This window comes from Neopsephotus bourkii, unplaced genomic scaffold, assembly GCF_033783945.1.
Source record: "Neopsephotus bourkii isolate Nb327-2 ecotype Australia unplaced genomic scaffold, CSIRO-AGI_Nbou_v1 NB_1388, whole genome shotgun sequence".
Lineage (NCBI taxonomy): Eukaryota > Metazoa > Chordata > Aves > Psittaciformes > Psittacidae > Neopsephotus > Neopsephotus bourkii.
This window is the reverse complement of record NW_026901866.1, coordinates 1,591,089-1,652,036: the sequence shown is the minus strand read 5'-3', so window position 1 is coordinate 1,652,036 and position 60,948 is coordinate 1,591,089. Positions and strand designations below refer to the sequence as shown.

The 60,948-nt window shown below is 37.2% G+C and overlaps 1 protein-coding gene across 2 annotated transcripts; it reads left to right on the top strand.

Annotated features, from left to right (window-relative positions):
- Positions 1 to 11,275: 11,275 nt before the first annotated feature.
- On the top strand, positions 11,276 to 56,903 carry ARHGAP5 (Rho GTPase activating protein 5). 2 transcript variants are annotated; one of them, XM_061367606.1, is made up of 8 exons: positions 11,276 to 11,415; positions 19,536 to 19,642; positions 23,297 to 27,195; positions 37,008 to 37,155; positions 46,037 to 46,114; positions 47,504 to 47,635; positions 49,361 to 49,466; positions 53,098 to 56,903. In XM_061367606.1, the coding sequence occupies exons 3-8, from the start codon at positions 23,473 to 23,475 to the stop codon at positions 53,426 to 53,428; spliced, it is 4,518 nt and encodes a 1,505-aa protein (XP_061223590.1). In that variant the 5' UTR covers positions 11,276 to 11,415; positions 19,536 to 19,642; positions 23,297 to 23,472; the 3' UTR covers positions 53,429 to 56,903. The 2 variants fall into 2 exon arrangements, with proteins under 2 accessions (XP_061223590.1, XP_061223591.1); XM_061367607.1 differs by lacking the exon at positions 49,361 to 49,466 and having other exon boundaries at positions 53,098 to 53,273.
- The last annotated feature ends 4,045 nt before the right edge of the window (positions 56,904 to 60,948 follow it).

Below are 60,948 nucleotides of genomic sequence, written 5' to 3'. Positions count from 1 at the left end.
TCAAAATGTACCATATAAGAAAAACTTACTGTTTTAAAAGTGTATTGAAAGTGACATCAGCTCACTTAAAAATATTAATTGTGGGGAGAAGCAAGAGATTCTGAGCAGCTGAACAACCTTACTTCAAAATCCCCATAATTACATTTTCAGCAATAGGAAATATTCCTATAGATGAATACTTTGTCCTGTCTCTGAGTAATTTTCAGTGTTGTTTGTGTCACATATCAGAAAGGCTTATTCATCAGAATTATGCGCCATTTAAAATGCTGAGGAAGCACTACTGAGTTTTTGCAGCACTTCCCAGCCAGGCTGCATTTAGATCTGGGTTTATCCCTTTTAAAGCCAGGCCTGGACCTAATTCTTTAGCCTCAGGAAGTATGTATTGGAGGACTTAAATTAGAAAACAAGAAAGAGATTTAAGGGCTTATGTTTCAAAGAAATGAATTGAAAATTGTGTATCCATATCAAGGTAGCACTCTATCTGGAGTACTAACAGTCAAGGAATCTGAGAGGGAATGGAGTGAAAATGCTCAATTAGATTACAACATAAAAATAAACAGACACTGAACTGAATTAAACTACTGACATTTATCTTAAAATTTAAAGGGCTTTAAAAATAGTATGTACATTAATGAAATGCCCTAAGATGATCATGCTTAAATCCCCTCAACCCCTCCCCCCCGATTTATATACTTCTGGAAGATTTATTTAAAATGCACTTATAAAACAAGATTGAACAAGATGACTGTGGTATTTTTGAAAACTATCAAGAACCAAGGGGAATTCTCACCTGGCACAGGAGAATGTATAGCAGTCATTTGACAGATTACATTTATTTAAATAATAAACTAGAACATGACTGACTTAACCTCTCAAGTTTCTGTTGAATCTTGTAACTTTGGAAGTGAGAAAAAATCAGTAGTGATTTTCTTATTGATTTACTCAGAAGTATGAAAGCTATATTAAGGTCTCAATTTTTCTGAGATTTATGAAAGCTGAAGTAGAGAATCTTGTTTTCAGGGTATTCTCACTTTAACTATACGAGTAAATGAAAGAGCACATAGTAACCACTCAGTGAAAAAAAAAAATCAAACCAAAAAGAATGCGTACTTCCCTTAGGACTCCTTACTCCTAAGGGAATGCACTGCACAATAGAACACAGTAGGTTGATGAGGTTTTTCTGGATAGGTTTGTGCCCTGTTTTATACATGTATTGATATTTTTAAAACCTGGCCCTAAGCAATTCGTTGGTTCTATGTAGCAATTTAATGGCAAGACTAATAATATGCTTCTGTACCGTGACCAGTGATTGTAACTCCTGCAGAGTGCTCTTGAAAGAAATTTTAAAAGCCTGAGGTAGATATCAGCAATTCGTGTGACATGCAAAGGTGTAGCAAATGCCAGAGAATCTGCTTACCTCCCCTGAGAAAGGGTTTTTTGGCAACTGACAGAAGAGTTGATTTTTTTAATTGTTTGTCCACAGTGGGTTGCATATTGCAATGTAAGGTGGGGAACCATGTGTCTGGTCAAGAGTCCTTCCTATAGCTATATTCTAGATGTAGGTTTGCCTCAGCCCCACTGGGGATTACTTGCCACTCATTTCTTGCATTTTATTGTGTTAATGGACCATATACATGTGTGAGGGGAGAAATTTGGATCCTGGTGGAGTTAACAGCAAACATACCACTGACTAAACAGGAAACTTAGTTGAACCCAGTGAAGACTAAGGATATAGATCAGTTCCTGTGGGGTGTTTCTCAGCAAAAGAACTACCTGCCCTGCAGCTGGCAAGCTTCTGAAAAAAGGCAACCATTAGCTAGCCCATCAACATTAAGTACTTCAGGTAATGTATCTAACTGGAACTAGAAATTTACTGTTGCTTTACTTTTTCAAACAAAGCTGAAATGATGCTTTCAGAAAAGTGAAAATAAATGTTCTTTTTGTAAAGCAAAAAGCAAAATCGACTTGTCAGCTTTCCGAATGCAATCTGTGTGATTAATGTGTCTCGAAATACAGACATTTCTATAAAATATTAATTACTTCACTTCTGGACTGTATTGAATTACATTTAGCAGGTTTTTTAAAATTCCTTCCATATATTTTAGTAAATAATGTTTATTAAATCTTTTGATAATAGAAACTGCTTCCTGTGTAATTTTACTTTTTTTGTTAAAAAATCTATCTTGGTTGCCAGGCACAACAGAAGTCCAAGGAGCTTCCTAGAAGCAGAAATGACTTTTGTGAGCAAGAATCTGAGGAATGTGCTTATTTTTCCTTATAGCTATAGTGTCCAAAATGTTGAAGAGTGGCTGATTTTTTCTTTTTTTAAAGAATATTTTGCTTTTTTAACAAGATATCATCATTGCTGCTTTTCTAATTTAAATGACTTACATAGACAAATCTGTATGAAAGTTATGAATACAGCTCAAATGCTTGATTTACCTCAAAATATCCAGAATGACCAGAATGTTTAATTTTTTTTTAATTTTTTTTCTAAAATGAAAAATTCCCCTAATGGCAAAAGTAATTTGGTGCCATATTAGTTGTTTGATGTGATAAGGTGTACAGTTCATAAATGCCCCTATCACTTAACAAGATTTTCTGTTTTCCTTTCAGTCTTACTAAGATGAAATTTAAAGGATTAAAAGATTAAAAAATTATAATACTATCTACTGTTTAATAAACACCATATTTTCTCTTATTCATGTGTTCAAAGATAGAGAGGAGTGCCATTCCTCTTTCATGTGCACAACAGATTCACTGTCAGAAGAGGAAGAAGTTGGCAGGCTCATGAATAACGCTAAAGGAGGAGAGCAGCTGTTAAGTAACAAAACCTTCCTAGCAGAGCCTTTCAGCCAGTTGCTCTACCATTTGACGTGGCACTCATGAGAGTGTGCACACACATGTGTAACTGGAAAGGCAGGAATGTAGAAAAAATATCACTGTGGAAGCACTGATTGTCATATTGACTAGGTAAACATGTAATTTTTAGAAGAGTATTTTAAGATATTAGATACGAAAGAAACACCTGAAAGAAACCTCTCCTCTGACTCTTATTTTGTCAGTTCAGCATATCTATACAGGCACTCTGCTGCTACTTGTTTCTGCAGTACCCAGTCAGGTAAATTACGGTTTTTGGACAGTCAATAGAATTGTGCCATTAATACCAAACAGATAAAAAATTTATCCCATGACTTTTCTCAGTGCTACCAATAAACAAACAAACAAATAAATAGAAAATCATGCAATTGGACAGTGTACAAATTACTGAGGAAGAAACAATACGAACCAAGAAAATCACCAAGAAAAAGTGCGCCTGAAAAACAGAGAAGAATGGCTTTCAGACACCAAATGAGAAAAATGCCAATGTTGTTCTTTACTGGGACAGTTCCCATAACTGTAAATGCACATAAGTTGTTCCTACTCAGTAGAGTAGTTCTCTTGACTCCAAAGTCTGTATGTAGAGAATGGGAAGAATAGGCCTGGTATCCTGAATTCATACCGCTGGGCAAAAGGAGAGAATTGCATATCTATTCAAGGCAATTAGCATCTATTATGAAAACATGAATGTTCTGTGTTATTCACACAGATTAAAGAGCCACATACACTTCTGGTGTAGAAATAGAACACAAGAACAACAGGTTTCTAGAAGATACATTCCATACTTGTATTTGTTTGCTGTTGTCCAGGGCACCAAATCACATTTTTCACACCAAGGATTTAGAGATCCCAAGGTTTTTCTACCTTTCTTCCAAATTTGGGTGTTTATACTTAATGGCAGTAATTACCGTAAAGAAGAGAGGTATAAAACATAATGTCAAAAATTCCACTACATTAATAAATTTAGATTTGTATTTAAATGTGTTCATAGGAATCCGTTAACTCATTATACAATGACAACAAAAGACCTTTCTCCTTTTTATTGTAGGTGCACAATAACTTGGGCTTTTATTTGAAAACACCTTTTAAGACATGTTTGCTTAACTGACTATTTTAATGAATATGTGTTTTAACATATGATTTAAATGTAAAGTATTCACCATAGGCATATAGGACCCATTTCAGAGTCATAGTTCAGAATCCAAGTTTTGGGAGTAAATATTCCTAATGTTTTGTTAACTTACTCAGGGCTTGGGCTGAATTCTCCTAATGGAGTCTCATCTGACTATATACTGGATTCATACTACTGGGCAAAAGAACAGAACTGTGTATCTATTGAAGGCAATTAGCACCTATGACAAAAATAACAGCTGTTCTTTTTTCCTCATGCTGAAAAAAAAAGTGACACATACACTTTTGATGAAAAACCAGAACACATATCCACAAACTGTAGATTTCCAGAGCTGATATTTGTTTGCCTTTGCCCAGGATTCTGACACATATACAAACCAGAAGTTTATTCAGCCTCTCCAATCTGACAGTCATCTCCAGCGTACTTCTTTCCTAGGTCTCCCTTTACATCTAGGAAGTGAGGATACAGGGACGTATAGCCTTACAATTGTAAATTGGGTGAAAGTATTGCAGCCTACAATCAACTTCTTGGTATCTGGTGAAGATTCTTTATTTCTATTAGATTTGCTCTTCAAAATAATTTTGAATTAAGAAAAATATTTTTACAAGGATAGTTTCAATAGTAAGAGTCAATATGATCAATGGTGTTGTCACTTTCTAATTGCAATCTGTTGGTAAAATGAATACCTGCCTTGCTCCTTTCCATAGAGTTTGTTGACTTTAAATCTCCTCAAATATTTGCAATTTGGAGGAAATGGCTCTTATTTTTTAATCTTGTGGTATTAAAAAAACACCCAGTCTTTGATAACTTCTTATTAGAGAAGGAAAGGAGCTTGCCTTACAAGTAAGACTGCTTTGAAACACAATGCTGAGTATTGTTTCTTTAGAAACATAATATTTCACATATTTTCCTTGTAACATCTAAACTGTTAGTATCTGATACTACAACAACTTGGTTACTGAAATCACCTTGATATGTTTGGAATTTGACCAGTAATATTGTAGTCAAATGAAGCGATGTATTATTCATGCTTAGTTAGGTCAACTGAGCACATTTCAGCATTACCATGTTTGCAATCATCTTGACTAGTGTCATAATATTTTTCATCACCTCTCCCGAGGCACATTTGGCACCTTTTTTTTCCCCCTTTTAGAAAAAGAAATTCTCAATTATAGCTGTAAAGCAAACAGGCAACTGAAATTCACCCATTCCCTAAAGCTCTGTTATCCCTGAGGTATCAGAAACAAAAACATATCAATACTAATTACTTAGCAGAAAGCTAAGAAAGAAAACCTTCTTACTCCCAACTCTCCTCCCCTTAATCCTACAACCAATATGCCCCTATACAGAAAAGCCTGAGTTGTCTGAAAGCACACAAGGAGACATGATGATAGCAAAAGCAAGACTCCTTTATGACCTTGACCCCAGAAGTCTTTTCTGGTATCTCCTCCTCGCAGCCCTCTTCTTGTTCACCTGTGATAAGTCTAATCTCTTAGCAGCAGCTCCCAATGCTCCACTCACTGATTTCAACAAGCAAGTACGCAATAGAAGATGTGTTGTTTATAAAAATCTATCCTCCTCTCCCTTCATCAGACTGATGTCTGTACTGAAATGAAGTATCATCAGCGAATCCATAGGAACCGGTACCCAACCCTGCGTGGGTTACAGCAGTAACCTCTATCAGCTGAAGAGGTTGCTGAGGATGTTCCTGCTGCAAGCCTCCAGCAAAGGGTGCAGGGTCCTGTGGGTGGCCCACTGCTCTGCTGAAGCCAAGGCTTCTGTGAGGCTGGACAACAACAGTCAGGGTTTGGAGCAGGAGTTAAAACTGTCTCATTATAAGTAAAATACCAAACTGAAACAATCAGCTATTTCTCTCTTTGTTGAGCTAGGCAATAGCTCTCTCCTTGAGGTTTAGTGTTAGTATTTAGGTTTTATTAGCATATAAAGAAGTGTTAAACTTATCCTGAAAGGTTTTTTTTTTTTTTTTCTTTTTCGTTTTCTTTTTCTAAACTAAAATATGTAAAGCATCTGGCTAATTTTCCAGTTAATTCTTAGAAGTAGAAATGGATTACATGCCTTTGCACACTCTCGTGTTCTGTTGGATCTTTCTGCACTCCTCAAGGATTTTCCAGTCCCGAGAAGTCATGGGCTCCATACAGGCAGAGTGGAACGTAGCATGGCTTAGAAAAAGGCAGGGAATCATGGCACAAACAACTGATTATGCAGATTTGGTAGCTGTCATTCCTGTATTGGTGTGTGATAGGGGTGTTTTGATCCAACTTAAATAATAGGACAACTTCTTTTGTATGGCAGAATTCAGTCTATTGCTCATTCATGAGCAGAATTTTTTGAGCCCTGCTCAGGAATACAGGGGGACAGAAGAAAGAGCTTTCTTGTACAACCTGCTCTGCTCAAAGTCCCCTTCAAAACTGCTTCTTTATTTCACTCCTGTGAAGTGAATATTTTTCCAATAGTACGTAGAAATATGGTCCGTGCTGGACCATTGAGAGTGATTAGGATGACAAGAATTTGGTGTGCCAGCATCTATAAGAAGACAAAGAAATGTGTGAAGTAGTAGTTGAGTTACTGACCAGGCTCAGTTCCCTTTCCTATGGTTTGCTTACATGCTGCACACCATTATGCAACATCATCTAAAATAATGGACTTTGTGGGGCGAAAAAAGTAAATAAAACAACTCCCCACCAACAAACCCAAACAAAAAACCTTTGGATGCTAACTGATTTTCTTACATGTGTGGAAAGAATGATGGTTCTGTCACTTGCACTTAACCAAACCATAGTGAAGCCATGGAATGAGAAAAAAGTACTTAATAATATTCATGACATGACAGAGGAATCACTAAATGAAATTATGATTTTAGATAACAATGTTGCATATAGGCAACTTGTATAAAGCAGTGCATTGATGTATTCAAAATTTATTTACATGTCAGTTTTCAATAGATAAAATAGTATTTTGCTGCACAAAATGTGAATAAAACATTAAAGGAAGAAAATCTTCCATAATTTATTTCCAAAATAATTGACTTCTAGAAACCCAAAGAATGCTCTATGGCTAATTGATTGTTTATTAATAGTTTTCTGTATTTATGTGAAGAATCCTTAAAAGAAAAAGTATTGCAGGGAAGAATCCTTGGTTTTGCATAAACCAGGTTCAGTGCAATCACTGATCATGCTTCTAATGTTCCTTTTGAAATGGCAGATCACCCAAATGTATAAAAAATGGTGATCAAATTTTTCCATAAAAATTAATACTTGTTTAAAAAACCACAACCCCAAAACCTGAACACCCAACAAGAACAAGGTTGGAGATTTGAAGAAAGGTGAAGAAAGGTAAAGAAAGGTGAATATTCTACATGCTACTTGCTCTGTCAGGTGTCCTGATGATCAGGAAACCAGTAATGCTGGTGAGCTTTCCCCTTAACACCATGGAGCTATTCAGTGATGTGGATCTCTTAGTAAGTGGATGCATTTATCTAAATGAATTAACATAAGTGTAAACAGTAGTGCAATTTCAAAGTGTGTGAAAATTTTCTGACAGAGAAGGTGCTGTAACATCAATTCTTAAACTTGATGCAAAACAGTGCCTTCTCCTTGAAGTGAGACAGACCTGGCAGTTCTGCTGTTTAATGACAGGTGCTGGGGAAGAGGTCTGAAGGGCAGTTCATGGTAAAATAATACATGCAGACCTCATGTTCTACAACCAGAAACAGCACATTGATTTTTGGTTCAGTACACTGGTAATATTGCTTGCTTTGCAGTTCCAGGTGGGGTAGAGAAAGCAATGATGGAAGAGTAAAGGCAATTAAGAAAATGCTGTACCCATGAGGAGTGTGCGCATCGCTGATCTGATTTGTGATTTGAAATCCCCCAATTCCAGAAGCATGGGGAAAGTGAGATCTGAAGTTTTCTCTTGTTTGGCCCAAGAGAGACAGAAAGAGGCTGGAGAATATTGGATTGCTGATACTGCTGTTGTTTTCTATTCCTAAGGCCCTGCTGTCCAAAAAGAAAGACAAGCAAAGTGTCCATTCTTAGCTCACCTTGCATAGGCTTCCAGGTATGTAGAAGGTGCTTATATGTTTATAACCAGCCTATGAAGTATGAGGGTCTTTCTAAAGAGAAGTCTACTACAGGAAAAGGCTCAAATAGCAAAGTCATTATAAATAACAGATGTTGCACTTCATTAATTAGTTTCTTCTGACTTTCTCAAAATTTACTAAAAGAAATGGCTTCCTGTATATTTTATTAACCTAGCTAAATTACTAATCAGATTATACTTTATTTTTATGCTATCTCTAAGTTATAATGCTCCCTGTATTCTTCTCAGTCATGGAGAAGATTTTTCAAAAGACTTTTTCTGACAAGTATTTCTGAAGTATTTTAATAAAATTTTATATTAAAAATACTTTGATCAAGTTGTTTTTATTTCTCTTATGGCTTCATTAGTGACATGAAATCTTTAATAGCCCTATAGCTCTAATGATTATGCTTTTGTAAGGGCATAAAACTGCCTGTATGTCTACTGTTTTCTTACGGATTTGCAATTTTCTCAGCACTTTCCCTTTGAAACTCTGTAAACCTTGGATGTCTTCTTAATACGCATCTGAAATGGGCTACATGTATACCTCTACCCAATAGTTAATATTAAATTGCAAAACTTATAAATTTCATTGAATCTAGGAAAAACAGTGTCATAAATCTGCTTGTAACCTTGCTTGCTGGTTTGTTGGCCATAGTTCTTGACTTTCTGTAGATTTATCCAAAATCAAAGGTTTTAATAAGCTCTGCAAAATCATAGCAAGCTGCCTGCTGTAGCCTGCCAGAACTTTGCATGCTTCCTGGAAGGCAACAAGCAAATGGATTTTCTGCACATCAGCTTCCTCTAATTGTGGTGATCTGAAGTGAGGAAATCTATATGAAAATCAATTTCTGACTTTACAGTTTTCCTTTATTATGTTAATTTTTTTTGTGAATATTTAGGGTCAGAGGAATAAGAATTAGCTGATCTAATTCTGCCTGGAAACTTGTTCCTCTTTCCCCAAGGACTGCTTTTGGAGCTGACGGTGTGTCGACCAGAGACTAATAACATAGGAAGCTACTCGTGCCTGTTTGCCTTTCATCCGGTCACTGTGCACCCTTGTGAATAGAGTACCTCTACCCTCCCTGTAACTAATGGCCTTGCTATCTGCTTCTAACTGAAGCACTCCTGGCTGTCCTTGCATGCTTCAGTTTTGAGCTTGCTGGGAAAGGTGTCCTGCTATTCACAAGTGCATGGCCTGCTTCATTAATTTTTTTTTTTTAATTTTTTTTTAATCTACACCTATGTGAGCTTACTTGCTTTGCTGAGGTTTTGGGATTTTTTTGACCGACTCAGATCAGGATCAAAGTAGCGTGAGACAATAAATTACTACCTTAGAGGTTTTCTACATGGAAGCTCTTCTACATGATGTGACTTTATGCTATGTAATGTTAACTGTTTAAGGTAATTAATATGTCTGAAAAGTTTCAGAACAGTACAGATCTCACTCCTTTAAAATTCTATTTTACTAAGACAAGAAATCTCAAAACTTTTTTTTTTTTTTTAAATCTGAGTATAAGGTTTTAATTCTGGCCATGTGAAATGGAGCTTTAATACCCCAAGATACGTATTTTAAACAAAAAAAACACCAAACAACCAACCTCACAAACCCCTCAAGAAACTCAAAATCAGGCAACTAAAATTAAGTTCTGATTTTAGGCTTACTTAGCCAGTGTTTCTTTGCTTTGGTTTTTTTTTTGTGTGTGTGTTTTTTTTAAATCTTTCAATTAATTTTCAGATGTAAAACCTTCAGAGGTGCCTGCAAGACATAAAGTTGCACAGAATGAATGAACCATACTGTTACCAAATATTATGGTTACACGTAAAATACTCAAACTTGGACTGTGCAAGGAATAAGGTTGTGAGTAAAATATTAATTTGTTCCTTTGTGTTCACACACAAAAATGATCTTTAGTAATAAATGATGCATAGAATATGCATTTCTGTGCATGCAGAAATAAGGTGTACGTGCATGATGCCCAGAGATCTGCCTCTGCAGTGGATAGAACAGTTTAGCATCAATTTACTAGTTTTTCGTTGCATTCCATGCCTCACCTATCATTGCCTGTGGAAACAATCCCAGATCCAAAGGCAGAAGCACAAGTAACTGTATTGGCCACCATCACTGCATGAGTGTTTAACAGGCATTAAGTACAACCCTCTGAGAGGGTTTGGAGGCTCTGGGAGCAGGAGAGGGATTGCACCTCCCACTCACCACCTGAAACATGGTGGCACGTGGGGATAACATGGAAGGTAAGCATGCATTACAGTGGGCTGCTTAATCCCACTCTTAAATTGTCAAGGTCGTTGGTGTTTGAGGAGGCATGTCCCACATCCCCTGTGCAGGTGAACTTTATACCTGTAGGCCGCAGAGCAGGCGCTGCTTCCCGTCCTTTCGTTTTAATGATTAAAAACCGAAACAAGTGTTGTGTTACACTGGCTAAACCTGGGAAACATTGTGAAAAGTTACCGGCAGCCTGGCAAGAGTGAAGAGGTGGGAGCAGGGCCCACCAACGCAGCATTTTGGCACCTCTCGATCCCATCCCACTCAACAGCCACCCCCTTCCCTTGGGGCACAGCTGGTGGCTCAAAGCACGGGTTGGGCTGCCAGGCTCTAGCCCTCACTGTGCCCTCGCGGAGCCTTCGCGCTGCGGGTAGCCACACCTCGAAGCCGCTCCCGCTCAGGGTGGGAGGACCGAACGCGATGCCTCGGGCCCGCTCCACCGTCCGTAAGCGGGACTAGAACCTGTGACCCACCGCCTGGCGACTCCCCGCTTGTACCACGCGGCCACCGGAGCACAAGCAAGGCGCCCGCGCGCGCGCCCGCATGGGCCGGGGAGGAGAAGAGGGGCGGGGAGGGGCGGCGCGCGTGCGCGCGCAGCTGGCGGCCGGTCGCGCGCGCTCTCCCAGGCTTCCCGGGAAATCCAGCGGCAGCAGGAAGAAGAGGCGCTTCCCCCGCGCACGCGCAGCTGGCCTGGCGGGCGCGCGCTGAGCCGCGGCGGCGGGAGGGAGGGGGGAGGGGAGGGAAGCTGCTGAGGTAAAGTTAGGGGGAGAGAGAGACTCCGTCAGCGAAGCGAGAGTCGGGGAGGCTCGGCGGCCGCCATTACTGAGACGAGAGCGCCGGGGAGCGAGCGGAGAGGTGGGACTGGGGCTGCGGCGGCCGGGAGCGCTCGGGAGCTGCGGGCCGGAGAGTGGAGAGAGCCCCGCAGGGAGGAAAAGCCGCTGGGGGTGCCGGCGTGGAGAGAGCGTCCCGGGAATGCTGCCGCTCCAGCCGCCGCCGAGGAGCCGGATCCCGACGGCGCGAGGTGAGGGGAGGAATCCGGTCCCGTGGGAGCTGGCGCGGCCCGGCGGCCGGGAGCGGGGCGGCCGGCTCGGCAGGCGGAAGGGGAGCGGGGGGAGGAGGCGGCTGTAGCCCGGCGAGCTGGTGCGGCGGCCGCTGGCTGTAACCAGTTCAAAGGGCCGGGGCTGGCGTGGGGAGAGGGGAGCCGGGACCCCTCCTCCCCTCTGTCGGCCCCCTCCGCGCGAGGGAGGGGAGGCAGGGAGGGCAGGGAGCCGGGTGCCTGGTCCCAGGTCCCAGACAGGTGATGAAGGCCTGAGCAATGGGAGGGTCTGAGCCTGCTGTACGAGGCTGCCAGCTGGTCACGGCTCTCCAGGGAGGGAGGAAGGCAAGCAGGAAGGGGAGCTTCCCTGCTCCTCTCTTCTTCCTTCCTCATTCCCTTCTTCCCCCGACTCCTTTAGCTTCCTCCCTTCTTACATTCCCACCACCTTTTCCTCCCCCCTTCTGTTCTCCTTTCTCTGTACTTATTTTCCTCCTCATTGCTTTCTTGTACTCATTCTCATCTTCTGTATGCTTTTCGTTCTTTACCAAATTTGAACAGTTGTCAATTTCTCTCCTCCTTCCTTTCACCTTCAAATATTGCTCGATATTAAATTTCAGAAAACTTCACTCTCCTAATGATGTGTGTGCATTTCTGTTTTTCCACCAGGTGGATTTTAAGGCTTTGAAATAGGGTAGCCAGTTGCAGTGTTGCAGCTTTCAAGCATTTTGAATCTCTCCAGCCAGCATAACCTTTAGACTCTCTCCACCCAAGGGAAGCACCAGAGACATACAGATATAATGCTGTGGTGTTGCAAATATAGGACATAAGGAGTATCAAACACTGATTTAATTAAAAATAGAAGACAGAGCATTTGCTTATAAAAGGAAGACATACTTGTCACCTTCCCCTCAGAATACACCCCACCCTTCCTCTGTACCCCCCTTTTGCCCTCTTCTGTGTCGGTTTGATACCAGCATGGAATATTTCCTTAATAAGTAGGAGGGAAACGTTTTTAATCTAGACCAAAATAGGCCTGTGGGGGTATGTGTATATTCTTTAGTTTAGTGTCATGCAGATAACTGGAGGATTTTCTTTCTTTTTCTTAATAGAGATCCTTGACAAATTTAAAAACTCTACACTGCAGAGTAAAAACAGTAGAGGGAACAGCATTTGCTGGTCAGTTGGACGTCCATTTTAAACCTGTGTACTGAAGCCAGTTGCAGCACTGATTCTTCTATGCTTATTTCACAAATGAATGAAGAATTGATAGGTAGCTTATCTTCTGTTGTACTGTCTTACCTTCCTAAGGTTCTCCGGTATGATGGCTGTTTTCAGCAGTGACATCAGCGACCAGAGTTAAGTGCTTTCTCAAAAAAACCATACATACTTAGAAATATTAGAACATAACTGAGCATGTTACAGATATTAAACCAGATGCATTTTATAAGGGTTTGTTTTCCTTTGTGCTGCTTTGGAAGTTATTTTTAGGAAGTGTTAAAATCCTTAAAATTCTATTTATAGTACACTACTGAAGCTCAGTGCTACTAGAGCTTAGAAGTATAATGTAAAGAGCAATAGTTTAAGTCTTCAGTACTTAAAGTATCAGAAATTTTTTAAGCTTTGTTACATTATCACTAGCTTGTTTCAGTATAACAAGTTGCTTTTAAGCTCGGAACATACTGAGCTTAAATAGCATGTGTTTTTTAAAGTATCCCTACATAAAGCAGCTGGTAGCATTGTAAATATAAATAATGGCAACCAAGTGCCTACCACTCCCTGGTACTGGACTTTATTTTAGTCAAGGTGTTGCATATGGAACATAATCCAATTAAGTACTTTAGGCTCAGACTGAGTTGTTTTAAAATGCTATATTTAGCACTAACAGAATGAAATGTTGCACATCTTTCTGAGTTTACAGGTAAAAAACACTTTCCTAAAGCCGTAGGTGTTTTTCCATGTTCAGACTTTGTAGAAAAGAAGAGCACTGATCATAATAATAGGTGGTTCTGTGTAAGCTTCCCCTTTGGGATTTATTGTTTGAGTAGATGGTGCAAAAATAATTCCATTCTGTTTAGTAAAGATATTAAAAGGATGCTGACGGTATCTGAAGACTTCCAAAAGTACTTTTGTAGGAGAAGGTAAATCCCATGTACCAGCATCCTTAAGGAATATTTTGTGTAAAACTTCAAAACACTCCACATCACTTCTTTTAGTGGATTAACTAGTATGTGGTGTGTTCTTTGAATTACGTGTACAAGGCATCCTTCAGATGATAACTCTGACCTTTGTTGGAGGAATGGAAGTTTGCAAAGCCAAATGCTCGGCATGAAGTTCTGCTGGCATGGCTGTGTGGGTTTGGAGCTGGAAGCGGGCACTTTTACGGACACGACGTACCTACGGGAGTAAAGCCCGCGGTGCGTTCTTGCAGCATGATAAGAAAGGAATGCTGTGGAAGGAGCCTGCGTGGCTCGGCAGGGCTCACCGCACCGGCGGGAGCTCCGACTGCCGGTGGCGGCGGCGCCGCCGCTAGGGGGCTGCGAGCGCGTGCGGGTCCCGGGTGGCCTGTCCCGCCTCCCGCCCGTGGCGCGGCTGCTCTAAACCTTGCAACCAGGTGCTTGAAGTCAGCGCAGGAGCTGACCGGTTGGAAGCGCTGCACCGTGCTCCGGACTGTAAGAAAAAGTTTAGTGGTTAGGTTTTAAGTTGTCTCAGTAACGGTGGGAATTCTGTATTAGGGCTGCCACGTTTCCCCCCCCCCCCCCACATCTGTGTTACTTGAGCTTAATGGGCACACAAAATCTAACAGTATTAACTTCTACTTCTTTTGTTTGTTTGTTTTTTTCCTTTTTTTTTTTTTTTTTCTTTCCCCCCGCCCCTGTGAATTTGTAGCCTAAAGTTCAGTGCAAGTGAATTGGATTATTCTTGGTTTTTTTTTTTTATGAGTCTTAAAAAGTACTTTTAAGGGCATTACATTTTACAGATTATTGGTTGAGCCCTCTCATCACTTCCTTATATTTATGTTTAATTAAAGAAACATAAGTTCAAAATTTCTCATAGGAAAATCTGAAGCTATTGTAGTAAAGTTGTTTTGATTTGAGTAATAACCATGCTTTTCTAGTCACTAACACCTATCAGAAGCCAGAAAGTTAATCTCTGGTTAGTTCTGCACATTGCATTGTGTGGTCAATTAGAGCTGTTTCTCTTCTTTGAGTTGCGATTCCCACACATTCTGTGTCAGTTCACATACAACCATAGTAAAAGAATGCTTGCATTTAAAACAGTGAAACCAGTACCTGCATGGAGAACTCATAGCAGCCTTCCAGTATCTGAAGGGGGCCTATAAGGATGCTGGGGAGGGACTCTTCATTAGGGACTGTAGTGGTAGGACAAGGGGTAACAGGTTAAAACTTAGACAGGGGAAGTTTAGGTTGGATATAAGGAAGACATTCTTTACCGTAAGGGTGGTGAGGCACTGGAATGGATTGCCCAAGGAAGCTGTGAATGCTCCAAGCCTAGTGGTATTCAAGCCCAGGTTGGACACAGCCCTGGGTGACATGGTTTAGTGTGAGGTGTTTCTGCCCATGGCAAGGGGGTTGGAACTAAATGATCTTAAGGTCCGTTCCAACCCTAACTATTCTATCATTCTATGCACAGTTTTGGAAACGTGCATATTGTTGCATCTTGGCATTAATTTATTTAAGTTGGCTAATTATTACACAGAATACTATTTGCTGCTTACATATGCCTTTTTACTTGCCTTAATCATAATTTTAAAAAAAGAAGTGACTATCCAGAGTTCTCCTTTTACACAGGTAGAAATGATACATATGCCTTGTACAAGGTCAAACAGCAAACTACTGTTTGAATTAAGTCTCAAAACTTAATGGTGTCAGCTCCTGCATTCTATATTGCAGCTCCTCATGAAGCAAAATAACATTAAATGATCCAGATAAGTGCATCAGTGAAATTTGTTCAAGTTGCTGCAACCAGGTGGTGATTTTTTTCTTTTTGCAGGGAATACAGTTTACCCCTTTTTCTGTCCTTACCTTGACCCTTCTTTCCTCATCTGCTTCTTTTTCTTATGCTTTTATCAATCCTTTTTTGGATCACTTATGTAAAATTTCTCCATTAGTTCTTTTTTGTTCTTCCTGATTAACTTTGTAAGTAAGCCTGATCAGGTAGTCTTACACTAAGAAACTTCCATGAGTGCTGTCTTTAGTAGGATCTGGGCAAAAAGAATTTAAGATTTTATTTTTCTTATAAACTTGTACTTTTTCCTTTCCTGTTAAAATACAGGCTTTGAAACTATATTGAATACTCTCAGATGTTTAGAAATTTGTAGATAAGTAACTCGAGAGGCCTAAGTTTGGACTTACCAATTACTGTCAATGCCGATAATTCGAACTTTTGCAGTTTACCTGTTTCTTGCCCCTTGATCTAATTTGTGATCTAATTTGTATAGGTTGGTTTGTGTTGGGGTTTTTTTCCTTTTTTTTTTTTTTTGTTTTTGTTTTCCCCTTTCTTATTTTTTGTGAACAGCAATAATGATAATAGATGCCCCTGGAATGCTAGATTCCAACTAAAGAATTGTGTTTTGTTTCGAATTTAGGAATAAAGTGTAGGCCTTGATTTAATTTTGGGTAATACACTGGTGGTCCTCAGGGTATTGTTATTAATAGGAGAACTTTAGTGAGCTTAATAAGAACTAAGAACTTTGAACTTCTGTTTTTAAGCACACTATTGCATTAATATGTAATATGACATTGGGCAGTTTTGTTGTTTGGTTTTTTTTTTCCCTCTTTTTATAAATTTATTACTTTGCTTTTGCATGCAAAGAATTGTCTAGGCTACATTCAGTTAGTATGATGTCCATCCTTCAGGGATGGTATTTGGCCATCATACTAACTGAATCTGAAATGAACAGTGGTTGGGGTAATCCATTCTCATCCTTCATTTACCTAAAATGACTAATCACTATACCACTTAAACTGAATTCCTTTTCAGTCAAAGTATCACTATTGAAGTCATTTCAAGGCATTGTCCTTTACAATCTTGTTATTGCTTGATTGATCTTATTTTCTGATAACCAGTCTGAATCTTTTTTTCCCTAGTGTTGGGTGGTACTTGCTGTACTTTCATAGTTTTACCAGGGGGTATTGTATTTACCCTTACTTGAAAATAAGATTACAAATATGGTTACTTAAGTAAGATTACCAGCATTTATGAAGACAAGAAGGCCATGTTAGTGAAGAGGACAGGACACATTAAGTGGCTAGAACCTCAACAGACTTTGGTGAATTGGAATTGTTGATGACATTGGTATACTCCATACCTGTTTTAGTTTCTACAAAGGATTTAGATCTGAAGAGTTTTCTTATGCTTGTTTGAGAGAAAAAGATACCTCTTGGTAAATATTGAATGAGAAGTAACAACATTACATAAAGCTACATCAACAGATTTTTTTTTTTTTTTTTACTGTTTTTGAAGTACAAATGGTTGAGTTGTTATTCTGATATGTTTTGGGTGGAACTGTAATTACTGATGTGCTGATGGGTCTTAGAATTTGGATACCATACTCAATATTTTCCAGTGCCAAGTTCTGGTTCTTAAAAAGTGTGAAGTGAGGGATGACTTGGTATAAAACCTTACTGTCAGCAATAACATGAATCCAGAACTAAAACTTCCTTGGAATCACGGTCTTTCGTACTTGAAAGAATTGTGCATTCAAAAGTCATCCTACAAACCATTTCAGTGAGTTTGATTTTTGTCCTGGTTTAAGCACAGCCAGTAGCTCAGAACCCAGCAAGTCAGAACCACGCAGCCGCTTGCTCTCTCCCTATCCCCCTTCCTAGAATGTGAAGGCAACTCGCAGTGCTGCGCCATCTACTAAGGAGGAGAAAAATGACTGCTATGGCTGAACCCAGGACTGTTTTACTTTATGATCTGCTGTATTTGTCACAGTAACTTTCTGTTAGTGTATTTGTATACCTTGCAGACTATGAGGGCCCTTTTGCAAACATTGTGACATAGCTATAGTAATTGAAACTAACCCTGAAAAATACTGGTTGGAAACTATTGCATCTAGACAACATTACAGAGTGAGTAAAGGAAATGGCTCTTATTTGCCTGTTGGCATTGTTTGCAGCTGCTTAAATATTTGTTGGTCATGAGTAACTCTGTAGAGTCTTCTAGACAACATTTCTGCTTCTGCTATGTTAGGTCTGAAGATGGTAAACATTTTTAGATTCAGAAAGCAATTTCTGAAGGTATTCAGAAATACTGAGATTTATTTGTAAGTGATTATCTTAGGTATGGATACAAGTTCTACAAGAATTGTGCAGTCACAATTTCTAAATAATGATAGGTGATTATTTTAGTATTTATTAGTTGCTAATAATATGTTATTCTATGCTAATGTTTAGAGTTCTGCTTAGAAAACTCTGGGAGACATGTTTGGAAACAGGGCTTTCTGTGGCTTCTTAATGCTTTTAGCTGATCTTGTTGGGACCTGTCTTTGAGCTTTCTCTTGTGGCAGTGTGCATTACAAAGTGGCTGGTGTTCCCGTTCCCCAAGCCCCAGATGCATTCTTGCAGGCAAAGACTTTGCTTTTAGTCTGTCTGCTCTTCCATGTACTCTTCTTCAGAGTCCCATAGTCTTTTCTCATGTGCAACTATCTGCTCTGCTCACGTAAGCTGTGGACAAAGTGGAGTGCCACAGCTAGAAGGTAAGGACAGGGAATGTGACTTAGCTCCTGTCTTTTCTTTCAAGTGGTTGAGTTTAGCTTTGCAGCTAGGCCAGGCTTAGTGCAGGACTGATTGGCTGCTATCTAATGATTTTGGTGGAGTTTGGTGCCACAAGATGAGAACTACAGTATTATTGTTGTACTGGTATATTGCTTATCACTATGGTTACATTTTTTTTTTTTGTCCAAAAAAAGTTACGAAAAGTAGAAGTTACTAAGTTACTAGGTGTTCCTGCTCCGGCAGGGGGATTGGACTAGATGATCTTTTGAGGTCCTTTCCAATCCCTAACATACTGTGATACTGTGATACTAAGAAGGTAGCGAAGCTTAGACTATTTCAATTGCCTGTGTTATTCCCAAAGCAAAGTGGAATTACTAGTGAATATAATTGTAACTGACAAATCAAGAAAAAGCTCTGCCATACTGTCTCTATGTTATGTTTAGCACATGCACAGTGTAATGCTGCATCTTGCTTTAAAAATGACACCTTTCCTTAGTTAAAAGTGGCTTACATCACGATCTGGTGCAAGTGCCTCGAGTTCTTTTCCTTTTCTGCATCTTAAAATACACATCACTGCCCTGACATGCAAAGTCTGGGTTTTGTGTGGATTCAAACTGCAGAAGTTCACTGAAGAGAGTTTCATTTTTTGTTACTTTGTAGTAGCATTCCTCAGTTAAAATCAACACTTATTGAGGTTATAGTAATAATTTGTATCTTAGTTGTGAATTCACAATCTTCAGTTATAATTGTGCTTTCGGTTTCTGGTTTGTCACAGCCTTTGAGGCTTTTTTAAATTTAGAAATGCTGTATTAAAGATAAAAAGGGTTTGAGGCAGACTGTACTTTTTTTCTTAGTAATAAAATGTATGTACATGTATTTAGACATACATTCATTTTATGTATTTTGTAAATACTGACTATACAAACTTCATCTTATGAAACTATGTTCTAGATATCTTAAAATTCCAAATTCTTGTACAAGGGATTAGAGATGTTTATATTTCACAATATTCAAATATTTCACTTGAGACACTGTAGAATCATGGAATTAATTTGCTATATTCATTTATTTTTCAGAATAGGCTTCTGCAACCTAGATATTGTTAAAATACCAAGTTGAACTTATGAAATCATAGTTAATTACTTAAAAATTGTGCCTTTTCTGTCCCAAGTATTAATAGCTGTGCTTACAGAATTTAAATCCCCTGTGTTTAGAATAAGACCAGCCTGAGCTCTTGATTCTGTTTATGGGTTTAAAATGAGGAAAACAATCTTCATGCATAGGTGCAGTATTGTACCTTCTCTGATTGCTGCCTCTGCATTCATGATTTTGAAATTAGTAACGAATCTGACTTTTTGGTTTCAGATCCCTCAGGGAAGGACTTGCTGAAGGACACTGTTTAAATGTGTGACATTACTGCAGGAAGATCACAGCAGGATAATCATCTTGCTTTGCACCTTGCTTTCCGAAGGGTGAGTTTGAGCTTTAGGTCTTCATAATCTTGTCTTTAAGGGGGAAGGAGGGTGAATAAGTACAAGATGTTGCACCTTATTTTCTTTATAGCTGCCTTTGGAAATCTAGAAGTCTGTAGAGACAAGGTCCTATGGTTTGACTGTAGAAGGTCAGAGATTCTTCCTGCAGTGATATCATACACTTTGTGTCTTCTGTAGTTCTCCAGCATTTTTGTATTTAAACATAGAAATGCTCTATTATTTTAATTTGAAGATTTAAACGAGTTAGGGAAATCAAACTGTCCTTCCTCTGAATCTGTAACAAAGGTGAAGGAGGAGGGGAGCGATGACTTGGAATGTTTTCAATTTGTTATAATAGAATTAGGCAGATTAAAGCCAGATAATTGAACTAACCATGATTTTTCAGTGTGTGTATTTCAAACCTGTACAATACTATAAGGTACCTTTAAATTACTGATATACTGAAAAGAGAAATCTTCCATTTGGTGAGCAATTTAATAGTGATTACATATTAACTGTGAAGTCATTATAGTGTCAGATTTTTACCAGATTTATTACTTAACATAGATTTAAGTTTGTGACTTCGCTTTGTACAATCATTGCAAAGTAGAAACTATAAAAAATGAAAAGAAAACCACACTGGTTTTAAATATCTGTAGTGATTCAAATCCCACTATGGTGAAAATCTTCCATGTCAGAAATTTGTGAGAGACTAATGTGTTTATTTTCCCTTTGTTGGTGTCCTATTTCACCTTACTCTTTGTACTTCCTCACTTAAACATATATCGATTTGTCAAAACATTTATTGCTGGAGAAGGAAGAACCTTTACTGCTTGAGGATGAAGAGTATCTGAAATTATTGATTGTTTTGTATAAAGTTGCAAATTGACAGCATCTTCCTGATTGAATGAAATAATCCTGTGGATGAAGTTTTTTGTTTTCTAGTTTAGTCTGTGTCAAATCTGCTGTGGCAAACAGAAAACATTTTATAGTGGAAGTGCTGACTAAGCTTCTCATTCTAATAGTCTTGAGTGATGATACTATGATAAGCTTTGCTGTAGGAAAAAAAAAATGGTCTTATTTATAGTAATATAAACACTGCCTATGAAGGATTTAGTTTTGGTAAGTATTTTTATTCCCAGAGCCATTTTCTGTTAGCTCTAAATTCTGTCTTTCAAGAATATAAAAAACACAGTGGAAACAGTAAAAACAAAATTTAACATACAAGTTGTTTTTCTGAATATGCCTTTGAGAAAACTGATTTAAACAAAAAACCAAAAATCATTCAAAAAATACAGCATACTTCTTTCTCTGCTGCATGTCTTCATGTCTTGAATTAGTTTTACAAGTATTAAAGGAGAAAGCAGATTTTGAGAGCTTTTTGGGTGACAGATCCTACACATTTTTTTTTCCTTTTGTTTGGTTTTTAAAGAAAGGTACTACAGTGTCATTCTCAACAAATTATTACTAAGAATGCAAAATATACAATGACTAAAACTGAGATACTGAGACTAAAATTTCAGTATTGATGCTTGTTATACTTTTTCCTTCATATAAGGGCTTTTTACAGGTTTGTTTGCATATAGTTATGTTGTTATTTTGTACTCCATAAATATAAAACCAAATATAAGTACAGTAGTCTGTATCTTTCATTTATAGTGCTATATGATAGGTGCCTTTTTACCGAGAAAATGAGAGAAGTATTCATATCAAAATATTTTCACAGGATTATAGAACAGTGTAGGCTGTGGAAGGCACCTCTTGAGGTAATTTTATCCAGCCTCCCTGCTCAAGCAGGGTCACCTAGAGCATATTGCCCAGGACCATGTCCAGGTGACTCTTGAGTATCTCCAGTGAGGGAGCCTTTACAGCCTTTATGGGCAACCTCTTCCAGTACTCAGTCACCCTTAAGGTAAAGTGTTTCCTGGTATGGCACTCCTATGTTCAGTCTGTGCCCATTGCCTCTTGTCCTGTCACTGGGCATCACTGAAAGGGTCTGGTTCTGCCTTCTTTGCGTCTTTCCTCCAAATATTTGTACATATTTGTGAGATCTCCCCTGAGCCTTTTCTTCTCCAGGCTAAACAGTCCCAGCTCCCCCAGCCTTCCATTAAATGAGAGATGCTGTAGTCCCTAATTGGCTTAGTGACTCTCAGATAGCTCTGTATCTTTCTTGTAGGGTAGAGCTGGACACAGTGCATCATATGTGGCCTCACTGGTGCTGCACAGAGGGGAAGGTTCACTTACTTTGGCCTGTTGGCAGTGCTTTGTCTAATGCTGCCCAGGGTACCATTAACCCCGTTTGCCGTAAGTGTGTGTTGCTGGCTTGTGTTCAGCTTGCTGTCCAGTGGCATCCTCAGGTCCTTTTCTGTAAAGCTGCTTTCCAGCCAGTTGGCTCCCAGCGTATGCTGATACATGGAGTTCTTCATCCCTGGATGCAGGACTCTGTGACACACAAGGCTTCTCTCAGCCCATGTCTTCAGCTTGTTGGTGTCTCCCTGGATGGCATCATAACCCTCTGGTGTATCAGCTGCTCCTCCGATTTTTGTCACCAGCAAACTTGCCACAGCAAGTGGGTGTGCTCTGCCCCATCATCGAAGTTGTTAATGAAGATGTTGAAAAGTGTTGGCCCCAGGACTGGTCCCTGAAGTACACCAGTACTTTTCATGTCACTAAACACAACCTGTGACTAGCCATTCAGTTTTTTGTTTCCCTTATAATGTAATTGTTTTTAAAACAGTAAATATTTTGTCATTTGCAGTATGTATTTAAGCAGAGTCTTCTGATTAATAACAGAGTTTGCGGGAATCGTTTTACTCAAAGGCGGCTTCAGTAAAGCCACTGAAACCTTGTATGTAATTCTGTGGAAGCTTGAGTGTAGATATAGTAGCTTTCGTTCCGGTTATTAGAAGTTTTTGATTTTTTCCTGGATACATAAGAAATACTACATTGTAATCTTAAAATCTCATATGTAAGTCTCAATTTTCTGTATGTAGTATCTTTGTGACAATATTTGTACTTTTCTGTACAATTCAGGTTAGAAACTTCTTAAAAGCAGTTTTCTGTTAGTATACAAATAAAGTAGTTCTGCAGATAGGTAGTGGCTAAGCCACATCGGCAACTTCCTGGTTTTACAGCTTCTTATGTGAAAGTTTTGTTATTGAAATCTAAACCCAAACCTACAAATGCACACAGAAGTAGTCACACAGGTAAGCATGCTGTCTAGTGGACATATGAGTATGACTAGAAGTGTGTATGTGAATATTGATTTGGGTTTAGAGTTTTTGTGTGGCATTTATTGTGATGGAAAATGCTTCTAGTGCCTAGCACCCTAAGTTATTAAGAAAACCAGTAATTCGGGGTTTGGGGTATGGGTTGTTTTTCTTTTTTAGAAGTATACTGATCTGTCAAAATAGGTATGAACTATTATTAAATGGTACCTAAAGCCTGTTTGGTTTTAAATTTATAATAGAAATAGTATTGGCATGAATTAATTGTGACTTTAAGATTTCATTTAAAGTAGTAAAATTTCATACACCTAGGAAACACTTTCAGAGTGAGCAGTCAAAAGTGCTTTTTAAAACCTCTTTTCTCTCTTGAATATTAGAAGGAAATACCTGCAATCTTTAAAACTTTTTCTTTCTTTGTTTTCTTTAGGAGGATGATGCTCATCAACCTGGCTGTGTGAGGTTTTCTGAATGACAAGCTGAAGCAAGAACAACTGGAAGCTATTTCTGGAACCCTGGATATACAACTTAAATTTGTAGGAGCCTTTCCAGAATGAAAACCACATACAGTTACCTTGATAATTGCAAAAGAATGAGAGGAAAGTTATGATGGCAAAAAACAAAGAACCACGCCCCCCATCTTATGCTGTTAGTGTTGTTGGACTGTCTGGAACTGAAAAGGATAAAGGTAATTGTGGAGTTGGAAAGTCATGTTTGTGCAATAGATTCGTTCGTTCAAAAGCAGATGAATATTACCTTGAGCATACCTCTGTGCTTAGCACAATTGACTTTGGAGGAAGAGTTGTTAACAATGATCACTTTTTGTACTGGGGTGACGTAACGCAAAGTGGTGAGGATGGAATTGAGTGCAGAATTCATGTAATTGAACAGACAGAGTTCATTGATGATCAGACTTTCTTGCCTCATCGGAGTACGAATTTACAACCATATATAAAACGTGCAGCTGCCTCCAAACTGCAGTCAGCAGAAAAACTAATGTACATTTGCACAGATCAGCTAGGCTTGGAGCAAGACTTTGAGCAAAAACAAATGCCTGAAGGGAAATTAAGCATAGATGGGTTTTTATTGTGCATTGACGTAAGCCAAGGCTGCAATAGGAAGTTTGATGATCAACTTAAATTTGTGAATAATCTCTATATCCAGCTCTCAAAATCCAAAAAACCCATAATAATAGCAGCAACGAAATGTGATGAATGTGTGGATCATTATCTGCGAGAGGTTCAGGCCTTTGCTTCAAATAAGAAGAACCTTGTGGTAGTGGAAACATCAGCAAGATTCAATGTCAATGTTGAAACATGTTTTACTGCACTGGTACAAATGATGGATAAAACTCGTGGTAAACCTAAAATAATCCCCTATCTGGATGCCTATAAAACTCAAAGGCAGCTAGTTTTTACAGCAACAGACAAGTTTGAAAAACTTGTCCAAACTGTGAGAGACTATCATGCAACTTGGAAAACTGTTAGTAATAAACTGAAAAACCACCCTGATTATGAAGAGTACATAAATTTGGAAGGAACAAAAAAGGCCAAAAACACGTTTTCAAAACACATAGAACAGCTTAAACAGGAACATATTCGAAAAAGAAAAGAAGAATACATTAATGCATTGCCAAGAGCTCTTAATAGTCTTCTGTCAAACCTTGATGAGATTGAACGCTTGAGCTGGTCGGAAGCCTTGAAGGTAATGGAGAAAAGGCCTGACTTCCAGTCCTGTTTTGTAGTGCTTGAAAAAACACCCTGGGATGAAACTGACCACATAGATAAAGTGAATGACAGAAGGATTCCGTTTGACCTTCTCACTACGCCAGAGGCAGAGAAAGTTTACAAAAACCATGTGCAGCATCTCATATCTGAAAAAAAGAGGGTTGAAATGAAGGAGAAATTCAAAAAAACTCTTGAGAAAATCCAGTTCATTTCACCCGGCCAGCCATGGGAAGAAGTTATATGTTTTGTGGTAGAGGATGAAGCATTCAAATACATCACTGATGCAGATAGTAAAGAAGTGTATGGTAGGCACCAGAGGGAGATTGTTGAAAAAGCCAAAGAGGAGTTTCAGGAAATGCTTTTTGAACATTCAGAGCTGTTTTATGACCTGGATCTTAATGCGACACCAAGTTCAGATAAAATGAGTGAAATTCATGCAGTTCTGAGTGAAGAACCTAGATACAAAGCTTTACAGAAACTTGCACCTGACAGAGAATCTCTTCTGCTTAAACACATCGGATTTGTTTATCACCCAACTAAAGAAACTTGTCTCAGTGGCCAAAATTGCATGGACATTAAAGTAGAGCAGTTACTTGCCAACAGTCTTGTGCAACTAGACCATGGTCGCTCAAATTTATATCATGATAGTGCCAACATTGATAAAGTCAATCTCTTCATTTTGGGCAAGGATGGCCTTGCACAAGAATTGGCAAATGAAATTCGCACACAATCCACTGATGATGAATATGCATTAGATGGAAAAATATATGAGCTAGATCTTAGGCCAGTTGATGCAAAATCTCCATACCTGTTGACTCAGTTGTGGACCTCAGCCTTCAAACCACATGGTTGTTTCTGTGTGTTTAACTCTATTGAATCACTGAATTTTATTGGGGAGTGCATTGCAAAAATAAGGGCTGAAGCATCTCAGATAAGGAGAGACAAGTATATGGCTAATCTTCCATTTACGTTAATACTGGCTAACCAGAGGGACAGTGTTAGCAAGAATCTACCTATTCTGAGACATCAAGGACAGCAGTTGGCCAACAAATTACAATGTCCTTTTGTAGATGTACCTGCTGGTACATATCCACGCAAATTCAATGAGGCCCAAATAAAACAAGCTCTGAGGGGAGTACTGGAAGCAGTTAAACACAATTTTGATGTTGTGAGTCCAGTTCCCACCATTAAAGATCTGTCAGAAGCAGACTTAAGAATAGTCATGTGTGCCATGTGTGGTGATCCCTTTAGTGTGGATCTCATTCTGTCACCCTTCCTAGACTCTCACTCCTGTAGTGCTGCTCAGGCTGGCCAGAGTAATTCTTTGATGCTTGATAAAATAATAGGTGAAAAGAGGCGTAGAATACAGATAACTATATTATCATACCATTCTTCAATTGGTGTAAGGAAAGATGAACTTGTTCACGGATATATACTGGTCTATTCTGCGAAGCGGAAGGCATCCATGGGAATGCTTCGGGCATTTCTTTCTGAAGTTCAGGATACGATTCCTGTCCAGTTAGTGGCTGTTACTGATAGCCAGGCAGACTTCTTTGAAAATGAAGCAATCAAAGAACTCATGACAGAAGGGGAACATATAGCGACAGAGATTACTGCAAAGTTTACAGCTTTATATTCATTATCTCAGTATCATCGTCAGACTGAGGTTTTCACACTGTTCTTCAGTGACGTATTAGAGAAGAAAAACATGATTGAAAGTTCTTATATGTCAGACAGCACAAGGGAAACAACCCATACAAGTGAAGATGTTTTTCCTAGATCTCCTAGAGGAAGTTCCCTTGACTATAATTATCCAGATTCAGAGGATGATGCTGAAGGACCACCACCTTACAGTCCAATTGGTGATGATGTGAGGTTACTCCCAGCACCTAGTGACCGTTCAAAGTACCGATTGGATTTGGAAGGAAATGAATATCCTGTTCACAGTACGCCACTCAATTGTCATGACCATGAACGCAACCATAAAGTGCCTCCTCCAATAAAACCGAAACCACTTGTTCCAAGAACAAATGTAAAAAAATTGGATCCTAATCTCCTGAAAACAATTGAGGCAGGTATTGGCAAAAACCCTAGGAAACAACCTTCTCGAGTGCCTGCGGCACCACCAGAAGATATAGACCAATCTGACAACTATGCTGAACCTGTTGACACTATTTTCAAACATAAAGGCTTTGCAGATGATATCTATGCGGTTCCAGATGATAGTCAGAATCGTATTATTAAGGTTCGAAACTCAATTGTTATAAATACCCAAGGTGAGGAAGAAAATGGGTTTTCTGATAGGATATCCAAAAGTCATGGGGAAAGAAGGCCTTCAAAATACAAATACAAGTCTAAAACTCTGTTCAGCAAAGCTAAGTCTTACTATAGGAGAACACATTCTGATGCAAGTGACGATGAGGCTTTCACCACCTCAAAAACAAAAAGAAAAGGAAGACATCGTGGAAGTGAAGAAGACCCACTTCTTTCACCTGTTGAAACATGGAAGGGTGGCATAGATAACCCTGCTATTACATCGGATCAAGAGCTGGATGAGAAAAAAATGAAAAAGAAAACCCACAAAGTAAAAGAAGATAAGAAGGTAAGTCGATTTAAATTTTTTTTACAACTTCTGGTATGTTCTAAGAAGGGAAGAGTCAAAATATACAAGAGTTACACCCGATCTTGAAACAGGTGTTTTCAAATTTTGATGTAACATTGTTTGATTTCTGTCCAAGTTCTTACTTAACTTCCTCAGAACTAGCAAACCTTGGGAAATGAGATGGTTTGTCTGTCTAATCAGCTGTTCAGTACGTTTCTGTTCTTTTCACCTCTGTACATGTATAGTCTCTCTTCCATGTGACTAAGTGAAGACAGAATTTGGTTAATCATAACATCTTAAAAAAAAAAAAGTTGCTCTGTGAGTTCTTGGTTAGAACTGGTTCTTGCAGTTCTGGCTGCTAGAGCAAAGTTTGGGGCTGGTGAATGAAAGGGGTGGTTTCTTTTTAATTCTTAATTGTCTACCTGAAATTCTGACACAAGAACACGAAAGGGAAACTTTGTTCAGTGGTTTTACTGGCTGCTGCATTTTCCTAAGTATGGGCAAGCAGGTAATCACATTGAAAGCTGTGCTACCTGTACAGTTCTTAATTAAAACAAAATAAAAGGAACAAAATGCCTGCCTGGTATGGGTTTCTAAATAACGATATGACGTTCTACTCAAAAAATGTCTGCATTTTTAGTTTGATCTTCATGTTTGATAGTTACTTGTCTTTTGACCTGCTGCTGTAAAAGTGTTTACATTGGTGTAGTGTTGTGGTGTAGATTCGCAATGTATACGCTTTATAATTTAGATCTTAATTTTAGGCTAGCAATCATTGTCTTAATACAGTTTATGTTTAAAATTAAATCAGGAGTGTGCCTGGTCACTTAGATATTTTCTTTCTAGTCTCAAGATGAATTAACCTTTTTTATGTTTCTTTTGTTAGCATTTTAAAAATGTCCCTTTTAGCTTAAATCTGACAGTACTTGAATAGCATTTAGAAATAAGTTTTGTTCAAGCGGAGCATAGTTAAATTTTACTAATGGATTAAATTCTGAATTGCACTTCCTAACATGCAGCTGTGATTTGAATTACACAAGTGATTTAAAAGGCACTAAATTTTCTTAAAGCTTACTCATAAGCATAGATAATGATGTCTTGTGGGCATAAAATCATACGGTTAAAAATACTTTGAAGTTGTTATTTTTGGGAAACTTATTTTTTTAAAAAACAATAATTTATATAGTTTTGATTGAAATAGTCTTGCTACATAGAAATTGAAATGTAATATTCATAATCCTCCTACTGTCTGAGCTGTGTTGACTTGACAGAGAGTTCCTCTGACTTGGGTGTTTCATTTATTTGAAATGTGGAGACCTAATGTAGTGGCATCTTCTCTTTCTGGTGTTGTGTCAAAACCCCCCCTGATATCTTTACCAAAGCCTCCGCTCTGTTCTTTGGCCTGTTGAGAGGCATCCTGAGTCAAAAGTTTCAGGCTGTTCTAATTTTTTGTAGTAGGTTAAGACTCTTGAAGAGTGTAACAGTTTTGGTTTTGTTTTTTTCTGTGTTACAACTTGGAAGTTGAGGCCCAGGGCTGCTACTTTCAACTTAGTCAGAGAAAACTTAATAGTAGAAGTACAAGTTATTGTAATGGTGGTGAAAGCAAATTTAACTTGGTAACGGAAACATTTGCAAGCATTCAAAATAGCTAAGAATGTTGAGTGCTTATTGCTTTTGATAAGTAGTGAGTTCTGTATGTGTTGACTTGCATTATGTCAAAGTGAGAGTAGTTCCAGTTCATCTGAGAATCATTCCAGTTTCTAATGTACTCCTTTGGTTGATTCTTTTGCAAGAGCCATGCAGTTTTACCATATTTAGTACTTATTCCAGCGTGTTCACCATGTTGTTGTTTTAGATGAGCATAAAGCAGTCTTTAATTACCAAAACTGAAAAATTATTCATATGATGTTTTCCTTGTTGGCTGTTATTTAGTCCATGTGGGGGATGTTAGAGCACCACTACTTACAGATTACTTGCTGGTGCTTTTTTTGAGAATTTTGACCCTTTGAATGTGAAAGGGATAAATAAAACTTTTGTACTCTTTTCTGAATGTTGCTTAAAGCTCTTACTGATACTTTTCCTAAATTGTTATATGTAAAAGGAATATAAGATACACATGTAACTACTCTTGCTATAATTATAGTGATTCTGAAATACAGAATTCTTATGAACAAAATGAATTTGTTTGGAAAAACAGCCTTTGAAGTCTGAGATCCTTATTGTCTCTGTCAAAGATTACAACTTGATCTTGTGCTTTTGCTTTGAAGTATGCTGTTGCTTTTTAAAGCCCAAATGGGATGTAACATTCTTGATACCCCTTTCATCTTTGTTGGTTTGAGGGGTTTGAGATGTGGTGCTTCTGGGTGGGTTTCTTGTATGGTATTGCAGACAGCTCCTATGCACAGTCATTTGTGGGTTTTGTACTAGTTTTCAGTTACGCAAAGCAGACTTCATATAGAAACAGAATTTGCCTATGGAGACATTTACGTTTCAAGTTTTTCGTTAAACTATGTTGGGGGATATTGTTTTGTGTTTTTTTCGGGGGAGGGGGGTTGTGGGGTGTGTGTGTGTTTTGGCTTTCCACCCCCTTATCCCTCCCCGTTTATGACAATTACTTTAAAGTTAAAACCAGTGAAAGTTTCTTGAAGAAAATTTACTTTGGAAACTGTCCTAAAGGCAGGATCAGAATAAGGAAATATTTAAAGATAATGTGTTTCAAGAAAGAGACATGATCTTGCTGAAGGATGCTCGTTCTGTCCTGATGCTTTCAGAGCCCAGTCTCCTAATTTACCAGATGAAATCATATAAAAGTATGGGCACTAGGACAGATACAGGGAGGCAATGGGTGTACAGTGATCATACGAGTTGTGTAAAAAATTGAAGGCAGCAAGAGCTCCATGGGTATTGAGGAAGAAGGGAGTTTCAGAAAACATTATAATAGGAAAACCAACAGTTTCTTTTTACAAACCCGAATCTGTCAGCCATAGTTTGATTCATCTGCTAACACATATACCAAATTAAAAAAAAACAACAAAACCTATTGTGAACGCATATTGTTAAAGGCAGAATTAAATACTTGGAATTCTGCTACTTGTTGCTATTTGTAAGAATAAAGATGTTTTACAATGGAAAGTATAGCAGTGACAAATCTGTGGCAAGCAATTAATGTTACTTGCAAGGTCCTCTAATGCTGTGTACTACCCAAGGAAATCAAACAGTTTGAAACTGAGGTCAGTTAAGTGTGCTTTGGTCTGATTTATTTGCCCATTGTTTTTGTCCATAACAACATGTATGCATTTTCAGTTCTTGTTCAGTTTCAGTACATGCTGGTAGTCAGAACTGGAAGAACCATGCTTGAGCTGTTTTCAATTGTCGCAGAAATGATTCCTCTGAAAAGTTTCATCCCTTTATTCTCACTGTTCATTAAAACTCATTCAGAATTTGTTTCCTCTGTATCAGTGAGGAATCTTGCAATATTCAGTTTTCACCTTTCCTTGTGCTAACATTTCTCCTGAAATGTTTTTTTCCCTTTGTCATCGCTCACCCCCAAAGAGATGAAGAGAATATGGCTGCTTTGTGACCTTTGTTTTAGAAGACTAAAAAAGGTTTTGTAATTCCCTCTGAACTTACGTTTTTGAAAGAGGATGACTGAAATTGTGTATCGTATTGCAAAGAATGATATAGAAGTGGATCATATCATCTTAATGTTTGTTGATCTGTACGAGGAATTACAGCCTAACACAATTGTGTGATTGCACTTAAGTGTCTTAGCTGCAGTTCAGTTATTGTCACTTTAGGAACCTTTGGCCTTTTCTTGTCCTTTGTAATTTCCAGCTAATGACTTACTACTGTATGGTACGTGCACATTATAGTGAATGCACACACATATAGTACATACATGTAGTACATGTACATTATGGTACATGCTACATTATAGTACATGCTACATGCACGTTCCAGTGTATGATTTTTCTGTTAGTCTATGACTTTGCCCTTTTTGTTTTTGAATATCATCCTATTTCTGTCACTTTGGTTGTCTCAGAAGTTTTCTATATGCCACCATGAATTGTGGTGTGGTAAAACCAGCTGATTGTTGAGCTTTCTTTGCCTCTTGAAAAGAGTATGTTTTCAATGGAGAAGGTTGAATCAGTCTAGCATAGTCAATCTTGTGATACACCCACCTTTATCTTATGTTATTACCATGTTTCTAAAAAGTTCTGAAAAAATTTATAGTATGGCCTTGCATGAGCTGTTAACAAATGGACTGTTAAACGTTTTCTGGCAGGGCAGTATATGAAAAAAGTGCAGAGAAGGATTAAAAAAAAAGTGGTCTGGCTTCAGTTGTGCAACTTCTTATCCAAGCTGATGTGGAGTTGTGTGCACACTGTGCTTGAACACTTACAAGTGCATGTTGTGTGCCAGTATTTGTTAATGTGTCTTATTTATTTTTTTTTTCCCCTACAGAACTTTTCCTGTAAAAGTTTCTCTTACGAAAAAGCAGTTAAGTCTTTTCTGCAGTTATGGTACAAAGTATCTCTCAAAATCATTTTCCAGAGAGAATTCTCCCCTTTATCAGCATGCTTTCTATGATAATTTCTTTTCTTCACAAAATTGGTGGAACTGAGCACAGAGGACAGTGTTGATCTGCAGCTTGCCTCAGCTGTTTCTGCTTTGCCAAGTCAGACCTCTCCAGCTGAGATGTGTGCTCGTTCATCTGCATCTTTTTTTTTTTAAATTGCAGGTGGGAACTACAAGTAGATGCTTGGCTTGATTAGAATCTTCAGTATTGTAATATGAAGGTCTACTATACAACTTTATTGGGAGTTGGTACACACCACTCTTTTTAAAAGCAGCAGCCTTGCAGGCCATATAAGAAGTTAATTTTGTCTTTAACTTGGTGAATTTGGAGGTATGAAGCAACAGAAAGAAAATGCAGAAAATTTCAGGACATGAAAGGGCAGTGATCATTCCTAGAGGATAGGGATCTTGCTAGAGGAAGATTTAAATCTCAAACAGGAGGAACCTCTTCATATGTCTGTAATAACCCTAAAGCTGCAACTGTCACTCAGTTTATGCATTGATATATAACCTAAACCATAGTGCTTCTTGGCTTGGAATGTTATTTTCATGCAAACATGATAAAAATGTGTTTTAAATTTTTTATCAATTATTATTGATTTATCTGGTATTATTACTACATTAAATGACTGCAAGTTATTTTTGACCGTTGTCTTAATTTAGTGATTCCCTAAACAGCAGGAAGACTGCCTGATCTGAAAATGTGTAGCTATTACACATAATTACAATTAGCCTTATTATTCGTCTTACTTTGGAATAATTTCAGTACTATGGGAGCATTGAAAATGTACCCATCTAATTTAGAGCTCTTTGTGAATACTTTGAGATATGACGAGTGTTCTTGTCTTGTTATAGAAGAATTATTTTGTTAATACATTTGTAAAAGTAGGAGTCAGATTAGAAGTATGTTTTCTTAATGGAAGAAATTACTCAAAGTACTTCTGAAAACAAATCCTAACTACAGAGGTCTTGTAAACAATATAGTAAATTAACAGTTCAGTGATAATTCTTTGACATACCATTGTTAAGTTACTAAATCTGTGAAAGTTTCACTATTTTTGTTCTCTGACCTATAGTCAATAGTTTCATTATTCAAGGTCTGATTTTTTTTTTCCTTTTTTTTTGGTGGTTGGAGTTTCCAGCTGTGTTATTAAATTAAATCTGAAAAACAGTGCTTTAAAGCATTATGCCTTGTAATCTTGTTTGCAAACATTTGTTATTTCCAAAAAAGATAGTGAATTATGTTCTTTCCATTTTCCTTTATGCCAAGGTGATTTTAAGATGCCTTTTTCTTTAATCTGTAAACTTCTCAATGGAAAAATTCACAAGCACCTAGATGAACTATTACGTATAGTGTGTTCTAAAACAAGTACAGGTTTGACATCTATTTTTCTATGCTTGAACTTGTTTGCTCTTAATATTTCAAAATTACATGGAATTTTATGCTGAAGCTATTACTGAAATAGTGTCAGGAACTGTACAGCCCACAGTATATGTTGATCTCAGTTTTAGTATGACTAAGGTAAACATGTGAGAAATGGAAGATCAACTTACATTTGGATTCAGCTTTTCTTGTGTAAATTCAATGGTTGATTTAGCAAAGTACTGTCTGCTTCAGACTAGAATGATTATTTGTGTGTGTGTGGGGGGGGGTGGTTTTTCTTTGTTTGTTTGTTTCCCCTCTCCTGAGGAGTATAGGAAATACCAAAAGCTGTCCCTTCAGGTTTCATCTGTTCAAATTTAACACTCTTAAAGTGTGTATTTGGAGCCATATGCCTTCTTGAGCCTCTGTAGTTTAGAACTTAGTGTAGCATGCTGGAACTGTAAAAATGGCAGAAGGCATGAGGGGAAGAAAGAGCATGTTAGGGACCATCGTCTGCAGTATTCATATGCTGTATAATTTCTGAAGATACAGCCATGAAGTAGAGATTACAAATGCTTTATTAAGCCTATAAAATGAATGCTGTTCAGGGTGCATGGTTTTATGAAGTACTTTAATACACCTGAAAATATGGACTTTGCCCCCTGTGACCCTTGGGCTGACTACAAATGAAGTAGGCAAAAAATTTTCTTTGTATCAAAAGCAGTAGTGAACTGTATGGGAGATAGAGAAGTGCTTAGATTTCTCCTTTGATAAATAAATTATGATGATCTCACCATAGTGGTGTGATGGAGGTGAGGAAAAAAGGAAGGGGACTCCAGCTTAAGCAGACAGGACTTGCTAGAGTAAGCAGCTCATCCATAAAGGTGTTTGATAGGTAGGTTTGGGCAGATTTGTTTAGGTTTTTTAAGTTAATTTTGATAAGTTGCATTTATGTGCATTGTACTCTGAAGTCTCATCCTTGTTTCCCTCTAGAAGATGAGTGATGCTTAGCTGGTACCCTGGTACCTACAGTCAGGAGGGTTAATCTGGAGTATACTTTAAATCTCCATTTTTATGGTTTTATGATTTTTATAATGAAATTTTAAGTGTTGAAATCAAGAATTAGATACTGTACTAGAGTATATGTTTTTATATTTACTTTGCCTTTTATTAAGAGGACTTTAGCTAATCTTTTGCAATATGTTTCAGTGATTAGACTACTGTACTTAAAGCAGTATTTCAGGTAAATGCTTTTGGTATCAGCAATGAAAGGCAAGTTTGAGATTCTCAGAGTTAAGATGTTTTCCTGCCAAAATATGTAAGGATCAGCTGGAGGTTTGTTATTAACCTCTGTTAGGGGAAGAAGAGAAGTTGTCTTTGGTGAGAAGCAAGTGGTGAAACCCATGCTGTAACGCTTAATGTTAGTGCAGCAATCAGTTATAAAAACCAGATTTATATGGCATCTAAGGATTTCAGTGTTACAGTGTTGGGTTTGTGTTTTAATTAAATGAAACAGTACTATGTCAAAGAATAAGCTTTTTGCTGGGATTAACTAAGAAAACTTTTGTGCTGCTTATTGCTTCCTCTAACTTGGTGCCTACTAGTCCTTTTTTATTACGATGTAGAAGCATACAGAATTGTGCCTAGATTAGTACACTCTGGATGCAGTATCAGGCAAATGCCATATTGTGGGGAGAAGGTGTATTGGGCAAAACTACTGGTTTTTTTAATAGTAAAAATTACTATCTTGGAAAAATACCTGTGGCAAAAAAAGTAATCTTTCTGCCAAAATCTGGGAATTTAAAATTATTCATCTTTTTCAGGTGCTGTTTAACTAAATCAATAATGTTTAACAGTGTTTATGTTTAAATATTGTATCATTAGAGAACTTTTAACAGTTAATTTTACACACAAAAATTTATGATAGTCATTATCCTGACTAGCAGATCTACAAGTTCCATCCAGAGCTGCTATTTTCTCAGAGTGAGGAGCAGGGATTGAAAAAAGAGCTTTCACTAAAGCATGTTTTGGTTAGAAATAAGACCTGCATCTAGACGTGTATGGAAGTCTCAAATTGGGAAATACATGGTGGAGTTCTAATACCTTGAAGTTTTGTTGTTAACTTACAAACTTGTTGTTAATTTGCAAAAGTATTAGAAGTTATTAGAAGTTTTTGTGAAGATTGTGTAGGTTGTTTTATTTGCATGAAGATTTGATATGCACTGTCATTGGACAGTTTACCCCCTCAGATGCCCCAAAAGAAAGGGAAATCTTAAAGATGTTTCAATAAATATTTAACAGGAGGGAGACAAAATACATAATGGTGCCTATAATGGTAAATAGCTGAAAAAAATTATTATTGTGACTTTGTCTGTATTGTGAAATCCCAGTTTTGTGTTTATGGAATAGCCCTGCAATTATCATCTTGTCTCCTACTCTACTTTTAGATCAGTTTGAGAAAGACTTCAGGATTTTGGTTGGTGTTTTATTTTTTTTTTTTTGTTTTTTTGTTTTTTTTTCTTCTTTTATTTTCTCTTCGTTAGATTCTTTAGACAAACTAGCCACATTGGCAGTTAAACTGTTTCAGGTAGACAATTCTATGTAAGAAAACTTCTTGTTCTTTTGAGTATTTATTTTCATGCTTGATATCTCGGTCGCATACAACTATTCTTCTAAATGCAGGACAATTACTAGAAAAAAACCCCAACATTCTTTATTGTGGCTTTGCAGACACTTCTCACTCACTTTGTCTGGGTTTTACACCTTTAGCTTCAGTTGGAACTTTCAGCTGCTGCTCCTCTGAACTGAATGTTGCATGAATAAGATTTTGTCACTAAAGAGAAAATGGTCAATAAACTGAGTGCTGGGGACTTCAAAGCTGTGGACTGCCACAATAGAGAAGGAAGGAAGGAAAAGCTGTTTCTAAACTCAAGTCACATGCTGGCAGAACTAGTTATCCAGGACGAATAAAAGTTATTCAAAGAGTTGACAGTTGAAAAGAATGGTTTCAGATAGTGTCTGCTTTGTCATGAAAGTTTATCTTAAAGTTTTATCCTAAGTTTTTTTTTTGTGAATTTTTTATTAGATTTTCAATTAATGTAAAACTTTGGGAGAGATGTATTGCTGGAGAGCAATTTCTTTCTAATATTTTGAAGGACTCTTCTATAGAAATCCAGAATTTGAAAGATATGCCTATTTTTTGTTAGCCTTCTTTTACCATGGTCAGTCACAGGAACTCTGCTTCTAATTTTAAGAACCACAAGCTCTATAACGAAGAGGCATTATGCATAAATAAACTAACTTCTTGCTGTATATGAAGATAAAATGCTGGATTTTAATGGTGGTGTTCATTCCATTTCAATGTTCAGTTGCTAATGTACAGCCAATTGATTGACCGCTTTATGTGGCCATCTCTGAATATTTCATGAACATTCAGACATAAACCATGTAATTCTTGTAATCATCCACATGTGGTCCAGCAGTTGAACTTCTAACAGTCCTTGGTGTAGGGAAGGATATGATTGTGGATGGATCAAAACAAGCAAGAAAAATCCATATGAAACTCTAGTATGTTAAGACTTATTATAGCACTCTAAGTAAGTAGTGTGTTTATTTTTGTTCTTGTAGTATTTCTGTTGCATTGTGTCATCCTGTTCCTAATGTGATGCAAAAAAGACCAAATCTAGTATAAGTTATTTGAGTGCTTTGTGTCTAATGTATGCTGTTTTAAAGTACATTGCTTTCTACTCAGTTTGTCATAGAGGAATTTCAATGTTTGATGTGTGATCTGCTTGTTTTTACTGAATAGTTGCAATATGAGTTAGTTAGAATATTACTTGAATATTGCTTAAATAACTCTGTTTTGTTGTAGCCGAAAAAGAAAACTAAGACATTCAATCCTCCAATTCGTAGAAACTGGGAAAGTAATTACTTTGGGATGCCCCTACAGGATCTGGTTACACCTGAGAAACCGATACCTCTGTTTGTTGAAAAATGTGTGCAATTCATTGAAGATACAGGTAAGACAGGAGAACTATTGGAGGAAAGACTTTCCCACTTTGCATTAATGAGTAAAGCCTCTCATTTTCTGTTTTAAAGTACTTTTAGAATTTTATCGTAGAAGTTAAATAATTACGGAAAAAGCACATTTTAAAAGTAGAATATATTCTCTAAATTGTATGCTTAATATGTGATGTCTGTATATATTTACACAAGTACTTAATTTCATTTTAACAAACATTTGAAGTTTAGCATTTTTTTCCTGTAATTTAAAAAGCTTGTATGACACTCTAATGCCAAATGACTTTTAACCCAATGGCATTCCAGTTTTACATGTCTCCCTGTTGCCTCTATTTTACTTCATATATCAAAGACCTCTGAAATCTATTTTTTCCAGTTACAGAAAACAGGTGCATGGTATGGCTTAATTAGTCATTTTGCTTTCTTTATTTTGCTGCTAAACCTGGTTTTGCATTTTTACTTGTTACAGAGATGAAAACATTTCTAAATACTGTGATTTTATATGAAAACATGTTAAGCAATTTGTTTAACTCGCAGATTTCCAGTTTAACATAAAATATTAACATAGATGTGTTTGTACTAGGGTGAAATTTCTCAGTATGGTTTCCTCTCCTTTCTCCCTGGCTCTCCAGTTGTGTGTTTTCCACTGCTTTCAGCCTGTTTGCTCCTTGAACATGTATGTCATGGCAATGTGGGCCCATCTTGATGGGCCAAAGAAGACTACATTTAAGAGTGGGGAGTTGTTTGGTTTGGGAGTGACCTGTGATTGGGTTTCTGTTGTTCTGTTTTGTTTGTGTTTTGTTTTTTGGGTGTTTTTTTGTTGTTGGGTTTTTTTGTTTTTTTGTTTTGTTTTTTTTTAAGGTGGCGAGCACCATTTTTTGCTTAGTGTGTAAATCTTGGTTGCTCTGAAATTGCATAAATGCTACATTGCTATATTTGCAGCAAATGAGGGTATGAAACTGACTGGAGCTGAAATGCAGTTCAGGATATTTTTTGATGGGTGTCTGCAGTTTGATATTTGTTAGCATGAAGTAAAACAGCACCTTTTGTTGGTTTTGTAGTACAATTTTGGCTGTAAGATGACAGTAACAGTCTTAGTAAGAGTAAAATCTGCCATCTGTGAGAGCGGTGTTTCCAGAAGATCTCTTATAAGTGGTAGGCCTGATAGCTGGTTTTGAAGACTTATATACTCCATTATTGCAATGAAAAAAAAATCAGGTGAAACCTCAGGGATTAATCTTTTGGGCGTCAGAGGTGTTAGTATAAATCTGTTGTTAACCTTTACTTCTTGTTGATTCTTTCCCTAAAGGTAAACAGCAGTTTTTGATTCCCTCTTGCCTTTGCTCTTTGCTTCCCCTCCTTCTTCCTCACCTCTTACCTCCCTACCCCCTTACCCAGGAAAAATGGAGAAGGAGGAAGACAGGCAAGGAGTAATAGAGTGGTATAGACAGCTTAATATATATTTTGTTTGGTATTGTATGTATCAAAAAGAAAAAAAATCCAAAACCAAACCAACATAATTTTATGTTGGTGAGTCACTGTCTGATTTTATGTCCTTTAGAAACAGCTGTATACAGCTACTACGTGTGGCTGTATAAACCAGACACCCATCAGTAATGAAGACCAAGAGACTTCTTGAAGTTTGTAGAATCCAGAAGTAGTATCTTAAATCTGAGCATGTTTAACTTTGTGAGAATATTTCCAAACAACAAAATTATAAATCCAGACCGAAAGAAATTTATGTGTTCAGAATGTGAGGGGCTCGTTGAAAGTGGGGATTCAGGAGGTGCTGCTTTTCCTTGTATGTTAGTTCATCCCAGGATGCTGCAGCTACTGAAAAGCTGGACAATTTTAATTCTGATATGTTTAAGCTGGACAAACATTGTGCCATCTGCATGCTTGCTTTGTGGCTGTGAAGGCAGTAGTTGTCCTGCTGTTTCTGCTAAGCACAGTACAGAACAAGACCTCTGCTTTTGATCTGTACTACAATTTTCTTTCTCCTACTATGGATTCTGTGTAAGTAACTTTGGTTGTTCTTGTCACCTATAACTTTGTAGAATATTGACGTCCATGTGCTTCATTGACAAGATGAGAAATTTTAGATTCTGTACTTTGTAGAAAACTGGTAGCCTTAATATTGTGTTAATTCTGCGTGAAACAATTGAGGCAAGAGAAGCTTATTAGAATAGTATGTGTTTTAATAATTCAGTTACTCGGGTTATGTAAGACAAGGAATGGAATAAAGAAGGAAGAATGAATTTGACAGAGCCACATCTCATTTAATGCCTCACATGGTCTCTTTGGAGAGCTATAGATGAAATTTAAAATTGCATATTTGGTGTATGTACAATAACTACCACTTTTGATATTTATAACTTTTTGTAATGCTGATAAATTTACTATTTTGTAGGTAATTCAAGTAAAAGAGTATTGTCTTTTCTGCATTTCCTTCTCACCTAAGTTATATCCAGGTCTTTTGCACTGAATCTGCCATGAGGCAAGATTTTTACACTGGAATTATAGTTAGTGCAGTTTGTCTCCATAGAATGAAGATTGAGTAGAATTGAGATTAGTAGGCAAAGAAAATGAGTCTGCAGTTCCTGTTGTAGTAAAAAGGCTGGTAATTCATTGAAATACATTTGTAGTGGCTGCAAAATCCAGAAACTCAAGATGGATCATCTCCCCTTTTATTCAAAGGGCTTGAGGGAGCTAGAGGCTTCTGGGAATCTGTTCTGTTAGAGAGAGAGAGAACAACAGGACAGGAGTGGCCACCCCCTTGGTCCTGATGTATGAGGCCTGGCATTCTGATGGTAGTTTCATGAGAAACAGTGAAACAGCCAGTAATATCCTCTCCTGCTGAATGCTTCTGCCGCTTTTCTCTTTGGGCACTTGTCAGATGTCTCTGAATCAGTGGAGTTCACTGTCTTGGAAAGCTACATCAGCAAAAATGGACAAGGTCCTGCTGTTAAGTATTACAGCTGGTAAGTTAAGGGTCAAATATGTGTCAAAACCAGGTTGAGGCAGGCTTCAGAACTATGCACCTGTGAGCAAGGGAAGGATGGAAACTCACTGAGGCAGAGAGTTAGACCAACTTTTTCAGCCATAATGCTCAGTTAAGCTGACTCAACTTCCCACGAAGCTGTTATGTTTAGTAGAAGGAAAAAAAATATCATAGGCCATGACTGTTACTTTTGATTCTGGGTAGATACAGTAACAATAGAGTTAAATAGCCCTGTGGTACATTTTGTACTGTCATCAAGTTTGTGAGTGATCCTAGAGCAGCTGTGTCATTAATTTATTCGAGGCCAGAGCCTTGTTCTTGTTCAGGGGAACATAGACCAGCTGGAAGAATGGGACAACAGGAACCTGATGGAATTCAGCAAGGACAAATGCCAAGTCCTGCAGCTCGAACTGCAGGGACTAAACACCTGCAGTGGTACACTTTGGGGACTTGACTGGCTGCATAGCAATGCTGCTGAAAAGGATCTGGGGGTCATGGTGAATAAGCTAAGCATGAGTCAGTAGTGCATCAGTGGATGCCTTCTGTATCATGCTGTCCCAACAGAAGGGTAGGCGCTTCAGCAACAGAAGTGATTATTTGTTTTTACTGTGCACTTATTAGACCTCACCTGAAATACTACAAGAAAGTTACTGACAAACTAGGTTTAGTCTAGCAGAAGAGGGTGAGAGGCAGGAGCTCCTGACCTGTAGGTTTGTTCAGCTTGGAGTGGGAAAGGCTGAAGAAACACCCAGAAGGGGCTTCCCATTGCTATGAAGAGGTTACTGAGAGGGTGCAGCCAGGCTAAAGTACTGAAGTACGTGGCAGGAGGATTAGAGATAATGATAATTAAATATGAAGTTCCAACTAGAAAGAAATGAAAAGCTCTTGTTCTCAGGATTATTTAAGCACTGATTCAGGTTGCCCAAAGAGATTATGGGCAGCTGCTCTTTTTGTAGTAGATATTCAAGATGAAATTTAGATAAGCAACTTGGTCTGAATTTAGGATTGGCCTGGTTTGAGCAGAATGTTGGACTAGATGACCTCCTGAGGATCCCTTCTGTGATCGCTTCAAAATTGGCATGGAATAGGTTTGTGTTTTGCAACTTTGGAGTCAATCAACAGGGAGGAAGCCCTGTCCAAACTTGAGAGGAAGGGAAAGCAGGCATCAGTTGTTTCCCTTAATGGAAGACTGACTACCAGACGGATGGAGGAGGAGCACATGCGTTAATTTATTAGTGTGCGAGAATCACTGAAAACTGTAAACAAATATGTTTTGAAATACTCAAACACATGTTGTGCACTTGATCTGTATTGCTAATTAAGGTATCTTCAGAGGGAACTTCATGGTAATTGCGTAAAGAATTTCTGAACAATGCAGATTGGACCAAGATGTCAGTATCTTTCGCAGAGTACTTAGGGTACCTCTGCTGCTACTCTTATTCCCCTCCTTTCCCCAGGCAAAAAGTGACCAAGCAGTTACTCTAATTTTCCTAGCATATTATCTTCAGATGTCACCAGTTTTTAACAAAGTAAGGAATTCACCTTCCTTTCCCTAGTCGTGTTTGTCATGTCATATTAATTGAAGTCTTTTATTCTTTTTTCAAAATGAACAGGCCATGAAATATGTGATTGAGTGACATTTCATAAAATGATTGAGAGCTTGTTTAATAATTGGTTAACGTAAATTATAGAAATGTTAATTCGGCACTGAATGAGAGCTTTCTAACGAGTCTTTCTAAAATCTCTGCTTATTTTCTTACAGTACTTTTTATTGAACATTTCAATATTCTATATTTTATTACAAGAAGCAATAAGACACTTTTGGTTCTGATTTTCAGTCTGAGAATTAAATGTCATAGTTCTTTAATTGCTAGTGTTGGTATGCACAGATAAGAACACATTAAATGTAGAATTTTAAATGTGTTTTATGTAAGTAAATTTAGTGCTAGACTCTTACTTGAAAAGCCTTTGGGTTCTTTGCTCTGTAATTGCATATATTCTAGGTATACATAGAAATTACCATTCTGCATCAGTAAGGTGGCAGTTCCTTTGGTCTTGTGTAGTCTGGGTAGCATAGGGGTTGAGAAGAGGTACATGAGGTCAATCTGTGGAATAAAATTATAGAATTATATGTATTGCAAAATTTACAAAGGTAACTGTGGAATGATAGATATTGTAGTGGAGATTCTTCAGAAGTTTGACTGGTCACTGTAGGTGAAGGAATTAAACTGGGGAGAGGCAGACATGCTGTAATTAGGTGGCATGTATTCAGAAATATGGAATAATGGTAGTAGAACCTGGTTACAGATGACAAGTTGGCAGACTTTTCAGCAGGCAAAATATTGGCATAGCTGTTGTCACTCAGGAAGAGGCTTTAAAATAATCATAGACAGCTGTCTGAAAACTTCAACTCTCATTCCTTGCTAGGAACCAAGCAAAAAGAATAAAAAGAATTATGAGAGTGATATGGGGAAAAAAGTTATGTATTTCTGTGCTATATATACAGTTTGAATACTGGTTACAATTTGCGTTGGTCTGTTCTGGAGTAGAAAAGATACTGCATATGACATTAACAGAAACTCTTGGATAAACAGGGACTGAATTGATTAGCTTAGAAGAGAAGTGATATAAATTGAAAAAACTGCTGCTGGGAAAGAGTAGAGAAATTCCTGCTTCTTAAGGAAAAAAAGATTTCATGAAAACTAGGAGGCAGTTTTCATGAAATCAGAAAGATTGCTGTTTGGAGGAGGGGGAGGTTGGACTGTGGGTTTTTGATGTGGGGGTTTTTTGTTTTGGGGTTTTGTTGTTTTTTTTTGTTCTCTTCTCCCTCAAGCGTATACTATTTTACAGGTGTGGAAACTGGATATTGTAACAGGTAGACTTTGGTCTGCCTTTGTGCAGAAGTTAGTATGTTCTATGGAGGAAGAGTTGTGAAATATCTTGGTGTTTAAGGGTAGAAGTGTTCTACAAACGAGAGTATGCATGTAGGTGCAATCAGTCTTTGAAGCATTTTGAGCCCTATGTGAAGTTCCAGTTATATGTGGTGGAACCCTGATCACAACTGGCAGCACAAAAGATGGGTCAAGAAGAGAATTCTTTAGGCGCTAGGAGGCACTTGGAGAAAGGAATAGCCTAGACAAAGCAGGTGAGCTTGATCTTGAAGTAAATACAAGCTGTTGTGATGTGAAATAATGTGATTCTTTAAGCCTAAAGGTATAGGAAAGGACAGGGAAGCAAATAAGTCAGATGATTCAGATGTATAGTATGACAGCACTCATTGTGTCCAGTAAGGATAGCTTGAAATTTATGGCTGGACCAGAAGGGAAGCAGGATAAGAACAAAGGTAAGAATTCTGAAAAAAATCAACAGACTTGCAGATGAAGGGCTGAGTTTTAAAAACAGCATCAAGAAAAAATGCATGTTGTGTACTCTCCCTCTCAATAGTGATGTACATTATAGATATGCAAGAAGTTTAAAAGCTAACTAGTGAACTGATGTTTTATACTTGATGAAGATCTTGGTGTAACAAGCATTGCATAGACCTGGTTGATAATAAAAAACAACAGGGAGAATTGAAGCATTATTTAAAATCATACTTTCAGACTTCTCTGCATACTGTGTGTAAGCAGAGAAACAACATGATGACAGTTGACCGACTGTTTCACGAAGTGTAACTTTTTGGAATATACAAGCAGGAAAAACTATTTTTGCTCGAGGAATTTTAAAAGACAAATTTAATTAGCTTACTCCAGAACTGCAGCACTTGGCTTTTTTTTTGGAAGATGCTTAAATTCAGTAGACATGCCCTTGTTTAATCTGAAAATTTCCTGCAGTACTGTAAATTGTCTTTCTATGCTTCTCAGAGCTGTACTGGTCTGACAACAGAGGTGTCTACTACATGATGAAATAGGGAAGTAAAAACATAAAATCCCAGATACTGCAGTAGAGCATCTCTGTCTTCAGAGCAGCCCAAGGCTTAAACATTCCTGTTAAACAGTGACTGGATCAGACTTCTCAGCAAATGCTATTGCAGCACATTCAGTTCCTTTTGTGCAGAAAGAAACTGAATAGTAGTTGGATAAAACGCTGAATACCCTGGGGCTGTAGGCCTCCAGCTGAGAATTTTGTTATACTAGACAAAGGGAATCTTGATCATAGCTTGTTCTTATCTGCCAGTGATTTATTTTTTTGTGTGTGTGTGTATTTATTTGCAACTTCTGGAAGAGGAATGAAAATCTTTCTGTGTGTGATAGCAGGTAGTGCATTTGGGGCATTCTTTTGGCAACAGGTTTGAAAACCCTTTCAGCTGTGGAAACCATTGAATCCTCTTTTTGCCCTGTGCCACCAATTTATACCTTCTGGTGCTTTTTGAGGTCATTAGTGAATAAGGCTTAGTTTTCTTGAAAGGACTGTTTAGGTGTATATTTCAAGAGAAAAATTTTGGCTATGGATTTGGAAAGCTAAATGGTAGGCAAAAAATTTATTGGATAAAAGCTTGCTTAAATAGCCTTGATGCAGCCAGTAAAGAGACATGTGAATTGTTAATGCATTAAGAAGGAAGAATTGCATTAAAAGAGTTGACATCAAATTAATCGGTAAACATTCCTGAGCAGCATGAAACAGTTATGTCCCTTCTGTACTTTGAGCATTGTAACAGGATTCCTAGTGTTTCTTGGTAACATGAAAGGCACCCTTGCCTGACTGGTGTGACAGAGGAGTTGTGTATTGATCTGATAATCTGAAATGCATTCAGTCACTGGGCAGCGATGGTAGAAAGCCAAGAGATTTCATAAAGCTTGAACTTGTGGAGTTTTAACTAGAACCCTGTGCTGTTATGGAGATCTAGCATATAGATAATTTTACACCCATAAAGGTAACTTGGAGAATTGTGGAACTATAAAACCTATAAACTGCTTGTATTCCTTAATGGGTTCTAAATTAACAAAAGAAAAAGATCTTTGGTAATGGTGTGATGAGCAGGATAATGCTTTCATTCAGTGAGTAGCTGTGGCCAAAAAGACAGCAATATGAAAGGAAGCATAATCACTGGAGTGGAGTGGGCAAGTTTGTGTGTGCATAATAAAGGTGTATTTTTTAACATTGTTTATCTGGAGTGGCTACTGTAATCATAATGACTCTGTAACACATAGTGAAACGAAGTAGTAATGAGAAGCCTGAAGAACCTCTGCTTCGTAACAGCTCTCTTCTTTCCACCTCTTCTCTCCAAAAAAAGAAAAACTTGTAAAAGATGGGATAATTTACCGTAGAAAAATGAGGAGATGTGAAGTTTATAAAATGTAAATGATAAAAAGGAAAGTGTGTTAGATTAAGTCCTTGTCTCATACAGGAGTGTGTTACACCATGCAATTAAAAAATTAGGAATCAATTACAAATGCTTTATTTTTCTACAGAATATTTATTACTGTGTTGTTGCTTGCCATTGTAAGTTGTTACACCCAAACTGTGAAGACAGTATTTAAGAACATAAATTCTGTGGCTGTCAAACCCCAGAATTAATATTTTTTATGATTAAAAAAATAAATACAGCAAATAAGAACAATGTGGTGTAGAGATCAGGAACGGAATAATTTTGGGTAAAATTATTCCACAAACGCCTGCAGTCAGGTTCTTGTTGTCCTACAATGTGGTTTCCTCTGATTCATGTTAAATGGAATAGTGGACTAAATAAACAGCTGGTATTTTGTGTATTGTTACTTCTATATCACTATAAGGGTTAACATGTTACTTTTTAAACACTTAAGATTTGTTTTTCTGCTTTTGGTTTCTGAACTAGTAATTATGACTGTGCCTCTGGTTTGCTCTGAGGTAGATAAACTTTTTTTCGAATATTTAATATTTGTTTTTCTTCCCCTGCCAAGGATTATGTACTGAAGGCCTATACCGTGTTAGTGGGAATAAAACAGATCAAGACAACATTCAGAAACAGTTTGATCAAGGTAAGAGCAGATTTTATTATTCAAAGCCAAAATAGAACTTGAGTTCTCCATGGAGTTATCATAGTGCAATATAAAGAGGGTTGCACCTTCAAATTGACTTCCATAGCACTGAGTAGTACCTAATGCTGCGGTAGGTCGTATTGGGATAGTCCAGGTTATTATGCATGAAGCTTTGTATAAACCTAAGATGGAACAGAATCTCATTGCAGTTGACTTTAACTGCTGTTAAAATATTTTCTGGGTGGTATTCCAATGTTTTAAAGAGTTTAAAATGCAGTCCTACATGGCCTTTATGTCAGTAGTTTATCAGTCCTAGGCATTAAGACATTCACTTCTCCCTTACGTCCTCCCCTGCATACGTAGTACTTCTTAATACTTATTTTGTTGAAAGCTCCCTTGAATAATATGGATTAACAATTAAAACTTGATAATAAATTTCTAACACACCTTCTTCATGCTAGAATATACTGGAATATGATTGGTAGATCATGCTGTTTACTTTGATGTGTTAAAGAGAGGTCAGTGTTTTTTTCCTTATGTTTTCTCATTTAATTTATGATCTCAGTTGATGTTTCAGAATGAAAACACTGCTGAAAAGTTCTTGAATATTAAGCATGAGCTTTTGCCTGTGAAAAATAATAAAATACCTCTTAGAAGATAAGGAAGATAAATATACTAGTTATTTATCCTGTGCTGTTTCAGATAATCTGAGTATAATGCTAGATTTTCTTCAGCCCTTATTAAAGGAAGTTCCAGAGTTTCAGGTGAAGCAGACTTTTGAAAATTAAAAAAGCATTTTTGAAATTTCAGTTTTTAAATACTTAAGTTCTCGAGCTTCAGTGCTTCCACTTCTGGCCTTGGCTTTAAAATTACCTGGTGTGGCTTTATTGTTATAACTTTCAATTAAAAAAAGCCTCTCTAGTTATAAACCATAAAGCTTCTGTTAGTTGGGAATCTAGCAGTAGATTATATGGCTACATGTGGTCACTGGTATGTTTTGTTAACTTTCTTTAAAAGGCTTTGTGTAGTCACATGAACACAATCATAAATTTTTAATTCTATTTCCCAAAATTTTGTTTAAAAACTTATTATTGGTCAAAATTGATAAATCAGAAGCCAGTCAGTAGCTACTACAAAAGCATTTAAGTCTGCATGGAGACTTAGACTTTCTTTTTCTGATCTTCTACTGTTTTCTTACATGGGATTTTCTTACATTTGATTGCATATGGGTCACAGTGATGGCAGATTATCTGTAGGTTTAATTTATTTGTGCATTTTGTAACATTTGGCAACATTTAAATTTTTGGATGAATTCTTTTTTTCATAAAATGCTGTAAGGAATGATAGCTATAGATTTTACTTACACTGCTGTTTCATTTTGTTTTACAGATCATAATATCAGCCTAGAGTCTATGGGAGTAACAGTAAATGCAGTAGCTGGGGCTCTTAAAGCTTTTTTTGCCGATCTGCCAGATCCATTAATTCCTTACTCTTTACATCAAGAGTTGTTAGAAACATCAAGTAAGTAATAAACAATCTTGTCTTGATCTAATTATATTATATTAATTGCCCTCATTGCAGTTTTTACTTCATTGTCAGTTTAAAGCCCTAGCTGCAGTGAAATACTGTTAAATTGCCTAGACATGTGCATTCTTTTTAGTCTTTAAAATTAACAGAACTGTATAATGGAATAAACGTGGTATTTTTTCTAAATCAGTTGAGATTTATTATGTCTCTTTTTCCTAGGAAATTCAGTTGCTGAAGTATATATATATTTTTTAGTTTTGTTTCGGTTTTTTGTTTTGTTTTGTTCATTCTTTATTAGTGCTGCTTATGATGAGAGTTCTTGCAAATGTTTTGCAGTTCTTAACAGAGGAAAACCCCCTTGCATTCATAAAGTCTTACATTCAAAATAGGCTTTAGAAATCAGACACATCTGTGGAATATTAGGTAATTCTCTTTCAGATCCAGATTTTTTTTCAAATTCTTTTTCAACTCCCTATAAGATGAAATGCTTAATTTTGTCTGTCTTACAGACATTTTTCAGACACTTGAAACTACTAAATTCTTCCTTTTCTTATAAGAATATCTCTCTTGTATTGGTAGCAAACTTTCAAAAAAAGACTGCTACACATTTTGGAGGATACAGCTGTAAAGTGCTGTATTCTTAATGCTTTTTTGTTCAAAACATGAAAATACTAGTGTAAACTTAAGGCTTGAGCCTGGACTTGATTAATACAGTCCACTAGAAGTTTTGTGGGTTTGAATGATATCTGTAGATACCTATTTGTGGTATTTCTTCTGTAGTCTTCTGACAAATCGCTTATTTAATGCAACTAGTTAGGGTTTGGTTTTTTTTCTTAAAAGTATACAGTTGAATTTCACTGAAAACTTGCAATAGCATAGAATATAAGTGGACTTACATAAATATTTTTCTTTTACCAATGCAGTCAAGTAATAGAGGTGAGCTTGTATTCCTTTTTATGATATGAACCATAATTCTACAGAATGTATGGTTCTATAGGACTTTAGTAGTACTTCCCACAGGTGTTTCAGCAGCACCATTCTTTTTTTTTTTTTTTGTTTCGTTTTGCTTTCTGGTTGCTTTTTCTTAAAAAAACTTTTTTTGTTGTTATTGCTTTTTTGTGATTTTTTTTTTTTATTCTCCAGTTCTTCCTTACATGTTGATTATTTCCTCTTTGAAGCATAGATAATGTCCCTTGGGCCTCTGAAAATCCCTGTTCTCCTTTAAACAGTATATTTAAAATAGCTGCACCAGGCTTAATTCATATTTTGTTTTTTGAATAACTGCTAAGCTTAAGATACTCTATGTTTGTGTGAATATCTTCCTTCCCCCAAATCTTTATGAAGCTTCAGTCTAAATAAATTTTAGCTATATTGAAGTCAACATTTTGTAAGCAGAGGAAAACCTAGCAAGAAGTAACCCTGTCATGTTGTTCGTTATCATTCTACAAGCCAACAATGAGCTAATCAAGTCATTCTTTACTGTTAAACACAGATAAATAATTCTGCTTCAATATAGAAAAATAACTTTGTTTCTAGATACTTCTGTAATTAAAAAATATTTAATGCAATAGTATATGCAGATGGGAATTCTATAAAATTCTCACTCAGCATTTTTCTGTGGGTACCTTATCTGTACCATTATAATAGGAAAAAGAGTTGGAAATACTTTGTTCAGTATGTCTTTCTAGATGTGTCAGTAAATGTCATTTATTCCTATAGAAGTCATTGATAAGACGGAACGACTACATGAGTTAAAAGAAATTGTGAAGAAATTCCACCCAGTGAACTATGATGTCTTCAAATACATAATAACGCATCTAAACAGGTTTAGTATTTTTCTACTAAAATTTTAAGTTGTAGCATTGCAAAAAATACTGTTTGTAACAATGAATTGACTACTAGAATTGCAAGTTTCATGCTGCATTGGTCATGTTAATGTAAATGTAGAAAATGAAACTAGGAGAGGCTGATAAAAGGTTTGTATATTCTGTTCAGATTTTGCCGACGTATAAATATCTCGCATCATCACTACTATAAAGTTACACAAATGGTGTACGTAGTGAAAAACCTTGAAAGAACTACTTTGTACTGCAGTGACAGAGTTGTTTTGTTTTGTTTTCTTCCTTAAAGATCAGCTTGAGTTTTGTGGTTTTGGGGATTTTTTTATTATTTTTTTTTTTTAATTTTTGGACAGAATCGGAGGGTTGTTGACCTTTAACAATTGTTTAGTCCAACCCCGTTGCTTTGGAAGAGTCAACTAGAACAGATTGCCCAGGACTGTGTCTAACTATTTTGCAGTTTTCTCCAAGGAGGTAGACTCCACAATCTCTTTGGGCAACCTGTGCTAGTGCTGTCACCCTCACAGAAAAAAGTTTTCTTACCCACAGCCAGAATTTACTATGAGTGTTTTCTGCCTGTGGCTTTTTGTCCTGTCACTAGACACCACTCAATCTCTCTCAATCCATCTTCTTTACACCCTTCTGTTGGGTATTTAAAACCAATTTTAAGACTTCCCTTGAGCTTTTCCAGGCTAAGCAGTTCAAACTTGCCCAGCCTTTCCTCATTTGGGATTCTCTGTCTCTTAATGATCTTTGTGTCCCTTCACTGGCCTTGTTCCAGTGTGTCAATGTGTGTCTGTTGTGCTTGACTGTCCAGAGCTGGACCCCATACTCCGGATGTGGCCTTTGCAGTGCTGAGTAGAGGGGAAGGATCACATCTGTAGACCTGCTGGCAGAACTCTTAATGCAAGCTAGGATGCTGTTGGCGGCCTTTGCCGCAGGGGCACGTTGCTGGCTCATGTTCAGTTTGTTGCCCTCCAGGACTTTCAGGTCCTACCCTACAATGGTGCTTTCCAGCCAGGCACTTTTGCATAGATATACACCAATAAGCTTTTAACAACATTTAAGTTGTTAAATTTTTTCAGAGTAGTGTGTGTGTCTGTGGTTTTTTTGCAGGTATTTGTAAAGATTTAACTGAGCCTGTAATGTGTGGGCAGAAATGGACATTTTAGCCCTTTTTAGTTCACACAGCAAATTCAGCCCTAAAATAGATAAAATCATATCAATGAATGTGATTATTCCATGCATTTACATATTACAGGATTGCAAGATATGCTTGCATGTATCTGGAGTAAAACATCTCAAATTTGACACAGACTACCTGTTCAGTAGTTCTTAATGGACCTGATAGAAATTTCTGTGAAAGAGTGGCAACCTGAATTGTCATAAGTCTTCAGCTGGTCACTTATTTGCGTAGTACCGTCAGGTAACTGGATTACTGCAAGTAGAAGAGCCCTGTCACTCATCTACATGGCTTCTGAGCACTTCCAGGGATGGTGATTCCACCACTCCCCTGGGAAGCCTGTCCCAGTGCCTGATCACCCTGTCAGTGAAGAAATTTCCTAATATCCAGTCTAAACTTCCCATGATGCAACTTGAGGCCATTACCATTTGTTTTATTACTTGTTGCTTGGGAGACTAGGCCAGCCACCTCCTCACTCCATCCTCCTTTCAGGTAGTTGTGGAGAGCGATAAGGTTCCCCATAAGCCTTCTCTTCTCCAGACTAAACAATCATGTTTCCCTCAGCCATTCCTCCTCAGACTTGTGCTCCAGACCCTTCACCATCTTCATTGCTCTTTGGGCCCACTCCAGCACCTCAATAGTGAGAGGCCCAGAACCAATCACAGTATTGGAGGTGTGGCGTCACCAGTGCCAAGTACAGGAAGACAATCCCTTCCCTGACCCTGCTGGCTGTGCTATTGCTGATACAGGCCAAGATGCTGTTGGCATCCTTGGCTTCTTGGGCACAAGCTGGCTCATTTTCAGACAACGGCTGGAAAAGTGCAGTACTGGAAGTGCACTCTATCCCCTCATCCAGATAATCAGTGGAGATATTGAACATCAGTGGCCCCAATACCAAGCCCTGAGGGACACCCCTAGTGGCTGGTTGCCAACTAGATGTGACACTGTTTACCACCGCTCTTCGGGCTTGGCCATCCAGCTATATTATACCCAGTGAAGAATCCACCTATCCAGGCCATGAGCAGCCAGTTTCTCCAGAAGAATGCTGTGGCAGGCAGTGTCAACTGCTTTACTAGAGTCCAAATAAACAGTATCTACAGCCTTTCCCTCATTAACCCAGGTGGGTCACGTTGTCATAGAAGATCAGGTTGGTCAAGCAGGACCTGCCCTTCATAAACCTGTGCTTACTGGAGTCAGGAGGAATTTATACACAAACGAATCTGGTATATGAAGAAAACTCTTTAAAAATGCTAAACAAAGTTTAAGCTTACATTTATATTTTCAGGTTCTTTAATCCTTAAATAAAGGTAAAATACAATTTTTTTTAAGAAAAAAATTATGAATATTGCTGTCTTTCAGAAGTAGTATCTGATTATCCCTTGGACCAAGCTTATTCAAACCAGATTGAAAGGCAGTATTTGTGTACCCTCACACTATTTGGAATAAGTAATGCACATGCTAAAATGGAAGTCTACCCTTTATAGTTACCACTGTACATGCAGTGTAAAGGAGTGAAAATATTTTCTTATAGCATTAATTCTAGTGTTTACTATGGTTTTCACAGCTTTTGAATCTATGGAATGCAGCCAACTGTCAGAAATTCTAGCAGTCTGTTCTTGTTGATCATCAAAATTGCAGCTGACAAGTTGTTGAAGTTTTATTTTCTCTCTATTTCTGCAGGACAACTGTAGCTGTTACCTTTGTACTGTCTACTGTAATTTAGGAATTGCCTTGGATTTATTAACACATAATTTTTCATTCATTTCTCATTAATTGCTTCTAGAAAAAAATGGTGATATTGCTTTAGAATGCAGAGTATTTTTTAGAAAACAGAATATTCTGACTCTTTCTAACTTACAAGAAGCAGTGCATTTTTTTTCTGAGGTGGCATTTAATTGTAGATAAGTTTTGTAACAGGATGGTTTGTGGTTGGTTTTGTTTGTGTTTTGTTTTTTCTTTTCTCATAATAGTATTCTAATAATTAATTTAGATCATGAGTGTCATAGAAGTTAGTTAATATTGACTGTCCTACAGTAAGAAACCATTTTCGTAAGACATTCTATTGGATGTCTTGTAGACATTTTGATGTATGAAGTGTTATTTTTGTGAAATCCTGTAGCTGGTTCAGAAATTTAAAGTTTATTATTGTCACTTCAAAATGTTGGTGGAATGTTGAACTTATTTCTTGATTAATAGCTGAATCAGATTTATATTTGTTACCTATTCAAATCTTAAAAGTCATGGCTTCTAAATTTTCTTCTGCATAGTAGCTTAAACAAAACCAAGAATGGTTGTTTAACTGGACAGTTGGAGAATAGTAATAAAAACCTTGAGACTCTTTAATAAGAATGCTTACAGTGAGAGAGCTATGAAAATATTTGTAGTTGAATTCATATTGGTTGTATTTCATACTGTAAATGTTGTTCTCATTTCAGGGTTAGTCAGCAATATAAAACCAACTTTATGACTGCTGATAACTTATCAATTTGTTTCTGGCCTACTTTGATGAGACCTGATTTTGAAAACAGAGAGTTTCTTTCTACCACCAAAATCCACCAGTCGGTTATAGAGACCTTCATTCAACAGTGTCAGTTTTTCTTTTACAACGGAGAGATTGTAGAAGCACCTAACCCAGTGGCATGTCAGCCACCTCCTTCCAACACAGTGCAGATGGTAGAGCCAATGGTACCTCTTCAGTTACCACCACCGCTGCAGCCTCAGCTGATACAGTCACAATTACCAGCAGACCCTCTTGGCATTATATAAACAGAAGATGATTGCAGGCAGCCTGGCACTGGACAGTAAGGACAAGCTATAGACATGCATGTTTCAGGATACAGTAATATACTTCATATTTATGACAAATAATTCCGATCCAGCTAATTGGACATCTTTTTGTTATATCCTGTACTGTGTTCCTCATTTCTACACACTGCAGATAAAAACTGTGTGATAAGCATGACTGGAGAGGTTTAATTTTTAAAAGCAAAAATAGCTATAAAGTACAAAGCTGCTGCTGCATGATACCTTATCGCAATCACTATATCATTCCTGTGACAGTTTGTCACAATATATTGTGAATAAAATTTTTCTATAGAAATTTAATGATTTAAAAAACTACATTTATGAAACATTCAGTGCTTACAGCCTGCTTTATGGCTGTTTTTGTTATTTAACATGCTATTTTTGGCAATTTTATTCACATACGAGCATTCTGTGTAAACAACTAAAGCCCAGCGATAGTTTATTTTGTAATCTCCTGGCTACTTATGTGACGGTATGCTTAGGATGGTTTATGAAAGGATGCAAAATGCACTGTTGAGAATTTTACAGTCCCTCACCATCCATTTTTCCTTGTAAGTAAACCTGTGGACAGTTTGTTTAAGGGTGGGTGAACTTGCTTATTATTTCTTACAGCACAATACCAAGGACATGCTTGTTGTAAAAGTGAGTTTCAAATATTGTACAAAAATTTTGATGTTGCCTATTTACTTCTTTCTGTTCCATTACCGAACTAAACATTTTGTAAAACTGTTAATTCTGTAAACAGCTGCATGTTTAAAAGATCATTGATGGTCTTGTAAACTTAATCTAATATATTTTAGATATTTTAATTTTTCCCACTTGGGAATACATGTAGTGTTTAGAAAATAGTTCATGACATTTTCAGATAAGGTTATATAACTTTTCATACATAAACATGAATTTTGTTTTAGTAAAATTCTCTAAACCAAACAATGTTTTAATCTAGGACTTCAATTAATCTATTCTTTAAATCTATTTTTATGTGACCCTTTAAAGATATACAAAAATGCATTGCTAATACATAGCAATAAATACTTTGGGTACTGACAATTAACCTCTTTGGAGTGTGTATATATAAAATCACATAAACTTGTATTAATTTTTTTTTTCCTGTGGTATGTTGTACTAAAAATTCAAATGACTGATTTTTTTTTTCCACCATGTTTTTAAATTATCTCTTTTTATTTCATATATTTTACTTTTACTTTGGTACCAGTTTTGCTGTAAAAGAATGCTGCTTAATTTAAACAAATCTTTGGGTTAATTATTTTGTTAATGGTAAAAAACTTAGAAGGTTACAAATTGTAGCAAAGAAGAGACCATAGAAAAACACTACCTGTGAGAATTTTCATAGCAGCTTTTTTTATTTCATGCTCAAAGTTCACCTTTTTAGGTCTGCAAAGAAGAAAACAGTTCCGACTCATTCAGCTGCTAGAATGTTTTGTGTAGTTTAAAAAAAAAAAAAAAAGCTTTATGATGGTCACTGTTGTAATCTTCACTTATAACAAGATTTAAGATCGTCTTGTATGTATTATAGTAAATAGATGATTTTGAGAATTAAGGCTTTTAAGAGTTTGATTTGCTTCATTTTCCCAAAATAAAAATTGCCTTTGCCACTTATGTCCTAGGTATTGTACTTCTAATTATGACTTGGAGTATCATTCTAGATTACTACGATACCATAAAGCGGGCTGCTGTTTGAAGTACATGTATATTATAAATTATCTTGATATTGTGTTATATTCTTGCAAGTAATTATCTTTTCTAAGAAAACATAAACAAAAAAGAAGTCAACCCTATTCCTATTGCAAAGCACAGGAGTTAATAGTACAATAAAGTCTGTCGTGTAAATTGTAGTATTCTTAACTTGTTCTACTTTACCTGTTGTCTGTATAGCTTTTATTTATAGTTTTCAGTCTAATATTGGCATGTTTAGCAAAGAAAATGAAACTTCAAGAGTTTTATAAACTATTTCTAGGTTGCTAAAGAATTTATTTTTCTACTGTATATGGTATAGACAGAGCATCACCTGTACAGGAAACAAATCTATTTCTAATAGAAGTAAGCTTAAAAATAAAAGCCAGTCATATCCATATTTGAAAGTTCTACCTATAAAGTATCTCCAGTCTTTGTAATGTGAATTACATTTTAAACTTTCTACAAATGCAAGCTGTTTGCCATACTATTTAACTAATCTTTGAATACTAATTTTTAGAATCATTTACATTCCATTTCATGAGAAACTTTCATGTTGAACTTGTGATCTGCGGTATTTGCAGTATCATTTATTTCTTGTGTGTGATGTTTTGGCTAAATTACATCATGATTTTTAAAGGTCTTAGACTTGGCCAGATATGAAAGTGTTATTGCAATTTACTGGATAAAACATAAAAAGAGAAATAAGAAAGCATAGCGTGTGGTGCTTGATGGTCGCATGGAGGAATCCCTGCATACTGTTTGCATTACAGAAATGTTACATGCAGGAACGTGTATATGTGTAATGTGTACACTTTATTTTTTATGTGCTTGTGTGTTGATGTACACAGGCATATGTGCACAGACTTGCATGCACATACACCCATGTAGTAAAGTTTTTAAAAGAAACTAGGAAATTATACCATCGTTATTAAAGATTTATAATAGAGCTTTCTCTATTTTTTTTTATTAGTGCTATAAGATGAGGAAGCATGTCATTATATATGAATTCCTCATACCCTAGCTCATGTAGTCCCTTCTAGTTTTAATGAAAATCCAAACAATAATAACTATATTTTTTAATGTGAGCATTTTTACAGTAATATTTATCTTGATATAGATACAAATGTATATTATTTTTGGTTGAGCATCTCAGTGACACTTTATGGAGTAGTTTGTCTTTTTATGTAATATTGGTATAGACATACTGCAGTGGATTGTCTTTTATTGTTTTTAGTAATTTTTAAATCCCAGACCTGAGTTACAAAAATGCCATTTTAAGTAATGTTTAACAGGTTATTTCAAAATTCCTTACCCTCCATGATCTTTTTGGAATTTAACATAGTTAGTGTAAATAGATGGCAGATGTCAACTTAAGTGAAAAGAAATGTCGTTGTTCTGTGTTTTCTCCATTATTTGAATTCTGGTTGCTAGGAAATTATAGAAATGTTTAGTTGCTGGAGTTTAGCTTCTGATATTTATGATAAATACAGGAAAACTATCAATTGGAGATAAAAAAAATTGCCTTAGCTTACACGCTTATTTCAGGTTTTTCCAGTAATTGTGATGCTGTTTGTCAACTGAAAAAATTACACTTATATAAAAAATTAAAGTAAAATATTTGTTCTTTGTTTATAATGTAATCTTTTGTTGCTACATCAGCAGAATGCTGCAGTGAATTAAATATCAGTGAAGCTTATTCTGTATAAAAGATGCAACAAATAAAATACTAAGAAGCTTACTGTGTATAATGTTCAGTTTAGTTGCCTACTAAATTTTTAAAGGCAAAAGCACCCTGCTATTCACATACCCAGGGATGAAAGTTAGCAGTAAATCTTGCTAAACTGCATGCATCAAGTGTTTAAGGTGTTCTTGGGGGGAGGGTGTCTCTTACGGAGCTCATGAAATTACTTTTTCCTGAGGAATTTTGAAACCTGAAGAAAAAACTGGGGGTTTTGAGGTCAGCTTTATATTTTCAGAGTTGTGTGTTATTGGTCATAACTCTGCTAACTATGTGGGATGAAGTCAACTTGATAATAGTACTGCTTTTAGTTTGTGTGCATGCAGCAGATATGCATAGATCGTTTCTTCAGAGCATCTGGAATCATGGCCGATACAGAGCTGACTGCAAAAATCTCAGGTTTTTTGATTGCTGTAGCAAAACCCATCTTGACCGAATCTGAAGCATAATGCTATTTTCAGGCTCTGCAGCAGGCCAGGAAATTCTGATGAACAGCAGTGCTAGAGAACCGAAGTGTAACTTTACTGTTCACTTGTGTCAGATTTGGTCCTTGAACTAATTCATAGTTTCAATGGAATCAGAAGGGATAAATTTAATCTGTCATCATGGCTAGTGAAAGCGAACACTTCCTTCCTTTTCTTATTGACAGTTTCTTTCCCAAGTGTGTAGATGGTGCATCTTATGGCTGTTGCCCATATGTTTCTCATTCAGAAAATACAACACGTGTATTTAGACCTGTTTTTTTTGTTGCTGAATTGAGTGTTGTTGATGCCCAGCCAACATTCTGGTGCTTTTATATTGCAGAATAGGGTTTAATATACCTGATTACATTAATAATAATTTGTCCATTACTTTTTTATTTGGTGTGATTTAGACAATATGGAGAATTAAATATTTTCACTGAATGCCTACAGTACAGTAACTGTGTTTTTTTTAGAGTGTGATTATAACAAAAGGCTGTTGTTTCTACTTGCAAGCTGTTTAAGAAAAGATTGGGAAGGGAATTTTGTGATGTTGTTTCTAGCCATGGCTGCATGTCAGTGCTTCTGGGGTGGGTACACTGACTTGAAGAGTATCTCTGACTGCTTCTGTGACTGACTGATTTATGTAGTGTGGCTGTAGCTTGTATTTTCCCCAGAACTGCAGTACCACAACTTATCTGTTCCTACAGATTTTTCTGCTTCGCTGCTGGAGAAGTGAAGGCAAAGCAGCCGTTCCATCCCTTACTGCAGTTCTCTCAGCTTTGCCACTGATGAGAATTGTCAGGGGTTCCTAAGTTGCTCTTGCAGGGTTTTACTGAATTAAAAGTAAGAACTATGCCAAGTGGTAAGATAAGAGCTGAAGTTCTCTGGTTAACTGGCATTGAGTGGGATCAATGGGTGAAGCATCTGGAAATAAGCAAGTTGTGCTGTTGAATTACTAGCATTGTGTTCTCCCCAAAGGTTCCACCATCTGTCTTGTCTGTGCAACCTGAGTTTCTGCAGTGACTGCCTTTACTTGATCATATTGACCCTGTGCAGGTTGGGAGTGAAGAAGAGATCAAGAAACCTACCTCAAAAAAAAAAAAAATCATGTACTTTGAACAGCTGCCTCTTAAAGCATTTAGATGATATTACTATATATAGAATGTAGCAAAAAAACAATATGGAGAATGAAATGTCCGTGGTTCATTGTTAAAATATGTATGTATATGCACATATGTTTTTTTTAACTTGGTAAAGAAGCAGTTGTTGATACTGTGGTTCTAACAGAGTAATGGGTGGCCAGCCTGCTACAGATACTGCTTACAATTCAGATGTTAAGGTTTGAAAACTGAATGTAAACAGATGTGTGTAATTTTGGTATCTGTGAGTTGTCTAGCTCTAAAGTTGCTTTAATTTTGTTACCCTGTGTGGTTACACAAATCAGCCTGGTTTTATGTCCTTTATTTAACTGTATTAGAGTTGAAAAGTTTCATTATCTCTTTACAGATTACTGCTTTCTTTATTCTTTTTTCTCTTAGTATTTATTTTTGACTTAAAGTCAAAACTTACAATTTTACATGGTCATGATACTTGTCTCCTGTAAAATATGCTGGGTCCCACATAAAGTTTATAAAAGCTTGTCAATACTCTTTTGTCCCCTTTTGTTTGCACTTGTCTGTGTGCACTCATTTGCTGTTTTAGGGATGCAGGACTTGGGGTGATGCAGCACTTGTCCACATCCAGGCGTCCTGATTGCTAGGAGATAGATACTGGAGTGGTCCTTTCCTTATCTTAACCTGCTTTTAGTAAAGGAGTGCTGGAAAGAGCAGCTAGAAGACTGTTTAAAACAATTAAGGGTAAATATTACTAGTTCTCAGTATATCAGTGAGGTGGAGACACCTGCCTCAGTTGGGCTTCATCTCTGTGCTAGAGGTTTGTGAGTAAGGAGCCTTTTTTTCACTTATAGTGTAAAAGGAGGAGATGAGAAAGCTCTTACCTGTACCTTCCTCTCTAACCTCATGGGCCAGCATTGTTCTTGCAGAATTTGGGGCTCACTAAGTCCTCTATGTCCATCGTGGAGCACAGCCCCAGAGAAAAAGGGTAATGAATTAATATGTGGCCTTCAACCAAAACTGATGCAGCTGAACAGTGGAGACATACATACCAAACTTAAATTGTTCTTCAGCATCCCTGTACCTGAAACATGCTGCCCTGAGTGTTTCATTGTTATTTTTTAATAGAAAAGTCTTTGAGTGGAATTACAACCACTAGCCGCAGTTCTAAGTCATCTTTATATCTCCTCACAGCTGACCAGATTTATTTATGAGGGTACAAAGGTTCTCTGACCTGAAGTACTTCTGGGGAAGTAGAAATCAAGCTCTCTTCTCCTTGGGCTATCAAGTATTATTTTGTTTTCTCTCTTCATTTCAAAGAAGGCAGTTTCTAAGAAAAATAGAGGCCTGAACTGTTACCTGTTAGAGGTGTGTTTTCGTAGCATGATAGTGAACTAAATACCCAGCTCATTCAGTGAAAGCATGGAAGTAGTCTATGAAGACATTAATCCAGCTGGAATCATTTGGAATACTGCCCATGGCAGAGTAAGTGAACTGTGGAACAAAATATCCTTTCAGTCATGGCAATAGTTGCTCTTTGAAGTAAAATTAGTACTTTCCCCCCTTTTGTTCTCCAGAAGGGAGTTGAACTAGTGTGTATGTAATGTGATTGTCAAAGCTGAGCTCAGTGGGGAAATAAGCAAACAACTGACACCACAAACACCCTAAAAGACTCTGTAGACATCTATGTCCAATCCTGGCATTCAGTGTCAGGAGGAACTGGGTACTGGGTGCTTTTGCTTTTGTCCAAGACTATGTACTTCATGTAAGCTGAGAGGCACAGACTCGTGGCTCCCTTTGGATTTTGGCCACCGCCCTGCATCCACTATTCTACTTAGAACACTGGCCATAACAAATGTGTTTTTTAAGCTTGATCTGTAAATAGGCTGAGCCTGATTGCTGGAACGTTACCCTCCCTCTTTTTTTTTTTTTTTTTTACCTTTACTATTTCTTTACTTTTTTCTCTCCCCATTTTCTCCCCCCTTCCCATTCCCCCTGGAAACACCAGTGCTGCTCAGCTGGAGTTGCCTCAGTATGAAGAAGAGATTCTGCTGCAGGGCATTCTCATTTGGGAGTACTTGGCTCTAGATCTCACCTCTCCTCCTTTGTTCTACAAGAGAATGTGTTTGTTAACTTGTGGGCTTGCTACAAAACCTTTCTTTCCCCATCCCTAAAGTTGCTGAGGATGAGTGGGCTGAAGCAAATATCTACAGGCAGTTATGTATTTTTGTGCATTTATTTATGGGACAGGTGCCCATAGCCCTACCATGGCAAGACTTGTTCAGAGATGGAAAGAAGGGAAGAAGCTTACAACTTCTAGAGTCTCTTGCCTTCTGATGTACTAGTTAGGGAAGCCTACAGCTATTCTTGCACTGAATGAATGTATGTTTAGAAGTATATTCGGAGCTCATTTAGATGGGAAGTGTATATTCTGAATTGTCTTGCCAAAAAAAAAGTAAGCAATTGCCT

Bases quoted from the DNA above. Each gene is read 5' to 3' on its own strand.
- ARHGAP5 (XM_061367606.1), top strand. From the start codon at position 23,473: ATGATGGCAAAAAACAAAGAACCACGCCCCCCATCTTATGCTGTTAGT. The intron at 37,156-46,036 runs GTAAGACAGGAG...TCCCCTGCCAAG, and splicing joins GCAATTCATTGAAGATACAG to GATTATGTACTGAAGGCCTA. The intron at 49,467-53,097 runs GTTTAGTATTTT...TTCTCATTTCAG, and splicing joins ATAATAACGCATCTAAACAG to GGTTAGTCAGCAATATAAAA.